The 72,089-nt window shown below is 35.1% G+C and overlaps 4 protein-coding genes and 1 pseudogene across 4 annotated transcripts in view; 3 read left to right on the top strand and 2 right to left on the bottom strand.

Annotated features, from left to right (window-relative positions):
• Positions 1–21,459: 21,459 nt before the first annotated feature.
• Positions 21,460–44,627, bottom strand: LOC133995955 (uncharacterized). The gene is made up of 18 exons (XM_062435464.1): positions 44,546–44,627; positions 44,293–44,417; positions 43,959–44,104; positions 43,384–43,486; positions 42,242–42,378; positions 42,067–42,123; positions 28,713–28,902; positions 28,132–28,263; positions 27,805–27,948; positions 26,640–26,775; positions 26,067–26,217; positions 25,651–25,778; positions 24,627–24,738; positions 24,367–24,430; positions 23,056–23,259; positions 22,774–22,893; positions 22,322–22,440; positions 21,460–21,477 (listed from the first exon to the last, which is right to left on the bottom strand). The coding sequence occupies exons 1-16, from the start codon at positions 44,625–44,627 to the stop codon at positions 22,780–22,782; spliced, it is 2,025 nt and encodes a 674-aa protein (XP_062291448.1). The 3' UTR covers positions 21,460–21,477; positions 22,322–22,440; positions 22,774–22,779.
• Positions 44,628–46,571: 1,944 nt separating this feature from the next.
• LOC133995954 (nuclear receptor subfamily 0 group B member 2-like) lies at positions 46,572–47,134 on the bottom strand (annotated as a pseudogene).
• A 3,949-nt stretch (positions 47,135–51,083) lies between these two features.
• Positions 51,084–61,813, top strand: LOC133995953 (uncharacterized). Its single transcript, XM_062435463.1, has 14 exons — positions 51,084–51,209; positions 51,634–51,795; positions 52,095–52,232; positions 53,033–53,184; positions 53,563–53,666; positions 53,773–53,962; positions 54,068–54,199; positions 54,379–54,522; positions 57,049–57,161; positions 58,531–58,667; positions 59,456–59,567; positions 60,408–60,471; positions 61,533–61,736; positions 61,808–61,813. Exons 2-14 carry the CDS (start codon positions 51,669–51,671, stop codon positions 61,811–61,813), a joined length of 1,623 nt encoding a protein of 540 aa, XP_062291447.1. The 5' UTR covers positions 51,084–51,209; positions 51,634–51,668.
• A 118-nt stretch (positions 61,814–61,931) lies between these two features.
• On the top strand, positions 61,932–67,858 carry LOC133995952 (uncharacterized). The gene is made up of 10 exons (XM_062435462.1): positions 61,932–62,072; positions 62,216–62,334; positions 62,795–62,916; positions 63,024–63,121; positions 64,041–64,177; positions 64,373–64,497; positions 64,684–64,829; positions 65,200–65,302; positions 66,710–66,846; positions 67,732–67,858. Exons 1-10 carry the CDS (start codon positions 61,990–61,992, stop codon positions 67,856–67,858), a joined length of 1,197 nt encoding a protein of 398 aa, XP_062291446.1. The 5' UTR covers positions 61,932–61,989.
• A 4,108-nt stretch (positions 67,859–71,966) lies between these two features.
• The window catches only part of nudc (nudC nuclear distribution protein), a 6,148-nt gene continuing 6,025 nt past the window's right edge, over positions 71,967–72,089 (top strand). Inside the window, exon 1 of the mRNA XM_062435767.1 lies at positions 71,967–72,089. This exon is cut by the window's right edge and continues 59 nt beyond it. Within this exon, the coding sequence (XP_062291751.1) occupies positions 72,074–72,089 (16 nt within the window). The 5' untranslated portion in view covers positions 71,967–72,073.

Genomic DNA, 72,089 nt, shown 5'->3' with positions numbered 1-72,089 from the left:
ATTTTATTGTGAAAAATCGTCAATAGCGTTAATATTAAAGAGTGTAGAATGACCAAAATCATGATACACAACAAGGGTCACCTGATAATCATACTACAACAGTCATTTCAGACAAAAAATCTTTTTGCATATTTTTGGGGAATTTTATTGTGAAAAATCGTCAATAGCGCTAATATTATACAGTGTAGGATGACCAAAATCATGATACACAACAAGGGTCACCTGATAATCATACTACAACAGTTATTTCAGGGGTGGAAAAAATTGTACATTTTTGGGGAATTTGATTGTGAAAAATCGTCAATAGCGTTAATATTATACTGTGTAGGATGACCAAAATCATGATACACAACAAGGGTCACCTGATAATCATACTACAACAGTCATTTCAGACAAAAAATCTTTTTGCATATTTTTGGGGAATTTTATTGTGAAAAATCGTCAATAGCGTTAATATTAAAGAGTGTAGAATGACCAAAATCATGATACACAACAAGGGTCACCTGATAATCATACTACAACAGTCATTTCAGACAAAAAATCTTTTTGCATATTTTTGGGGAATTTTATTGTGAAAAATCGTCAATAGGGTTAATATTATACAGTGTAGGATGACCAAAATCATGATACACAACAAGGGTCACCTGATAATCATACTACAACAGTCATTTAAGACAAAACATCTTTTTGCATATTTTTGGGGAATTTTATTGTGAAAAATCGTCAATAGCGCTAATATTATACAGTGTAGGATGACCAAAATCATGATAAACAACAAGGGTCACCTGATAATCATACTACAACAGTCATTTCAGACAAAAAATCTTTTTGCATATTTTTGGGGAATTTTATTGTGAAAAATCGTCAATAGCGTTAATATTATACAGTGTAGGATGACCAAAATCATGATACACAACAAGGATCACCTGATAATCATACTACAACAGTCATTTCAGACAAAAAATCTTTTTGCATATTTTTGGGGAATTTTATTGTGAAAAATCGTCAATAGCGTTAATATTATACAGTGTAGGATGACCAAAATCATGATACACATCAAGGTTCACCTGATAATCATACTACAACAGTTATTTCAGGAAAAAAAAAATTGCATATTTTTGGGGAATTTGATTGTGAAAAATCGTCAATAGCGTTAATATTATACAGTGTAGGATGACCAAAATCATGATACACAACAAGGGTCACCTGATAATCATACTACAACAGTCATTTCAGACAAAAAATCTTTCTTCATATTTTTGGGGAATTTTATTGTGAAAAATCGTCAACAGCGTTAATATTATACAGTGTAGGATAACCAAAATCATGATACACAACAAGGGTCACCTGATAATCATACTACAACAGTCATTTCAGACAAATAATCTTTTTGCATATTTTTGGGGAATTTTATTGTGAAAAATCGTCAATAGCGTTAATATTATACAGTGTAGGATGACCAAAATCATGATACACAACAAGGGTCACCTGATAATCATACTACAACAGTCATTTCAGACAAAAAATCTTTTTGCATATTTTTGGGGAATTTTATTGTGAAAAATCGTCAATAGCGTTAATATTATACAGTGTAGGATGACCAAAATCATGATACACAACAAGGGTCACCTGATAATCATACTACAACAGTTATTTCAGGGGTGGAAAAATTGTACATTTTTGGGGAATTTGATTGTGAAAAATCGTCAATAGCGTTAATATTATACAGTGTAGGATGACCAAAATCATGGTACACAACAAGGGTCACCTGATAATCATACTACAACAGTCATTTCAGACAAAAAATCTTTTTGCATATTTTTGGGGAATTTTATTGTGAAAAATCGTCAATAGCGTTAATATTATACAGTGTAGGATGACCAAAATCATGATACACAACAAGGGTTACCTGATAATCATACTACAACAGTCATTTCAGACAAAAAATCTTTTTGCATATTTTTGGGGAATTTTATTGTGAAAAATCGTCAATAGCGTTAATATTATACAGTGTAGGATGACCAAAATCATGATACACAACAAGGGTCACCTGATAATCATACTACAACAGTCATTTCAGGGGTGGAAAAAATTGCATATTTTTGGGGAATTTTATTGTGAAAAATCGTCAATAGCGCTAATATTATACTGTGTAGGATGACCAAAATCATGATACACAACAAGGGTCACCTGATAATCATACCACAACAGTTATTTCAGGGGTGGAAAAAATTGTACATTTTTGGGGAATTTGATTGTGAAAAATCGTCAATAGCGTTAATATTATACAGTGTAGGATGACCAAAATCATGATACACAACAATGGTCACCTGATAATCATACTACAACAGTCATTTCAGACAAAAAATCTTTTTGCATATTTTTGGGGAATTTTATTGTGAAAAATCGTCAATAGCGCTAATATTATACTGTGTAGGATGACCAAAATCATGATACACAACAAGGGTCACCTGATAATCATACTACAACAGTTATTTCAGGGGTGGAAAAAATTGTACATTTTTGGGGAATTTGATTGTGAAAAATCGTCAATATCGTTAATATTATACAGTGTAGGATGACCAAAATCATGATACACAACAAGGGTCACCTGATAATCATACTACAACAGTCATTTCAGACAAAAAATCTTTTTGCATATTTTTGGGGAATTTTATTGTGAAAAATCGTCAATAGCGTTAATATTATACAGTGTAGGATGACCAAAATCATGATACACAACAAGGGTCACCTGATAATCATACTACAACAGTTATTTCAGGGGTGGAAAAAATTGTACATTTTTGGGGAATTTGATTGTGAAAAATCGTCAATAGCGTTAATATTATACAGTGTAGGATGACCAAAATCATGATACACAACAAGGGTCACCTGATACTCATACTACAACAGTCATTTCAGACAAAAAATCTTTTTGCATATTTTTGGGGAATTTTATTGTGAAAAATCGTCAATAGCGTTAATATTAAAGAGTGTAGAATGACCATAATCATGATACACAACAAGGGTCACCTGATAATCATACTACAACAGTTATTTCAGACAAAAAATCTTTTTGCATATTTTTGGGGAATTTTATTGTGAAAAATCGTCAATAGCGCTAATATTATACTGTGTAGGATGACCAAAATCATGATACACAACAAGGGTCACCTGATAATCATACCACAACAGTTATTTCAGGGGTGGAAAAAATTGTACATTTTTGGGGAATTTGATTGTGAAAAATCGTCAATAGCGTTAATATTATACAGTGTAGGATGACCAAAATCATGATACACAACAATGGTCACCTGATAATCATACTACAACAGTCATTTCAGACAAAAAATGTTTTTGCATATTTTTGGGGAATTTGATTGTGAAAAATCGTCAATAGCGTTAATATTATACAGTGTAGGATGACCAAAATCATGATACACAACAAGGGTCACCTGATAATCATACTACAACAGTTATTTCAGGGGTGGAAAAAATTGTAGATTTTTGGGGAATTTTATTGTGAAAAATCGTCAATAGCGCTAATATTATACTGTGTAGGATGACCAAAATCATGATACACAACAAGGGTCACCTGATAATCATACTACAACAGTTATTTCAGGGGTGGAAAAAATTGTACATTTTTGGGGAATTTGATTGTGAAAAATCGTCAATAGCGTTAATATTATACAGTGTAGGATGACCAAAATCATGATACACAACAAGGGTCACCTGATAATCATACTACAACAGTTATTTCAGGAAAAAAAAAATTGCATATTTTTGGGGAATTTGATTGTGAAAAATCGTCAATAGCGTTAATATTATACAGTGTAGGATGACCAAAATCATGATACACAACAAGGGTCACCTGATAATCATACTACAACAGTTATTTCAGGGGTGGAAAAATTGTACATTTTTGGAGAATTTGATTGTGAAAAATCGTCAATAGCGTTAATATTATACAGTGTAGGATGACCAAAATCATGATACACAACAAGGGTCACCTGATAATCATACTACAACAGTTATTTCAGGGGGGGGGAAAATTGTATATTTTTGGGGAATTTTATTGTGAAAAATCGTCAATAGCGTTAATATTATACAGTGTAGGATGACCAAAATCATGATACATAACAAGGGTCACCTGATAATCATACTACAACAGTCATTTCAGACAAAAAATCTTTTTGCATATTTTTGGGGAATTTTATTGTGAAAAATCATCAATAGCGTTAATATTATACAGTGTAGGATGACCAAAATCATGATACACAACAAGGGTCACCTGATAATCATACTACAACAGTCATTTCAGACAAAAAATCTTTTTGCATATTTTTGGGGAATTTGATTGTGAAAAATCGTCAATAGCGTTAATATTATACAGTGTAGGATGACCAAAATCATGATACACAACAAGGGTCACCTGATAATCATACTACAACAGTTATTTCAGGGGTGGAAAAAATTGTACATTTTTGGGGAATTTGATTGTGAAAAATCGTCAATAGCGTTAATATTATACAGTGTAGGATGACCAAAATCATGATACACAACAAGGGTCACCTGATAATCATACTACAACAGTCATTTCAGACAAAAAATATTTTTGCATATTTTTGGGGAATTTTAGTGTGAAAAATCGTCAATAGCGTTAATATTAAAGAGTGTAGGATGACCAAAATCATGATACACAACAAGGGTCACCTGATAATCATACTACAACAGTCATTTCAGACAAAAAATCTTTTTGCATATTTTTGGGGAATTTTATTGTGAAAAATCGTCAATAGCGTTAATATTAAAGAGTGTAGGATGACCAAAATCATGATACACAACAACACCATGATCACACAACAAGGTCCAGGTCAATTACACAGTATTCAGACAAAAATCTTTTTGCATATTTTTGGGATTTTAATCATTGTGAAAATCATACAGTGTAATATCACCAAGAATTCATGATACACAACAAGAGTTACCTGATAATCATACTACAACAGCATATCAACCAAATCATTTGCATAAATCTTTTTGTGGGAATTTTATTGTGAAAAATCGTCAATAGCGTTAATATTATACAGTGTAGGATGACCAAAATCATGATACACAACAAGGGTCACCTGATAATCATACTACAACAGTCATTTCAGACAAAAAATCTTTTTGCATATTTTTGGGGAATTTTATTGTGAAAAATCGTCAATAGGGTTAATATTATACAGTGTAGGATGACCAAAATCATGATACACAACAAGGGTCACCTGATAATCATACTACAACAGTCATTTAAGACAAAAAATCTTTTTGCATATTTTTGGGGAATTTTATTGTGAAAAATCGTCAATAGCGCTAATACTATACATTGTAGGATGACCAAAATCATGATAAACAACAAGGGTCACCTGATAATCATACTACAACAGTCATTTCAGACAAAAAATCTTTTTGCATATTTTTGGGGAATTTTATTTTGAAAAATCGTCAATAGCGTTAATATTATACAGTGTAGGATGACCAAAATCATGATACACAACAAGGGTCACCTGATAATCATACTACAACAGTCATTTCAGACAAAAAATCTTTTTGCATATTTTTGGGGAATTTTATTGTGAAAAATCGTCAATAGCGTTAATATTATACAGTGTAGGATGACCAAAATCATGATACACATCAAGGGTCACCTGATAATCATACTACAACAGTTATTTCAGGAAAAAAAAAATTGCATATTTTTGGGGAATTTGATTGTGAAAAATCGTCAATAGCGTTAATATTATACAGTGTAGGATGACCAAAATCATGATACACAACAAGGGTCACCTGATAATCATACTACAACAGTTATTTCAGGAAAAAAAAAATTGCATATTTTTGGGGAATTTGATTGTGAAAAATCGTCAATAGCGTTAATATTATACAGTGTAGGATGACCAAAATCATGATACACAACAAGGGTCACCTGATAATCATACTACAACAGTTATTTCAGGGGAGGAAAAATTGTACATTTTTGGAGAATTTGATTGTGAAAAATCGTCAATAGCGTTAATATTATACAGTGTAGGATGACCAAAATCATGATACACAACAAGGGTCACCTGATAATCATACTACAACAGTTATTTCAGGGGGGGGGGAAATTGTATATTTTTGGGGAATTTTATTGTGAAAAATCGTCAATAGCGTTAATATTATACAGTGTAGGATGACCAAAATCATGATACACAACAAGGGTCACCTGATAATCATACTACAACAGTCATTTCAGACAAAAAATCTTTTTGCATATTTTTGGGGAATTTGATTGTGAAAAATCGTCAATAGCGTTAATATTATACAGTGTAGGATGACCAAAATCATGATACACAACAAGGGTCACCTGATAATCATACTACAACAGTTATTTCAGGGGTGGAAAAAATTGTACATTTTTGGGGAATTTGATTGTGAAAAATCGTCAATAGCGTTAATATTATACAGTGTAGGATGACCAAAATCATGATACACAACAAAGGTCACCTGATAATCATACTACAACAGTCATTTCAGACAAAAAAATCTTTTTGCATATTTTTGGGGAATTTTATTGTGAAAAATCGTCAATAGCGTTAATATTAAAGAGTGTAGGATGACCAAAATCATGATACACAACAAGGGTCACCTGATAATCATACTACAACAGTCATTTCAGACAAAAAATCTTTTTGCATATTTTTGGGTAATTTTATTGTGAAAAATCGTCAATAGCGCTAATATTATACTGTGTAGGATGACCAAAATCATGATACACAACAAGGGTCACCTGATAATCATACTACAACAGTTATTTCAGGGGTGGAAAAAATTGTACATTTTTGGGGAATTTGATTGTGAAAAATCGTCAATAGCGTTAATATTATACAGTGTAGGATGACCAAAATCATGATACACAACAAGGGTCACCTGATACTCATACTACAACAGTCATTTCAGACAAAAAATCTTTTTGCATATTTTTGGGGAATTTTATTGTGAAAAATCGTCAATAGCGTTAATATTATACAGTGTAGGATGACCAAAATCATGATACACAACAAGGGTCACCTGATAATCATACTACAACAGTTATTTCAGGGGTGGAAAAAATTGTACATTTTTGGGGAATTTGATTGTGAAAAATCGTCAATAGAGTTAATATTATACAGTGTAGGATGACCAAAATCATGATACACAACAAGGGTCACCTGATAATCATACTACAACAGTCATTTCAGGCAAAAAATCTTTTTGCATATTTTTGGGGAATTTTATTGTGAAAAATCGTCAATAGCGTTAATATTAAAGAGTGTAGGATGACCAAAATCATGATACACAACAAGGGTCACCTGATGATCATACTACAACAGTCATTTCAGACAAAAAATCTTTTTGCATATTTTTGGGGAATTTTATTGTGAAAAATCATCAATAGTGTTAATATTATACAGTGTAAGATGACCAAAATCATGATACACAACAAGAGTTACCTGATAATCATACTACAACAGTCATTTCAGACAAAAAATCTTTTTGCATATTTTTGGGGAATTTTATTGTGAAAAATCGTCAATAGCGTTAATATTATACAGTGTAGGATGACCAAAATCATGATACACAACAAGGGTCACCTGATAATCATACTACAACAGTCATTTCAGACAAAAAATCTTTTTGCATATTTCTGGGGAATTTTATTGTGAAAAATCGTCAATAGCGTTAATATTATACAGTGTAGGATGACCAAAATCATGATACACAACAAGGGTCACCTGATAATCATACTACAACAGTTATTTCAGGGGTGGAAAAAATTGTACATTTTTGGGGAATTTGATTGTGAAAAATCGTCAATAGCGTTAATATTATACAGTGTAGGATGACCAAAATCATGATACACAACAAGGGTCACCTGATACTCATACTACAACAGTCATTTCAGACAAAAAATCTTTTTGCATATTTTTGGGGAATTTTATTGTGAAAAATCGTCAATAGCGTTAATATTAAAGAGTGTAGAATGACCAAAATCATGATACACAACAAGGGTCACCTGATAATCATACTACAACAGTCATTTCAGACAAAAAATCTTTTTGCATATTTTTGGGGAATTTTATTGTGAAAAATCGTCAATAGCGCTAATATTATACAGTGTAGGATGACCAAAATCATGATACACAACAAGGGTCACCTGATAATCATACTACAACAGTTATTTCAGGGGTGGAAAAAATTGTACATTTTTGGGGAATTTGATTGTGAAAAATCGTCAATAGCGTTAATATTATACAGTGTAGGATGACCAAAATCATGATACACAACAAGGGTCACCTGATAATCATACTACAACAGTCATTTCAGACAAAAAATCTTTTTTCATATTTTTGGGGAATTTTATTGTGAAAAATTGTCAATAGCGTGAATATTATACAGTGTAGGATGACCAAAATCATGATACACAACAAGGGTCACCTGATAATCATACTACAACAGTTATTTCAGGGGTGGAAAAAATTGTACATTTTTGGGGAATTTGATTGTGAAAAATCGTCAATAGCGTTAATATTATACAGTGTAGGATGACCAAAATCATGATACACAACAAGGGTCACCTGATACTCATACTACAACAGTCATTTCAGACAAAAAATCTTTTTGCATATTTTTGGGGAATTTTATTGTGAAAAATCGTCAATAGCGTTAATATTAAAGAGTGTAGAATGACCAAAATCATGATACACAACAAGGGTCACCTGATAATCATACTACAACAGTCATTTCAGACAAAAAATCTTTTTGCATATTTTTGGGGAATTTTATTGTGAAAAATCGTCAATAGCGCTAATATTATACAGTGTAGGATGACCAAAATCATGATACACAACAAGGGTCACCTGATAATCATACTACAACAGTTATTTCAGGGGTGGAAAAAATTGTACATTTTTGGGGAATTTGATTGTGAAAAATCGTCAATAGCGTTAATATTATACTGTGTAGGATGACCAAAATCATGATACACAACAAGGGTCACCTGATAATCATACTACAACAGTCATTTCAGACAAAAAATCTTTTTGCATATTTTTGGGGAATTTTATTGTGAAAAATCGTCAATAGCGTTAATATTAAAGAGTGTAGAATGACCAAAATCATGATACACAACAAGGGTCACCTGATAATCATACTACAACAGTCATTTCAGACAAAAAATCTTTTTGCATATTTTTGGGGAATTTTATTGTGAAAAATCGTCAATAGGGTTAATATTATACAGTGTAGGATGACCAAAATCATGATACACAACAAGGGTCACCTGATAATCATACTACAACAGTCATTTAAGACAAAACATCTTTTTGCATATTTTTGGGGAATTTTATTGTGAAAAATCGTCAATAGCGCTAATATTATACAGTGTAGGATGACCAAAATCATGATAAACAACAAGGGTCACCTGATAATCATACTACAACAGTCATTTCAGACAAAAAATCTTTTTGCATATTTTTGGGGAATTTTATTGTGAAAAATCGTCAATAGCGTTAATATTATACAGTGTAGGATGACCAAAATCATGATACACAACAAGGATCACCTGATAATCATACTACAACAGTCATTTCAGACAAAAAATCTTTTTGCATATTTTTGGGGAATTTTATTGTGAAAAATCGTCAATAGCGTTAATATTATACAGTGTAGGATGACCAAAATCATGATACACATCAAGGTTCACCTGATAATCATACTACAACAGTTATTTCAGGAAAAAAAAAATTGCATATTTTTGGGGAATTTGATTGTGAAAAATCGTCAATAGCGTTAATATTATACAGTGTAGGATGACCAAAATCATGATACACAACAAGGGTCACCTGATAATCATACTACAACAGTTATTTCAGGAAAAAAAAAATTGCATATTTTTGGGGAATTTGATTGTGAAAAATCGTCAATAGCGTTAATATTATACAGTGTAGGATGACCAAAATCATGATACACAACAAGGGTCACCTGATAATCATACTACAACAGTTATTTCAGGAAAAAAAAAATTGCATATTTTTGGGGAATTTGATTGTGAAAAATCGTCAATAGCGTTAATATTATACAGTGTAGGATGACCAAAATCATGATACACAACAAGGGTCACCTGATAATCATACTACAACAGTTATTTCAGGGGTGGAAAAATTGTACATTTTTGGAGAATTTGATTGTGAAAAATCGTCAATAGCGTTAATATTATACAGTGTAGGATGACCAAAATCATGATACACAACAAGGGTCACCTGATAATCATACTACAACAGTTATTTCAGGGGTGGAAAAAATTGTACATTTTTGGGGAATTTGATTGTGAAAAATCGTCAATAGCGTTAATATTATACAGTGTAGGATGACCAAAATCATGATACACAACAAGGGTCACCTGATACTCATATTACAACAGTCATTTCAGACAAAAAATCTTTTTGCATATTTTTGGGGAATTTTATTGTGAAAAATCGTCAATAGCGTTAATATTATACAGTGTAGGATGACCAAAATCATGATACACAACAAGGGTCACCTGATAATCATACTACAACAGTTATTTCAGGGGTGGAAAAAATTGTACATTTTTGGGGAATTTGATTGTGAAAAATCGTCAATAGAGTTAATATTATACAGTGTAGGATGACCAAAATCATGATACACAACAAGGGTCACCTGATAATCATACTACAACAGTCATTTCAGGCAAAAAATCTTTTTGCATATTTTTGGGGAATTTTATTGTGAAAAATCGTCAATAGCGTTAATATTAAAGAGTGTAGGATGACCAAAATCATGATACACAACAAGGGTCACCTGATGATCATACTACAACAGTCATTTCAGACAAAAAATCTTTTTGCATATTTTTGGGGAATTTTATTGTGAAAAATCATCAATAGTGTTAATATTATACAGTGTAAGATGACCAAAATCATGATACACAACAAGAGTTACCTGATAATCATACTACAACAGTCATTTCAGACAAAAAATCTTTTTGCATATTTTTGGGGAATTTTATTGTGAAAAATCGTCAATAGCGTTAATATTATACAGTGTAGGATGACCAAAATCATGATACACAACAAGGGTCACCTGATAATCATACTACAACAGTCATTTCAGACAAAAAATCTTTTTGCATATTTCTGGGGAATTTTATTGTGAAAAATCGTCAATAGCGTTAATATTATACAGTGTAGGATGACCAAAATCATGATACACAACAAGGGTCACCTGATAATCATACTACAACAGTTATTTCAGGGGTGGAAAAAATTGTACATTTTTGGGGAATTTGATTGTGAAAAATCGTCAATAGCGTTAATATTATACAGTGTAGGATGACCAAAATCATGATACACAACAAGGGTCACCTGATACTCATACTACAACAGTCATTTCAGACAAAAAATCTTTTTGCATATTTTTGGGGAATTTTATTGTGAAAAATCGTCAATAGCGTTAATATTAAAGAGTGTAGAATGACCAAAATCATGATACACAACAAGGGTCACCTGATAATCATACTACAACAGTCATTTCAGACAAAAAATCTTTTTGCATATTTTTGGGGAATTTTATTGTGAAAAATCGTCAATAGCGCTAATATTATACAGTGTAGGATGACCAAAATCATGATACACAACAAGGGTCACCTGATAATCATACTACAACAGTTATTTCAGGGGTGGAAAAAATTGTACATTTTTGGGGAATTTGATTGTGAAAAATCGTCAATAGCGTTAATATTATACAGTGTAGGATGACCAAAATCATGATACACAACAAGGGTCACCTGATAATCATACTACAACAGTCATTTCAGACAAAAAATCTTTTTTCATATTTTTGGGGAATTTTATTGTGAAAAATTGTCAATAGCGTGAATATTATACAGTGTAGGATGACCAAAATCATGATACACAACAAGGGTCACCTGATAATCATACTACAACAGTTATTTCAGGGGTGGAAAAAATTGTACATTTTTGGGGAATTTGATTGTGAAAAATCGTCAATAGCGTTAATATTATACAGTGTAGGATGACCAAAATCATGATACACAACAAGGGTCACCTGATACTCATACTACAACAGTCATTTCAGACAAAAAATCTTTTTGCATATTTTTGGGGAATTTTATTGTGAAAAATCGTCAATAGCGTTAATATTAAAGAGTGTAGAATGACCAAAATCATGATACACAACAAGGGTCACCTGATAATCATACTACAACAGTCATTTCAGACAAAAAATCTTTTTGCATATTTTTGGGGAATTTTATTGTGAAAAATCGTCAATAGCGCTAATATTATACAGTGTAGGATGACCAAAATCATGATACACAACAAGGGTCACCTGATAATCATACTACAACAGTTATTTCAGGGGTGGAAAAAATTGTACATTTTTGGGGAATTTGATTGTGAAAAATCGTCAATAGCGTTAATATTATACTGTGTAGGATGACCAAAATCATGATACACAACAAGGGTCACCTGATAATCATACTACAACAGTCATTTCAGACAAAAAATCTTTTTGCATATTTTTGGGGAATTTTATTGTGAAAAATCGTCAATAGCGTTAATATTAAAGAGTGTAGAATGACCAAAATCATGATACACAACAAGGGTCACCTGATAATCATACTACAACAGTCATTTCAGACAAAAAATCTTTTTGCATATTTTTGGGGAATTTTATTGTGAAAAATCGTCAATAGGGTTAATATTATACAGTGTAGGATGACCAAAATCATGATACACAACAAGGGTCACCTGATAATCATACTACAACAGTTATTTCAGGGGTGGAAAAAATTGTACATTTTTGGGGAATTTGATTGTGAAAAATCGTCAATAGCGTTAATATTATACAGTGTAGGATGACCAAAATCATGATACACAACAAGGGTCACCTGATAATCATACTACAACAGTCATTTCAGACAAAAAATCTTTTTGCATATTTTTGGGGAATTTTATTGTGAAAAATCGTCAATAGCGTTAATATTATACAGTGTAGGATGACCAAAATCATGATACACAACAAGGGTCACCTGATAATCATACTACAACAGTCATTTCAGACAAAAAATCTTTTTGCATATTTTTGGGGAATTTTATTGTGAAAAATCATCAATAGCGTTAATATTATACAGTGTAGGATGACCAAAATCATGATACACAACAAGGGTCACCTGATAATCATACTACAACAGTCATTTCAGAAAAAAAATCTTTTTGCATATTTTTGGGGAATTTTATTGTGAAAAATCGTCAATAGCGTTAATATTATACAGTGTAGGATGACCAAAATCATGATACACAACAAGGGTCACCTGATAATCATACTACAACAGTTATTTCAGTGGTGGAAAAAATTGTACATTTTTGGGGAATTTGATTGTGAAAAATCGTCAATAGCGTTAATATTATACAGTGTAGGATGACCAAAATCATGATACACAACAAGGGTCACCTGATAATCATACTACAACAGTCATTTCAGACAAAAAATCTTTTTGCATATTTTTGGGGAATTTTATTGTGAAAAATCGTCAATAGCGTTAATATTATACAGTGTAGGATGACCAAAATCATGATACACAACAAGGGTCACCTGATAATCATACTACAACAGTTATTTCAGGGGTTGAAAAAATTGTATATTTTTGGGGAATTTTATTGTGAAAAATCGTCAATAGCGTTAATATTATACAGTGTAGGATGACCAAAAACATGATACACAACAAGGGTCACCTGATAATCATACTACAACAGTTATTTCAGGGGGGGGAAATTGTATATTTTTGGGGAATTTTATTGTGAAAAATCGTCAATAGCGTTAATATTATACAGTGTAGGATGACCAAAATCATGATACACAACAAGGGTCACCTGATAATCATACTACAACAGTCATTTCAGACAAAAAATCTTTTTGCATATTTTTGGGGAATTTGATTGTGAAAAATCGTCAATAGCGTTAATATTATACAGTGTAGGATGACCAAAATCATGATACACAACAAGGGTCACCTGATAATCATACTACAACAGTTATTTCAGGGGTGGAAAAATGTTTACATTTTTGGGGAATTTGATTGTGAAAAATCGTCAATAGCGTTAATATTATACAGTGTAGGATGACCAAAATCATGATACACAACAAAGGTCACCTGATAATCTTACTACAACCGTTATTTCAGGAAAAATATCTTTTTGCATATTTTTGGGGAATTTTATTGTGAAAAATCGTCAATAGCGTTAATATTATACAGTGTAGGATGACCAAAATCATGATACACAACAAGGGTCACCTGATAATCATACTACAACAGTCATTTCAGACAAAAAATCTTTCTTCATATTTTTGGGGAATTTTATTGTGAAAAATCGTCAACAGCGTTAATATTATACAGTGTAGGATAACCAAAATCATGATACACAACAAGGGTCACCTGATAATCATACTACAACAGTCATTTCAGACAAATAATCTTTTTGCATATTTTTGGGGAATTTGATTGTGAAAAATCGTCAATAGCGTTAATATTATACAGTGTAGGATGACCAAAATCATGATACACAACAAGGGTTACCTGATAATCATACTACAACAGTCATTTCAGACAAAAAATCTTTTTTGCATATTTTTGGGGAATTTTATTGTGAAAAATCGTCAATAGCACTAATATTATACAGTGTAGGATGACCAAAATCATGATAAACAACAAGGGTCACCTGATAATCATACTACAACAGTCCTTTCAGACAAAAAATCTTTTTGCATATTTTTGGGGAATTTTATTGTGAAAAATCGTCAATAGCGTTAATAATATACAGTGTAGGATGACCAAAATCATGATACACAACAAGGGTCACCTGATAATCATACTACAACAGTTATTTCAGGGGTGGAAAAAATTGTATATTTTTGGGGAATTTTATTGTGAAAAATCATCAATAGTGTTAATATTATACAGTGTAAGATGACCAAAATCATGCTACACAACAAGAGCAGTTTCAGTACTATATTTTTCCCCAAAAAACTTGAATTGAAATTTCTCAAACATATTTTTTATAAAAGCTAACAGTTGATCTGTTACTACCTTGTCTAAAATCTCAGCTAAAATGGGAGCTCAGAAATGTATCTAAAACTGTTAACATCAGAAGAGCTTTTTTAATTGTGGTGGAACAAGATCAGTTTTACAAAATGTTCCTTTAGACATTTTATAGGAAGAATATGTAAAGGTCAAGTGGAAGGTTTCATTTTCTTTATCATATCAGTCAGTCAATCAGAAAAAATGGATGTGTATAAATGTGCAGAGGGAAACTATATTATATTTTAAGGTAGATTAAGCATCTGAACTATTGAAGGTTGTTTGATCTTATTATGTGCAGCCTTAAATGGGGATTGTGCCTACAATCTAGCAACATTTTGCAATAAGTGTGGGACATACAACTGTATCATTCTGGTATATGAGTTCAAAGTATGTAAAAAAAAAAACTACTAGCAAAATATTGTACTTACATCTGTAAATGAACAAACATAACTGTCAATGTACTTAAATGAATAACATGAACCCACTAAATGCAATAACCGACATATTTCTATTGTTCCTGTTGACATATTGTAGCCTATTACTGGCACAACTGTAGCTGCAACATTATGCTACATACTGGTTTACTGAATTTGACTGCTACGATACTCCGTCACCATTTTCTTCATGTTGTGGTCCGGTTTAATATCAGTTCTTCTGAGCATGGTATCCGGTTTAATGAATGGATCATATCTGCTTCTGTAAGAGAGTATTCAGACATTAATCACCTGTATTGATAAATCATGAGATGTGAACTCAATATTACCACACAAGCCTTAAAAAACTAGCAATAGCTATAATCTCTGTGTTGCAGGACATCAGTATTTCGATTTGTTTGATACTATGTTAACTTGTATTTTCCCTATGAAATCAACTGGAATAAAAAGTGAAGTGTGTAGATTTAAGTGGCATCTAGCAGAACGGACTCATATATTATACATGAATATGTTTTAAACAGTGTATAATTTCCTGAAAACAAGAACTGCTGTGTTTTTGTTTGTGAGCTCTTTATATCTACATAGGGAGCTAGTCCATATCCACATCGGCCATGTTGCACTGCAATGTTTCTTTAGTAGCCCAGAAGGGACAAACACTGATTCTAGAGAGGGCCTTTCACATTTTTAGAAAGTTTCAGAGTTTTGCAGCTACCATAGGTTCTCCTTTACTCTTGGAAGAGGAGGATGAGGGGAGGGGTATACAGTCAGTTACAATCTTCAACCTCACCACTAGATGCCACTAAAGTTTACACACTGGTCAGGGATAGTGCGTCTCACTGATAGATTTCACTGTGGTGCTTGAGCTGCTTGCAAGGTGTAGGTGTAATCGGCGAAAATTAATTACTTATTGGACTGTATGCCAATTGTAAGATATGGACACTGATACCCAGATCTCCTGTCAGTTCAATATGAACTATTCTTTTTTTAAATCAGAGTTTTCTATTAATTAGGAAAAATAGTATTTCATACCTTTTTCTGATGACTACAATTCAAGTTTTCTAAACACTCTAAACTTGATCTAATCAGATGCTGTAAAAAACAACCTTGCCTGCTCCTGTGATTTGTTTGTTACTTGCATGATACGCTTTTTCAGGCATTGTGTTTTTTGCTCATTTTGACATGATTCATACTGTACACACAATTACTGATGACCATATGTCACAGGTCCCCACCTTCAACCAATATCAACGTATGTGCATCTCTTCATACAGACCACCTTCTTTAGCAATTTGATGGGAGCAATGGCCAATGAGATAAGATTTGGGAGACTATAGAATGATATGTGCTTACAACTCTGTTATTATTCACTTTTATTAATCAACAATCATAATTACTATAATGACTGTACTTACTTTGTAAGGTGTCTTTCAATGGCCTTCCGTTCATACAAATGTCCACGATTTGTTTTCACAGGATCAACAAATAACTTCTTGGTGAGTGAACAGAGGAGATGTTTGGGAACTTCTTGTTCCTCAGTTTCAACCAATGTCTTTCAAATCAGAAGTAAAAACAGTAATTAATAACATGTCATATTAATGTAAAATAATTTAAAAAACGAGTGAAATGTGACATTATTAAATAGCTAATATGCCATATAAGAACAAATTCCCTAATATTTTTATTTGGATTTATGATTTGTTCTTTTTGCTTTTCTCTTAGGTCAGACAAGATTTTACAAGTGACCGAGAGAACCCGTACCAAGATAATAAAAAAACATCTCGCTCTCACAGTTCACACATTGTTTATCCAATGCAAGGAAACATACGTTTTAAATTCAAGGAACATAAAAAAGAATGATTATATAAGTCATATTATGTTTCACAGTAACTATAATAAATGGAATATTAAATTTGTGGGATAAATAAATAGTAGTGGTCGATTGATCCCAATTAGGACTATAATAAGTTTAAGTTTATTTAACAGTATGTCAGTAGATATATTCTCACACAGGTGAGTGCTCAGCTCCTCCCACTGATAAACAGAGGAGAAGATAAAAACCCAGTGTGACCATAAATGACAAGACACTCACATTGAGCTGAAAAGTGCACATAAATCAAGATGTTACAATGGTCGATGACTCTCTGCCATTGGCCAACCCTATTTCATTACTGCTAAAGTTCTTCTTTTTGCTGACTCTTTTTGTGGCATCTCTCATGTGCCAGAGTTGTTGCATACAGCATAGCACCTGCCCTTAGTGTTAAGGGGTTGTTACCAGTGGGAATAACAAACAATTAACAATACGCCTTCAATTTGAAATCAAGTGGGATTGATCATTCAGCACACCGGAGTAAGAGCAGAGATGGTTAAGAATGTTTGGTGAATCTGGAGTTTACTTCTCTTATTTTGTCTCAACAGATATTGAAGAGAATGTTGCTACTGTGGCTCTATAATGTCTTCTTTGAAAATATGCACTGAAGTAATGTACTCAGTAACTTCAGCTGGCCTATTCAAATTTATAGTGCCAGCTGACACTGTCCCTGCTCCTTAATCACGAAGTGGTGCAGCTGTTTAAAAAGGCTCCACCTGTATTACAATGTAGACTCAGTTGTATTAGACTGCATTACTTTAAACTAGGTGTACCTAATATACTGGCAGCACCTTCTTTCATTATTATTATTCATCATCTATAATTATCATTATTTTAATATGTTGTCATTCTTATAATTATGACTTACTATGTCATCATTACGAAGTAGTTATTAATTATGAGATAGTTGATATAAATTATGCAACTCAGTAGCACCTTTTTCTGTAAATCCCTCTGCATTCTAAATGCCTACATCTTTTAAGCACCACAACCCCAGTTTGTAATAAAGGCTCACTGTTAAATGTGTTTCAAGGCAAAGCTTGATGACATCATCAAGGTTATTTGATCAGACTCTGCATTACACAGTTATTCTTATAGACTGAGTTAATGTGCTGTATGAAAGTTGGTGTCTGTACTGTAAGACTGAAAAACAAAAACTGAAACCAATAAATCTCATTTGATTCACCAAAGGATTCAGAAAGATATGGATTCAATAATGGATTACTCCATCATCAGCTGACTTTATCCAGCTTGATCTCAGTTTTAATTTGCCATATTATACAGTAGCATATGTTAGTATAGGTTATGTGTTAATGTGTGGTGTGGTTCAAAACAGTGATACAGTATGTGCAGCAGTTCCTCAAAATGTTAAATTTATCAAAAATGGTCTGTGTGTGTAAAAACATTCTTGATATAAAGCCTAATCAGCCTAAAAAACTGCAAACATTGGTGTATGAGTGGACTGTGGTGGACTGTGTGTGTAGGTGCTTCAAACATACCTGTCTAATGGATCTTCAGGCTCAGGGATGATTAGCAGTCCATACACAGCATCAAAGATATCTCTCATGGTGATGTGGGCATTGTAGTTCCGGTCAAATATGTTGTGGCAAATGCGCCCAACATTGTTAATATTGCAGTGGTACATCTTTTATTCATGTTAAGAAAATGATAGAACAATAAAAGCCCACACATTGTTTACAGTTTTTACAATTACTTTGTTAAAACTATTGTAGCGACCAGAGGGGGGGCGGTCACTCTGATTGGGACAATTTGAGCTGGTTATCACAAAGGCTCATGGGACTGTTAATGTTCGAGATGAAAGTCATGTTGTAGTGATGTTGTGTGCATGTTTAATTGTGTTATGTGGGTTTCCAGTTTATGTGGCCATAAATAGTGTTAAATTTGATGTTAAATTTAGTTAGCAGTGTAGCCACCGCGACTGAGTGTACTGGTGTGTTTGATTACGTCTGGCCAGTATTCATGTACAGTTGTTGTTACTTCTGATGTTAAATAAAAAGCACTCCCTGTTGTCGTGCAATGTAATGTGTGTATGTACATTAATTTGGCAGGATACACGTGTGACGAAGCGAACAAGTGGAGGCTTCACTGGGTAGTCATCACCAAACTGGCAGAACAGCTCAAACACTCCTTTCTCATAAGGAGTGTCAGGAGGACCCTCCATGAGAATCTTCCAGAAGGCTGAAACGTTTCAAAATAAAATAGTTGCAGCAATTCTCTTTATCCAAAAAAACTTTCTCCTGAGGTAGACAATAAAAATGACCTTGACCTTGAGTCCTGCACACTTAATTGTATGTATTTAGAATACAAAAATCACATTTGAAATTAAGAGAAAAAAGGTCATTAGAGAAAATGCTACTTACTAAGCTCTGATTCTGATGGAAGGACAGTAAAGTAAGGATGTGGGTGACAATGCAGACTCTTCAGCTCCTCCAGGATACGTTTGTCCTTCTCCATGAAACGGCCATCTTTGCCCTCCAGAATTCTCTTTTTCAGGGCACTGGTTTGAAAGATAAATGCTTTTAAAATGTAGACAAAATGTATACAAGATGTAACTTTTTAGTGCTTGGTAAATTGAAATGATTTTGTATATGCAGGACACTTGATATTGACAGGGTGAAACTTTGCACAAACATGATTCCCAGAGAATTAATGCTAATGATTGGTGTCCCCTGACTTTTCCTCCAGGGAAACCATTAAGTTTGCATTTTTGGTTTTTAGTGAACTGTTTCAACAACTATTTGGTGGATCACCATTAACTTTGGTACAAGCAGTCATGTTCCCCTTAGGATGAATCATAACAACTTTGGTGTTCCCTTTCCATGTTGTGGAAAAAGATCAAAATGTAATAAAAAAAAAGTAATCTGTCATCTAGCTAAAGCTTATGACATTTCCATGAATCCCAGCTCTAGTTTGTGTTTAATATTATTCAGAAAATGTTTGCATGCTAACACAGAAAACTGAGATGGCAACCATTTTCAAAGTTATTCCTGCTTACATCAGCTCTGTCATTTGTGAGCGTGTTAACATGTTCACATTAGCATTTAGTTTAAAGCACCCTTATGCCTAATTATAGCCTCACTGAGTATCTGGCATGCCTTTAGACTCAATTGCTATTGTCAGCAAACCCCAAAAGTCCAAAACTAAAAGTTCATTTGATGCCCATCATGTGAACGGAAGCATTCAGTTGTGTAAAATGCAGCATACGTATTTAATATAAAATGCCACCACTCCTCCCCATCCAAATGATTTTTACATACATTTCAGTTGATACCTTTAAGTACAGTGCTGCTTGAAAGTTTGTGAACACTTCAAAAACATTAAATACATTCATTTATTTATGAATAATCCTAGAGGTTCACATACTTTTCCCAAGCGCAAATATGTCAAATTTTCATCAATAAATAAACAAAAAAGTGTAAAGTTTTTGAATAATTTGTTTGTCAGTTAACTTTACCAAGAGATCAACATAGCTGAACGCAAAGTGTGTTATCTTTTGCAACAATACAAATAAATTACACACAGCGTGTGACCTTTTAACTCTCAACCTCAGTGCTTGACAAATAATATGAAACATAATAATGGTCCAACAAACTAATCTTCAGCAGGTGCATCATATTCCAAATAGCCATGGAGGAAATGTATACTGTCACTTACCAGTGTGTCACTGTCACTTTGCTGTTTATCTGACTTGGTAAGACAACCTCAGGGAATTCATCATACCCATGAGTGGCAAAGAGCCCAGTTAAAAAACTCTGAAAAACACAAGGGGAAATAAACCACAAATTGTTAAAATATGCAAATGATGTCAGTTTTAAACTACTGTGATAGAGTAATCAGTGTAACCTCTGTGATGGTGGAAGGGTCAGCTTTGTTCTTGGGTTTCCTCATCTCCAAAGAAAGAACAGTCTCAATCTCAAAAAGCTTGACTCCATCTTTGCTTGTCATTGGTTTAAAACAGCAACCCCCTGAAAGCAATGCACATTCAAAATAGAGGAGTTAATTTACCACAAAACTTTTATCTTGACATTTTTACAGCTGAGAAGTGGTGTGAGACACAACATGAGATTAACTTTTGAACTCTTTATCAGCACTTATTGATTAACCCATGCTAGCTGCATATACCAGCTGAGAGAAGTGGTCAAGGTAGAAAACATGGCAAAGAAGACGCACATTAGTGAACAGCGTCAATAAAAAGTTTTGGAAGTGTATTAGGCCTACTTTCCCAGGCTCCTTCTAAACTCCAATTCATGTTAAGTGCACCTGCATATGTAGACAGCTGTGGAATTGACCACTGGCATCTGGACATGCATACTCTTCATTGCAGACAAAAATCAGCATACACACATGCACAGCTGAAAATAAGGTGGCAAACTCACAATAGCAAGAGAGAGAGCTCTTCTGTGTGTTTTTATTTGGCAGAACAACAGGAAAAAGTAAAAAAAATAAATAAAAAAAAGTAAATTGTGTGTGAAATGGCTTATGGCAATAGGATGAGGAAAGAAGTGCATACTGTATGTACAAAAGTGTCCAGTTTGCTACTGTAGTGCATGTGCAGTTGGTATACAAATTGTGCATTACACACAGACATGGATAGATGATGACATTTACATCAAGCTGAACTAGCTTAACTATCTAACCTCTAACTCTGTCATTCTATTCATACATCTAGAGATTTACATGAGAAAGGAGGGGGACAACATCTGATGTGGCATTAGTTGGTTGTCACAGCATTATTTTTTGTAGACAAAAAACTAAAACAAATTTAAAAACTCAAAATTAAAGAAAATAAACTTTATGAATTTCATGTACCTGTTGCATTGCTGATTCCATGAAGCATATTGTTCTCCATTTTCCCCAGAAGAATGGAGTCCACTATGATGCCAGAGTTGATCAGGTTGACTGCAACAGCAGCTGGCTTGTTCAGGGATCTGTGCACAAATATTCAGATATGTCTTTAAAACACACCAGATAGTGATAAGCATGTGTTTTACATTTGTAGGTTTTTTATTAAAAAGCAACATTGCGTAATTAACAAACTAAATAATCACAACTGTCGGTTTTGTCAGATGAATGACAGACAGCAGTTATACAGTATATGACCACTAGTCTTGATTGAACTGTGTACTGACTTGCGTCCACAAACGCACAAACATACATTTATAAATCACACATATATTTGAAAGTCTGATTAATATATTACAGTGACAGATTATATTATTATAGTCACCTATAACATAGATAAAGATTTTAAGGATATTTACTTATGATCACATCCATCTGTGAGACAGAGTCTTCTTTACGTTTTCCAACTCCAGTATTCCATGCTGTAGCGCATCATACAGCCTTGTCCCTCCAGATGTCTCAAGTGTGCGCACAAGTTCCTAGAATAGTGAAAAGCAACACCTGTGTCTGTTTTATAGTATTAGCCTATTGTATCATGGCTCAAGATCCCATATTCTGACCTTGATAGGTATTTTAAAACAAAGACATAATTTGATATGCTTTAATACGATAAGCCCTTTAAAGAAGTGTAATGTATTTACCTTGAACTTTTCAAGTGTTTCTGTAAACGTTCCGATTGTTTTCACTTTAAAGTCAAACTTCACAAGTCCAATGACATGATGGAAATCATAAGCCATGGTCCGTGTTGCAAAGTTGTCAAAAAGCTCTTTTACAGCATGGATTCTCTGTATTTCAACACTTTCATAGCACTTCCAAGTCATGGATTTGCTTGTATCTATCAGCACCTAATGAAATCACAGTTTAGAAATCAATGACATGCAGTTTTTTTTCTCACTCAAAAAGAAAGCTCAAGTTGAAGCATACTACTTTGTAGGTATCTTGACTGAACACTTGTTTTGTAATTTTGTTGCACTAGACAGAAAAAGTCCCAAATGTGGCTGTGCTTGACTGAAGGAATGCCCACATTATCATACTGCCTATGCTATATAGTATAGCTAAGAACTTCTGGAGTCTCTGGGTTAATTTACAAGTGCTAATAATGTTAGGACCATTGGGATAAACGTTTGAAATGTGTTTAATTTGTTTTTCCCTTTTGTACTGTATTGAACTGCAGAGGCTATGCACTGCATCCAACCGGCTATTAAATGAAGCCTGTTTCCATCCTCAGGCCATCTGTTCACCTGAGGTCTAAAGATCTCCACACATAATAGTCAGATAAGGAATTACATGTATGTAACCCCTATACTGTCTCTCTTGAGTGTACATACCATCATTATATATCAACAGAACAAGCTAATCCAAGGGTTAACATGTTAAAATGAAAACACCTACTTCAAAGTAAAAGCCAAAGCCAAATCTTAACACTCAAGAAATATGCTACAAAATAGACTACATACTCTTAAAAACCTACAAGAACTCATTAATTGCTCACCAAAAGTTAATTGACCACAGTACTCCAAAAACTAAGCTCTTACTGAACCTCTAGAACAGCTGTGTCTTTAATATTGGCCATCTATGGAAAATACTGTGAGTGGCGACTGGGCAAAACTGGCAATAAGGCCGAGTGGTTGCGCCATATCCAGAGGTTATCCATAGATTATAACACTGCTTTTTCAAGTTTGATTTCCTGGTTTGAATTATTTTGTGGGGATCCAAGGTAAAAAAAAAAAAACAACCCAAAACTTTAAAAACTTTACTGAGTTGACTGAATTCTCTGATTTAACACACACATCAGTTGTGTTTGTTTTGCCATGCTACAACTAATGTTATTCCTATCCTTTTTGAAACATAATGTAAAATTAAGTATAGCGGATCTAGAGTGAATAAATCTAACATTCCCTCAACCAACTCTGTCTCCACTAAAATATTTAGTAGCAAATGATCAACATCACCAGAATAGCTTCTTTTGGAGTCCTGGTTGTGACAAAGGATTGGTCGTCTCTATGGTCACCAGTCCTGCATGAAAAGTGGAAAATGTCATGTTGAATAGTATGGATATTAGGGATGTGTATGTGAAAGCAAATTATACTTAGTGACTGTTAATCTTCATACCATTAAGTTATACTGCACGTTATTTTAATATGTGTCACATTCTTAATTTACAAGTAACATTTTTATAATAATGTACATGTATAAAAAATGAGATACTCACTTTGCTGCCAATTCATCCACATCCACATGTTGGACTTTGCCAGCCAGACAATCATACACCTCAATCACTGCAGGTGTTAACTTATTTTTTTGTAGATGAACACCAAGGTTGTCTGCAAAGGACAAAGCAACATGTCTCTCATATGAAAGAGATAATAGGTTTCACATACACGGCCAAGTGTGGAATTTCCCCCTGAAACATTCCCTCTCACCCTGGTGTGTCAGCAGATGAGGAAAGGGAACCATGTACAAAAAAGACATTTGGCCACAAGTACAAGTAGCTCTGCCTCTTCGACAGAATTTGTCTGGTGGTTTACTCTGGCTTAGTTGTAAGTTTAAAAAAAAAAAAAAAAAAAATAGGTGTCATTTCCCTGCAAGTGTGTGTGCACAGCATAGGAAATAAATGTTCCACCCTAAGAAGTGTGGCCCTAAATATTCAGGTCTGTAAATGACAAACCAGAACCTTTTTGTTGTCTCTTGGTTTTAACATGTAAAATTGTATTTAAATTTCATTTTTGAATGATCAAATATGACTGATTTTCACATTTCAATCAACATATCAGTTGTAGTGACCAGACTCCAACTTCTCATAATCTTGATAGCAGAAGTAACTGCAGAAAAGCTCACCAACATCACCGAGTTAAGACTGTTCTGTAAGGAGGAACGGGCTAAAATTGCTCCAAGCCGATGTGCAGGGCTGATGAACTGTTACCAGAAAAGGTAACATCTTCTTCTATCTTCAAAAGTTAGAAGAAGATGTAAAAGTTTTTCTTAATAAATAAACAAATTCATTTAATGTTTTTGTCTGGTTGTGGAATCCTTTTATCTAGTTTTAGGACTGTGAATCAAATTGAATCATGTTTTAGGTCATATTTATATAAAAATAGAGAAAATTACTAAGTGTTCACACACAAAAGCAGCACTGTATATTTATGAAATTATATGCTCTATTATTTAGTTCCCAGTATAATTAACATGAAATGCTGTGTGTTTGACTAGGAACAGCTTTCTGATTTATGCAGTACCTTTGGACAAGAAAACCAGACATTGTTCTTGACATCCTAGGTCCTTCAGAAGCAGTGGAGGAGTCACATTGAGTAGAGGGAGAGCTTTCAGTTCCTCTGCCATGTCTCCAAAAGTCTCTATGTGAAAGCTGGAATTGAATGACACACATTACTACAGAGGTTACTGTGTTTAAAATGCTGTGAGAACTGGGTCAAGACAATGTGAGCAAGACAGGTTTCTTATGTCATTATTACTCATGAATCTCTATTAAACATGTTGTATTTTGTTATGATGTGTTATGATTACTGATGTAATCAAAAAATACTATATGTGCATCATCAAAACCCACATGAAAAAGCTTTGTATACACAGGTGTGTTACTTTATTATAGCTAATTTTAGCATCATTTATGAACAAGGAATTTAACATTACATACTTCTGACCAGTCACACTTCCATGAGAAATCCAAAGATAGTATGTTGTAACTGAAGGATGAACACTGAGCAAAATCTTCTCAATGTCAGTGGCTCTCCTGAGTGATGTTTCTTGCAAAACCTCTTCAGGACAGTTTGGAATCTTCTCTCCATCTTTACAAAGATTTAGAAAAAAAGTTAAAACATAATACCCATAAAAACACATCTAATTATTCTCTGACAAATTACAGATATGAGAAGAAAAACATAGAATTGGAATGAGATGTGATCAAGTCCAGTCTTGATGGAAAACCTTTACACCCATGAATAACATTATTCCCAAATATTTTTTCAGTACATTGTGAAAGTGTGATACACCCAGTTAACATTTTTTGTGAAGCGATCCTTCAAATGCAGTTTCAGTCACAGGAACTGCTTTGATAAGGTATTGGATTGGTATGAAGGTTTAGTCGACTATTGCATTCTTTCCACAGTTTTCCAATAAATGGGACAGAGTCATTCTGTACAAAATGTGTACATGTTAACAGGTTTGCTAAAAATTTTCATCAATTACATATTTTTAAAAATAGTTTTACAGTTGATTATCTGCAGCACATACGCTCTTTCCAGGACACCTGGTACTCCAGGTACAGTGACTGGATCACAAAAACGCTTGTTGTCTTCAGACATCAAAGAAAATGGTGCGTAGTCTTCATGGTCTTCTGTCTCTTTCTGTGGAAAATAAACAAAATGAGAAATAGGTGCGCAGGTGGTCGAGTGGTTAGAGCGCATGCCATATACGCAGACAACCCCAGTTCGAATCTCTATCGGAGGTCCTTTGCTGCATGTCACAACCCCCCTCTCTCTCCCATGTTTCGTGTCGGTCTACTGCTAAATAAAGGCGTTTATGCCAACAAAATCTGTAAAAAAAAAAAAAGAGAAATACAAGGGACACTAGGCAGTAACACTGCTGGAAGTATTTGTTGTCATTGTAACTCTTTTGTAACAGTGTTACAGGCCATAACAGTGATATTTTATTTGCAGGAACACTGCTTCTTGCTTCTTCTTCACAAACACATAGAAGACTAGAGGCCAATTGAGATTATGAAAGTATCCCCTAACATTATGTTTGTTTGCCAGTACATATTTGTTCAAAAATCTGAATCTGTGTATTGTTTCAGTGTGATCTGTGTTTCTCTGCCCATATTCCCACTGGACACAAATAAACATTTGCCCATTTTCTGTTTAGTTTAAACTACAGTATAGAAAGGCATTTCCGAACTACATCTGAAGAGGGGGTGGGTGAGCACTCAGTTTGACTGGAGCAGAAATCTCAAGTGTTCAACTCTCATGGGCTATGTGAAGGTAATATATCCCTTCTAATAATTGTACTGAGGTAAAGAGTCTCATTGTAATATATTTTAGTGATGGAAAGTAACTAAATACATTCACTCAAGTATAGTACTTAAGTACAAATTGAGGTACCTGGTATTTGCTTATTTTATTTGGTTATTCTTAACTTTAAATTTAATTAAGCTTGCAGCTGAAAGATCTTAACAATGTACCATGCCTAGACCTAAACAAATTACGAATATATGCTAAACAGAAGGTAAGTATTCAATAAAGTACAGAAAACCGACGATTAACTTTATTAAGATTTATCCTAACCATATCATCTGAGTCGCAGTGAGGCTTAAATACATGAATTCTCAACACCTTTGTGAATTTAGATTTTCCCTCCAAACAAATTTGACATTTTACCTTTGCTTCTGTCATGAGAAATGCCCAGCAGTATGTGGAATTCTCAAAGACATCAAGGTCCTCAATGATCTTTTCACCTCGTTTTGATCCAAGCTTTGGCAAAAGTTCTCTAAAGAGTGTGTACAGACCTTCAACCACTGCAATCTACAGGAATAGGGACAAAAATCACATTCTCTCAAGACAGCTGGTAAAAAAAAATTCATGCTGCTTCAGTTTAAAAACAACACAGTGTAAAATGTATCTATTATTCATTTATAAATCAGTACCTTAAAACAGTTATTTCCCAGAGGTCAATGCAACAGCTAAACAACATTTTATACATTTTACCTTTTGAGTCCTGGATAGGAATTCATTCTTTATGAGTAACTGATACAAACTCTGGGCCAGAGGGTTACATCCAGTTAGTTTTCGTATGTAGCCAATCAAATTCTTGTGTGAAACCACTTGAGGCTTGTGTTTCTAGAAGAGAAATTAATCCAAGTATGTATGTAAAATGTAGCTTTGTGACAAAATGTTAACATTATAGTTATAACATACTACCATTCTGATAGACAGGACTTCTGAGATGCTGTAAATAGTTCCAGCGTGTAAAAAATTAAAACTTTCTATTTCTACATGTGTTAATTACACAATGTACAACATGTATGAAATTAAAGCATTGGAGTGGTTGGAAGGCTACTTTCACAGAAGCTAGCTGCCCCATCTACTGAAAATTAATCAAAACAAGAATATTTACAAGAATTCTTGAATATTACATTTAAGGCAACGAAAGGGTAAACAATGAAAAATTGTCGAATCTGTTCTAATCTACTCTAATCAGATAAACATGAATAATAATAAATTAGTAAATTAATAATAAATAATAATGAAAAAGTAAATAATAATATATAACATGAAACACTGCTTACAATGACATAAAGTGAGGAGAAGAAGACACCCATTCCTTTGGGAGTTTGCTGCACAGAGGGTTCAACATCATCACTGAAGAACTCCTTGTTGTCTGGAACCTCTTCAGCAAATGAGGACAGTGAGAAGTGGACTGTTGTCTCCTCTGAGATTCCACAACTTTCCAATGTGTTTCCAGCACCATCTCCACCTCTGAAAATATAATTAAACACATAGTTACTGTTGATGATCAGTGTCAAAAGCTATTCTGTCCATGGATTACAATCAATGTGAATTACTTGTAATGAAGAACGTGTGCTGGGATTCCACTTTCATTTGCAAGCTCTTCTTCAAATAGAGATCGTGTCAGTTGCCAAGTTCACCTTCACCTCGACGATATTTTTCACCCTGTGTAAAAAAATATCAAATACACGAGAGCAAAGTCAAAAATTTAAGTAACTAAAGATGTGCTGCTGATATCAACAGGAGAAATGAACTGTAAATCAGTGGCAAAGCCTTCTGAATTTGCCAAAGCTCTGATTCCTGTGTCAGTTTTTTGGAAGCTGTACTATTTGAAAAATTCCAGATAAAAAAACATTTTGCTTATAAAAAGTTGCAATATTTGCACACAATAACCATAACATAAACTCATAACCTAAACCAATTGTTATACTATCCAGAAGAATCCTATGCTGCGATGTTGGGAAAAAAAGAATTAGATCAGTGGTTCTCATAGTGGGGTCCAAGGACCCTCAGGGGTCCCTGAGGGAGTTCAAGGGGGTCCCCGGCAAAAAGGGGAATTATTTATTTGAACTATAATTCCATCCATGTGTAACACAATGACAGAATGTGTGACTATTTTGATCATGGGTTTCATATACTTTCTGGAATCAAATATCTAAAGTTTAGGGGTCCTTGACATGAAAACATCTGAGAACCACTGAATTAGATTACAGTACCTTGAGCATAACATGGCACCGGACTGTATCTGCTCCATAGGTTTCAGTAAGTGGTCTGGTTGTATTTTGAGGAGCTGTAAACAGGTTCTTCTTTGGTGTAAATATAGCATAGATTACATCTCCACTCTTAATGTGTCTGTCCTGTAAAGACCCTGTAGAGAAAAATCATAATCAAAATAATGACTTTACATTACAGTGTTGTAAAGTGCGCGCACAAAAACACACACACACATATATGTGTATATATGCATACATACATATATATACACATACACACAATCTGAGCACATGTTCCTGTTGTAACTGTTTTTGAAAAGCAACAGGACAGGAGCCTCAGCTGTGCCTGCACTGCTACAGTTAAGAGGCAGCAAGTGAACAGAAACTGGTGCACTGGAGTGGTTTATGAAGCCTCATAAACCACTCATAAACGGCCTCCCTGTATCTCCAAACATAACACATAAAACCCTCCATATTCTGTGTTATACACAGGCTGTGTTATACACTGACGTTTTGTCAGACAACAACATTCATGTACTCTTTGAAAACAGATGAAGTCAGATGACCAGCTGTGTCTACATGTAATTCACATTCATTTCCTAAACTTGTAGGCATACTTTTCTTGTTTTATTGCATGAAGGCCAAATGTTCCTTCACTGAGCATCACACTTAAGGATGCCCTGTAATTACTTATTTTAAACCTCAGCACTCAGTGAGCTTACATGTATTGAAGAAGGGATCATCAGTCAAGGGCATCCCGTCCACTGTGTAGAGGCAGACATCTTTGGAAGAACCAATACTTTCAAGGTGACAGATCCTCAACATCAGATCTTCAACTGTGTTGTGTGATGGATCCATATCTACAAGTTCAAAATAACAAAAGTATAAACTTGTGTGACTGTTTTGATTATATGACTTATCTATTGGCTCTGTCATTCCCAACCCGGCCTCATGGTGTCCCTCATGTGTGCTCAGCCTCTTAGTGCTTGACTTTGCATAAAGGCGGTGGCTATCTATCGCAAGCACTTTCTTGTCACGTCACCAGCAACAAGAGGTACTTTTCCCAAGGTATTTTTCTCTGCTCTGTCAAAAGCTTAATTATCAAAAACAGTATAAATTATGAGAACTTCTTACCTGTGATATGTTTCGGTTCAGGACATTTGGGATATGTGTACTGCAGAGAGAATGACTGTAATGACTTCTGCACAGGCACAGCAGCTGTGTGTGTTGGAGCTCTGAATCTGCCAATGGTGGTTTTCATATTAGAAAACCGAGTTTTTTCCACTTGGCTGAATCCTGTTGAGAAAAATACATTGATTGATATGAATTAAAAATTTTCAAATGGCAAAAAAACCTGAATGAGTTCATACTCTGGAAATTGAACTCAAGATTTGCCTTTTCTATTTTGATTATTACATAAATTACTACTGATTCAAACTAAGAAATTCATAATGAAAATATTTGTCAAAAGGTTCTATTATTTGGATACTAAACCCAAGTCATGTTATTCACATTAGAGAAAATGTAAGGTAAAATGCATATCATAGGTGGTTACTCCTCAGATTAATGGTTATCAAGTTCAGTGTTGAGATTTAAGTCAATTCATTCAAAGTTGTCTCATGTCACAAAAATACAGACCTTAACATGAATCTGTTCTTACATTAAATATTTTTCTATGGAAGCTACATGAAAAAAAGAAAATGCATTCACAAATCATTCACATTCAATAATCTTACCAAAGTTGTTTAAGTCCTCATCTGTTACACTATCAATGAAATCTCTTTCATATTTCACTCCTAACCTTACAAACTTGTTGAGATAAGACTCCAGTCTGTGTGTCTGAAGTAGTTTGAAAAGTGGATCCATCTAAAAAGATAAATAATAAATAAAAATAAACACATAATATTCCAAATATAGTCATTACTTTTTATGATATAAGAACTCAAAGATGTTGTGAGAGTTATTCTAGACGTTTAGATGTAGATGTCATGTTCCCTCATGACACATGATAGGCTGCTGTAATCTGATCAGCGAAATCAAATATTACATATATCTAGGTGGTCACACAATTGTGTGAAAACGTTTTTCCCCCCGTTGTATTCAGCTTGAAATTGTCTACATCAAGGGAGACTTAAGTGCAGCAACACAGATCTTAGATATACTATGGTCAGGAATCTAAACAAAATATAATTAATGCATAAACTATGGAGAGCGAGTTAAAATAATCTAACAGCTTCTATACTCCCTTTTAATTTAAGGCTTTCTGAAGGCTGCTCTCTGCAGATGTAACAAAGATCATGAACGCTTATTTTCATCTTTAGCAAAGCTTCATAAATAAACCTGTATGCGGAACTAGACAAACCGGCTTTATTATCACACAAGGTAGAAGGTACAGCCTTGTGTTCTAGTTTCCTCTTAACACTTAATATGTAATGAGCTCAGCTGATTCCAAGAACAGCAATTAAAACTAAACTTTAGGGTTTAGGGTTTACCACACTAATCAAAGACAAAACTAAATATAGCAAAACTACTAATGTAAAGGGTTCCTTAAAATATACTTCCAAGAAAAGTAATAATCAATTTTAGTCAATTTTAACTGACGAACAACTTTGGGACCATTTTCATATACTGGATATGGTGGTGTTAGCTAATTAATTGTGACTGGGGAACATAGTGTCTTTGCAGATGATCAGTGAGCCTCCTCTGACTTTTAAAATTATTTAGTCATAGGTGACACACTTTCAGCTAATCTAATTACAAAATATTAACTTGGGTTCACCTCTGTTAATGTTCTGATAATGTTTTGAAATATAAACATTGTATTATACTGGTTTATACAACTCTCTGTGGCCTTGGAGGTTTGTAATAATTAATACTTACAGCAGGTTTTTTGGGTCATGCTATACCTGTTAACCATAAGTTAAAAAAAGAATCAAATGATTGTCATGCTTTAACTTTTTTAAGTAACCCAGCGTCATTTAACCCAGCAAACACAGTCAAGTTTCTTCAATGTGAATTAGAATTGCTGTTATTTACGTGTAGAATTATGAATATATGTTGAGATAATTATCTTGGACTGCCAATGGCCAACAGGTTTAGTAGGGACACTGAATGGCAATCATATACCTAGTGATTGCTGCAGTCATTCTATCAGTGTGGGACGGGTTAGGGGCTGTGGTACCATGTCAACTTTGACCACTTTATAGCTATTTAGTATTACAGTACTTTTATGTATTCTTTATATATATATATATATATATATATATATATATATATATATATATATATATATATATATTGAATTTAATAGGAAACATTGAACAGTTTTTGTCAATATCTGTAACCCCTTTTTTGGTGCAATAGTTTTCAAAGTTTCAACAGGTTTTTGGGAATGCGCTGTGAAAAACACCATGGATTCCAAATGCTACCTGCTCAGCCATCACTACCCTCTGATGCCAGGAAATTTACAATAGAGGATGGTGGGTATTGTAGCCATGACCAGTAATAAATCTAAGGGTTGAGTGATAAACTGAGTTTAAAAGCCTAGGTGTGGAGGCAGCAGCAGAATTTTTGTAAATTACTTCCTCATTAAACTGATAAGATAGTTGATTCAGAAACCTTTATTTATACTGGAGAGATCATTGATCATTTACGATATCGAGTCAATTACAAAGACAGAAAAGGCAAAAAACAACAGCAATAAAATAAAATCTTTTTTTGTTTGTTTTTCGAGGTTGATTAAGTCCTGTTGCTGTATTTTGAGTTCAGTTTGCTTTTAGGGCCCAATTTAGATATTATTCACAGTTGATTTGTCTTTTTATGTTTTGGGTAAATAAAACAAATCTTTTTGACTCTTCTTTAAGTACACACCCTGGATTTAGTTATAGCGTCAGGTCTCACTATCACAAAATATTTTCACATATCTGATCATGTCAAAAAAATGTTGATCTTCCTCACGCTACTCCCGTCTGCTCTGCCTTTTACCGCTCCCACATTCTAGATTCCACCACCGCAACTACGTTTGCTGAGGCCTACACTGAGGCCACAATCAATACAGAGGCTGCACCATCTCATGCGAGTACTGAGGAACTTGTCTCACTATTCAGCTATACAGTTTTTAGTGACACTTGATTTTGTTGCACCAGTTAAAATAAAAAAACGTAAGCCTTCAGCCACAGTCTAATGAATAACATTAATGTAAAATAAAATAAGGAGAGCATGCAGAAAGGCAGAGCGGAGGTGGAAGCATGATAGACTTTAAATATCATTTTAAATTCTGATGGATCTGTTGAAGAAATACCAGCTGGCAGTCAAAACGCCAGGGCTCAATATTTTTCTGATTTCATTGATAAAAACTATCACAATCCCAAGACACTTTTTAATGTATTACATTCTATCACCTCCTCCACTCCCACCCCATATTTTGAAGCCCCTTAATGTCAGGACTTAGGAGCTAGTATAATTACATCTGTTGGCTATCCATCTCCTCTGTGAAGACTGCAGTTCTAAATTCTTTCTACTCCATCATTCTACCTGAATTTCATCATATTATTTCTTCTTTGAAGACCTCCACCTGTCCAGCGACATTATTCCCACCAAACTATGTAAAGAAGTTATTGGCACCATTGGCCCCAGCTTTCTCTCTATTATAAACAGCTCCCTGGAAACCATCACATAATCCAATTCCCCTGTGTTTGCCCTTCCAGCTTAGGTTTTGGCCTCTCCCTTTCAGAGATTTCTTTTTTATCCTGAAAACTTCGCCTTGAAAATGACATTCAAAGCAAATCAGCCACAATGTCAACGTCCTCGTCCATTCTTTTCAGTATCCAGCAACAAGACACATTACGTGCCCCACGCACAAACAAATACCGAAACTTAGGTCTATTGGTCTATTGGTTGATAATAATGACATCACCAAGGACCTGCTAGCAGGCCCTGGGGTGTGCCAATCACCACAAATCAATCATTTTGTTGTCACTCTATCTTTATGCCAAGAACACTTTCTCATGAGCAGAGCCATAAATAAGTTAGACAAATTATGAATTATATAACAATAACATTATCCACAGAGAGTCCTTTAATTTTTTATACCACTTTGCCATGCACTTCAGGCAGCTTTCTTGTGCAGTAGAATTTCTTAGACTTTATGGTGTGGCTCTGCAGCAGCTAAAAGCCTCTTAAAACCAACTCCTGAAACAATGGTGAATGGTTGTATGTCCGTGGCAATCAGGTACAGGTCTTCTTTGTGCCGCTCATTGTCCCCAAGACTGTATGAAGATCTTGGTGGCTCACTTTCAGGGAAGACCACAAATGTATAGTATTCTTCTGACTGGATTCGCAAGATCACTGGCTTATTGTTGCTTTGCAAGTATTGCAAATAACTACATCACCATCTTTGGAGAAGTAATCCCACACTTTACTGCCGGTTCACTGTCGCTTTCCAGCCATCTGGAATCCATCCATCCATTCCCCACCATTATTTCAATTGATTGAACTCTAATCAGAAATGCTTTTTTTGTTACTTATCAAAAATGTCATCTTTATCAATATTTCACTTTTCATGTATAACATAATTGACAGTCACTCGTGGTTTGCTGCTGCCAAGTTAAGAGATGAAAAGCGACAGCAGTGTTACACCGTAACGTTATGCTGTTCAGTGGGAACCACAAGTTGAAATTTTAACTTTTATAAATGTAACGACTGTAATTGTTCAGTTGTAAGACATAGCAAACTGCGAGCCCTGGTGTGAATACATGCTCACACATTAGCTACCACTTAGCTGACAAGGTATGAAAGAATTTACGTGATTAGGTAGTTAGCTGATGTGTCTAACGGCTAATGTGGCTACCGAGTATGATAAGCTCATTGTCACAGAGAAAAAGAATGAAAGAATTAAAGATGGGGGTGTTTATTTATTTTCCAGCATTGTGTCTCATAAACAATTGGTTAGGCAATAGCAGCCCACTCTCTCCTGCCTGAGTGCTCATGGAGCGAGAGGATAGGGAGAGACTCTAACCCCTAACCCTAACTCAGCTGACTGAGATTACTCTGAGTAGCATGTATGGGAATACATAACAATACTGAATGGTCTGACTAATTTGCTGCGTATGTGTCTGTGCACTGTCCATGTTCTCTTTTCGCATGTGTTAATTGTGTGGAATGTGTGTGAGTCTTGTGGTCAATACATGAGAGTTGGCAGTCCTGGCTGCACAGATGAGTTCATTGGATCCTGTTGTCCATGAGATGACCATGCAGGACTTTGGCTGCTGCTGCTGCAAGATGACTGACTGGTCTCACCCGACCAGTGGCTCCTCACATCTAAGAAAACGTTGCAGCAGACAGGTGTTATTTTGGATAAACTGACCACATTTTAGGAATCTACATGTTTATTTCCTCGCCCGTAAAAACAATAGATTTTTACTAAATTGATATGTTAACAGTTCTCACAGTCTCTGCCACTGTGCCCTAGCAGTCAGATATCCAATCTTTGTTGGACCGCAAGGCGTAGTGGCAGTTGCTGTAACCACACTTCTACCTGTTAAAAATCTCTTGTAGTCCAATACTAACTGTACAATATTTAATGACATTAAGCAGTACATAAAGTAGAATTCACTAAATAATACAAGACTGACCTTTGGCCAGCTTTTACAGTCAAAATGTAATTTTAAAATTTTTAAATCTATAAAATGATATAATGAACAAAATAATATTAGCAGCAGAAGTATACATGCCAACTAAGCATACAACCAATGTGTATCACTCAGAGGGATTCAATCATTCTTCTTTTTTCCCCTTAATAATATAATAATAATAATAATAATAATAATAATAATAATAATAATGATAAAAAAGACATTCCCACCGTCTTCAGTTCTTTCTCTTATTTGTTTTTCGTTTTTTGGAACCATGCTTGTATTTTATGAAGCTGTTGGGACATTGTGGTCAACTAGCTCGTCCTTACTAGCAATTCACTGTTAGCAATTACCACACCTGGTTTGGATGCAGGACTGAACCATTTCATGTAAACAGAGGGGGGTGTTTGGGCAATACAGAGGCTTTAATACAAGAAAAATAAAGCATTAGTTTAATGAGCATATTGTAAATCAAATATTCTATAAATGTCTATTAATGATGATAAGTTAATAAAAAATGAACTTGTATTCTAATATTTTTAGGGCCCCTGTCAGTCACAGGCCTTAGAATCGTCCTAATTCATTAATAAATACCCTCACAATTAACAGTTAAAGAATATCACATAATTTATCATTTAACACATGAATGAAGGAAAACGGATTCTTCTAGAAACATGTCACTTGACACCACTCTGATAAAAACCACTATCACAGACATTTAATAATGTACTGAATATCCCTCACACCTTCTTCTAAGTAAATAAAGCCTGTAAAATGATAAAATATCTAAACATTTTTATTTTAGGTCGATTTTTATTGAAATTTCGTGCTGCTTTAAGTCACATGTATACCGAATTTACTACAACACCACAATAACTGCATATGTTTAGGTTTAGGTTTCTCCAGCTACAGAGGTATATATAAAGACCACATTTTCAGTTAAAATGTTAATAATTTGAATGTATTGTCGTTTTTGTGCACGCTAACTGGCGTGGTGTGCCTGCTAGTTCCCAGGCTAACTGAGCTACATTAGCAACACCTCTCAGTACCTCTTGTACTCCTCCTTCATGCTGCTGTGCCATAACCAGCAACATCCCGTCATACTTCTCTTCATCACCCGAGAGTGATCACCCATATCTGCGGAATAATAAGCGGTTTAATAAAACGTCACTTATACAGATGACAAGCATAAAGTTAAGGTACCGACTGTGAGGCCCTTAGTCACGCCACTCGCTTCCTGGAGTGGGCGGGAGAGTAGGCGGTTGCCTACTCTCCCGCCCACTCTCCTTTCGACCAATTGGAGGAAAGGATTTAAAGTGACGGCCGCTGCTTCCAACACAATGAGAGCATTGGTTCAGGGCGGGACTGAGGCGCCAAGGAAAGAGAAATTTCTGGAGAAGATGTGATGATTGAACCGTGATTGAATTGTAAATATTAAATTAATAAATAATAATATGCTATCCTAGGTATCATCAACGTAAATAGCAAGTCCAATTTCTAACCACACTGTATGGGACAATTATAATAGTAAACTATCCACTCAACTGCAATAGCAGAAAATGTATACAATGATTATCATGCTGCCTAACATTACATATAAAAATGTCTGAATATCAATTACAAATTAATATAAAATATTGCTTCCCTTAGTATTAAAAGGACTTTTTCTACAACAGACAATTTCTTATTACTTCATTATCTTCATATTACTATCAAATGTATATTATGCCTTGATGTTACCATATTATTATATTAAGTAATACTTATTGAAGTAACTGTACTGCTCGACAGTTTCAACATTTCAAATGAATATCATTATGCATATATGAAGTGATTTAAAGCTCTTGCAGCACAGGTGCTATTTGCTATGTTGAAGCATCTCTCAGTGTGGTGTATTGTGTCTCTTTGTGTATTGATTATCTCAGCAAATTAGCAGCATTTTCCCATCTACTTAAGAGGTCAAGTCATTAAGTTTAACCTTAAGTGTCAGCACAAGACTACAGTTGAGTTGGGTTTTCTAGATGGACTTCTGGATGGCAAGAGTAACTGTGATATTACAGTAATGTATTGTGTTTCTCCAGCAAACCAGACGTCATATTACTGTGAAAATACAGTATTTTAATGTAAAATTACAATATGATACTGTAATTATTGTCTGAAATTACTGTTAATTCACAGCAATTCATATAAATCACAGTAACATATTTTGTTTCACGTAAACCACAAAACTACTGTAAACTACAATATTGTATGGCTAAATTACTGTATGTTGCTGTACCCTTATCACACTAATTACTTGTAATTACCGTTAAAATCAAATTCTCTGCAGCCTACTGTAAAATTCCAAATAATTACTCTCCATGCATTACAAAAGTGTGATAACAGTAGCTTATGGTGAGAATTTACTGTAAAAACCTGGTGATTGTTAACAGTGTATAAGGGCAGCAGATTTAAATATATCTTTATGTCTTTACTAATATCTTTGTAAAAAACTATAACTTTTCCCAAGTGTAGTTTAAAACTGGTGAAGAAACATTTCATGAATGATTAACATAGTTGTAAATGTTGATTTTCTGTGCCTGTGGAAGGACTGAGTATATAGATTATTGATATGGTGTACTGTGTCTAAGTTACAGGCATTTTGTAATTGCTGATGTAGTGAAAACTGAACTACTGTAAGGTTGAAAAAAAATTGAAATGGGCATTGTGTTTTATTATTGTTACCTTCTTATGTTGGATCCTAATATTGAGAATTGAGATTCCAAATTATGGTTGGCTTCTAGCAAAGGCTTTCAGTATTTTGATTACCCAAACAATATTCAATTGGATAGCATTTAGGTGTCTTTTCTTCCCTGATGAGTGAAAGGAAACCTTTCAGTATGCCCATTGTTATATGCCCCTCTGTTATTGTAATATCACTATAGAAACCTCAAATATAGCTCTATCTTTGAACAAGAGGAATGACTTAGTAATAACTGTATCAAACAAGAAAATCAGGTATGTTTACCAAGGGGCCATTTGTATATAGCTACCTATACTGGCAGCTGAAATCAATGACATTCATTTGTTTTGTTTATGTTTGTTCAATCCCTTTAAATGAACATGGTTAGGTTTAGGGTTAAAAAAGGGTGATAACTTGAAAGATGGGGAAAAAGATAGACAGAAACAGTTGAAAAGAATGTGTATGACATACTGTATTACATGTTACCATCGTTGCAGAGGACATTGCTGTAAAATAAGAACACAGACAGCCTTATTCTACCAAGTCTCCAAATGTTGTCTTTATTAAATACAAGTGTGAACTCAACATAATCAAGCTGTTCTTCACTTTTTTCATCAGCTGTTATTTGTGAATAAGCATTTTTAACTCATACAGTAAACAATAAACATACACATCAATATTGGTGGAGTATCCTTTTTCTGAGCATAAAAAAGACTAACTGGTTAAAATTCAGTGATTAAAATGTATCAGTACAATATGTATTAAAATCGAGCATATTATAAAACAGAGAGATTAAAATAAACTACAATACTGCAAAAGATAAATGAATTCACGGAAAAGCAATATTTGATTAAAAAGACAAAATAGAGTTTGAAACCCTCATCTCCTTAATCTCCTCAGGCAGGTCATTCCAAAGTCTAGGGGCCCTGACTGCAAATGGTCAATCAATCAATCAATCAATCAATCAATCAACCAATCAACCAATCAACCAATCAATCTTTATTTCTATCATCTTTGAGCTTAAGTCTGGATCTTGGAACATCAAGAAAACACATATCTAAGTGAGCGGGAATGAACATAGGGCATAAGAGGTGCGATGGATAACATGGGGTGTAGCCTCTCTGGTCTTAGTAAGTCATCAATTACATTTTTAAAATCAATTCAAAGAGCAAGGCCATGTAGGGAAACCAGGACCATGAAATGTGATCATGTTTCCTTGTTGGCAGAAAGAAATGGTCTAATCATTGAATTGTTTCTTTTCTTTTGATGAAGAAAGCAGGATTGATGAATTTAATTTGTCTGTCTTATCTGATGTTTTGAGATATCAGTTACTGAATGGGACAATGAACTAAGGCTGATATTTGGGTATTTGCACTATCTTGAGTATTTCTGTTTTATCAGCATTTAGCTGCAGGACATTTTGTGACATCCACTCATGGATATCATGAAGGCAGTTTTGGAGGTTCTGATGTTGTTTGGGTCAGAAGAGCTTTGATAGATTTGAGTATCACCTGCATAACAATTCAAATGACATTATGTTTACATATAAGGTGGCCTAAAGGGAGCATGTAAATGGGAAAAAAACTAGGCCAAGTACCAAACCTTGGGGCACACCACAATGCACACAGAAACATTTGTCTTTTATGTAGGACCTGAACCACTGCAGAACAGTGCCACTCATATCAACCCAGGTTTCAAGAAGTTCCAAAAGGATCTCATGGTCAGTGGTTTTGAAGGTTGTGCTTAGATCCAGGAGAAAGAGAATGGAATGAGGGCTAGCATCAGCCAACAGCAATAAGTCATTTAAGACTACATGAAGAGCAGTTTCAGTACTATGTTTTTCCCCTTAAACTGGATTGAAATTAAAAACACTTTTTATGAATAAAAGCTAACAGTTGATCTTGTACTGCCTTGTCTAAAATCTTGTCTAAAATGGGAGCTTAGAAATTTACCTTTAAATTTTTAAGATCAGAGGAGAGAGATTGTTTTAAGTGGTTGAACAGTTTTACAAAATGTAGGAACCTATTCCTTCAGAAAATGTATAGGAAGAATATGTAAAGCTCGACCACTGACTTTATTATCGTGTCTATTGACATACTGTAGCCTATTTACTGGTACAACTGTAGCTCCAACTTTCTGCTACACACTGGTTTCCAGAATTTGACGAAATGGAATTATATACATAAGTCTGTATTCATTAGTGTATAATCACCTGAAAATAATAATTGTTGTGTTTTCGTTACCTTAGAATGAGCCCTTTATATCTACAGAGCAAACGGGTCCTCTTCCATGGAGGGTGCCATGTTGCTCTGCCATGTTTGTACAGTAGCCCAGAACAGACAAACCACTAGCTCACTTTTTTCCCAAGTTTTGTGGCCACTCTAGTTTCTCTTACATGATTGGAAGGGTAGGGTGAGGGCAGGTGTATTTATTTGTTTGTAACCTGTAACCTCACCGGTAGATGCCACTATATCCTACACACTGGTCTTTTAACAGGAATATTGTATCCCACTAATACACTTCACTGTAATGCTTGAGCCATGATGGAACCATTGGGTGTAATCACTGAAAATGAATTTTGCACTACATAGTGCCTTGTTGGTCTGTGCGCAAATTGTAAGATATGAACACTGATACCCAGATCTCTTGCAAATTCAATATGAACTATGCTTTTTTTTCGATCACACTTTTCTACTAATTTGGAAAAATAATATTTCATGCTTCTTTCTGTTGACTATGATTCAAGTTTTGTCAACAACAAGACTTTTACCTTATAAGAAAAACATTGCCTCCTCCAGTGAGTTCTTTGTTTCTTGCATGACAGAATTTTTGTCAGGGATTTTGTCAGTTTTGCTCAGTTTGACATGCTTCATACAGTACACAGCATATTTATGTCCATATGTCACAGGTTGCGCACCATAGGAGCTCCTCTGCAGGTAAAATTAAATTTAATGAAGCATGACGTTTCAAATTTTATTCTTGTAGCTGTTTTTTTGGTCCAGCACCCATCCCTAACTGGGCAGCGGATGTGCGTGTTGTTTTTTGTTCATATGTCACAGGTTCCCACCTCCAAGAAATATCTAAGTCTGTTGGTCTTTTCATATAGACCACCTTCTCTGGCAATCTTAAGGGAGAAGGTGGGGTATGATGAGATGAGATTTTGGAGACTTATAGAACAATATGTGTTTACAAACTAACTTTTATTGATCTACAGTAGTAATTACTATAATTAATATACTTACAGTTTTAGGTGTTTTTCAATGGCCTTCCGTTCATACACTGTTCCATATTTCGTTTTCACAGGATCAACAAATACCTTCTTTGTGATTGAACAGCAGAGACGTTCGGGCACAAATTCTTCCACCAGTTCCACCAATTTCTTTCAAATCCTAAGCAAAAACAGTAATAATTAGCATATCATATTAATTTAAAAGAATAAAAAGAGTTAAATGTGATACATTATTAAACAGGTAATATGCTGTTGTATTGTAACCTTTCTGAACAATACTAATACAACTAATGTCTTCTTTGAAAATATGCACATATATTTGCAAGTAATGTACTCAGTATATTAGGCTGGCCTGTTCATATCTATAGTGCCAGCTTACACTGTCCCTGGTCCTCATCCGCCAAGTTGTGCAGCAGAAAGTATTTATAAATGCTCCACCTGCGTCAAACCTAATATACTGGCATTACCTTCTTTCATTGTTATCAGAATCAGAATCAGAATCAGAATCAGAATACTTTATTAGTCCCAAAAGGGCAATTCATTTCTACAGTCAGCTAATTAATCATCCTCACAACAACATCAGCACCAACCTGTCACACACAATCACATGTTTAATGTTTTGATTATTACAATTATGAATTAGTATGTCATTTTTAAATGTTTTTATTATTAAGAAATATTTGGTATCAACTATGCAACTCAATAGCATTTCTTTAGACCCCTTCTACTTCCTAAATGCCCACATCTTTGAAACACCATAAACCCAGTATGTAATAAAGGGTCACTGTAGAATATGTGTTTCAAGTCCATGCCTGATGACATCATCAAGGTTATTTTAACAGACTCTGGAAAGCTCCATCAATAGGCAGCAAACTGTGTACATTACACATTCTTATAGATTGAGTTGTCTTGTTAATGTTGCATGAATGCTGGTGTCGATACTCAGCCAAAGATTGAATGAGTGAAAAATAAAAAGTTATTTTAGATGTTAATTTCACCAAAAGATTTGGAAAGATTCGGATTTGATAAACAGACTCAATACTGGATTTGGATTTGATAAAGTACTATTGAACCCTAACCCTACTGATAGGTTGTTTTTGTTTTTTGACAGCTTCCTGCTGTTATTTCCTTACACTAAAAACTCAGTTCATTTACCTTCTCCATATCATCCAGCGACTGCCCCGCAGTTTTCGCGGTGTGATTTTTGGCTTCTTGGTCATATGTCTCACGGCTGGTGAGGTATTCTTCAGCCAAAATGCTTCCACAAAAAAGACACATATTTCATTTGGATGCTTCATTTATTTCAGCACAAGTTAATAAGTTGTTTGAACAAGCATGTCATTGGTTGGTCACTTGGTTTCATTCATAGAATACAAATATAAAAATAATTCAGATTTATACAATACATGCATGCTGGTCCAAATGTTTATATTTCTCTGTGTATGTATGTATACCTTGTGACTTTATCCAGCTCGATCTCAGTGTTAATTCATCATAATAACCAGCAACATATGTTAATATATGCTACATCCATTAAACAAATGTGTGATGTGTACTTAAAATAGTGATGCAGCAGGTACAGCGACTCCTCAAAATAGTTAATTTATCAAGCATGGTTTGTACATGCAAACACAGTCTTGATATAAAGCCTAATCAGCTTAAATAACCGCAAACATTGGTGTATGAGTGGACTGTGGTGGACTGTGTGTGTGTAGGTGCTTCAAACATACCTGTCCAATGTATCTTCAGGCTCAGGGATGATTAGCAGTCCATACACAGCATCAAAAATATCTCTCATGGTGATTTGGGCTTTGTAGTTCCGGTCAAATATGTTGTGGCAGATGCGCCCCACGCTGTTTATATTGCAGTGGTACATCTTTTATTCATGTTAAGAAAATGATATTACAATAAAAGCTCACACATTGTTTACAATTGTTGAAACTGTTAAATTTCTTTGTTAAAACTACTTTTGAAAACACTTGTATGGAATCACTATGAGTGGGCTCCATTCACAAATACTTTATGAGGCCAAATGTGTGTCTGTTCATAAATTTGGCAGGATACACGTGTGACGAAGCGAACAAGTGGAGGCTTCACTGGGTAGTCATCACCAAACTGGCAGAACAGCTCAAACACTCCTTTCTCATAAGGAGTGTCAGGAGGACCCTCCATGAGAATCTCCCAGAAGGCTGAAAGTTTGACATAGACAATAAAATGACTTTGACTTTGAGTCCTGCACACTTAATTGCATGTATTTAGTTCAAAAATTACATTTGAGATTAAGAGACAAAAGGTCATTAGAGAAAATGCTATTTACTGAGGTCTGATTCTGATGGAAGGACAGTAAAGTAAGGATGTGGGTGACAATGCAATGCATGTAAATGTCTCAAAATTCCCATAAGTCTCAACTGTAGCTGGTGTTTAAGATTAATTAGAAAATGTTAGCATGCTAACATGAAAAACTAAGATGATGACCACTGTAAACATTATGCTAACATGTTGTCATTTCCTGAAACAGACAGTCACTGTAAATTAGGGCTAGGTATTTAAAAAGTACCAAGTGCTACTACCAAGATCAGTACCCTTAAAATGATACTAATACTAATAATAAAGTACTTCTTGTAACTTTTTTTGGGGGTATTTTATTCAATAACCATCATGTGAATGCAAGCATTTTAGTTGCATAAAATGCTACCAGTTCTCTTCATCCAAATGATACGAACATACATTTCAGTAAATACCTTTAAGGTACTGATAACAAGCCCTACTGTAGTTTGGCAAACTTTTCTCAAACAGGAGAAAAATATACTGCAGTGTTCATGGTAATGAAGGACCATGTCACCAAGTACAACAGTGTGGATTTTATGTGGATTTTTGATGGTTGTTTAGGCCAGAGGGTGTGTAATTGTTGACAGAACACTAAATCATTTTAACATGTATCATATAACATTTTTAAATATTTTATAGTTATTTTGTTGATTCATGTTTTCCATGTTTGAGGTTAAAAGAGAACTGTCTGATCTCCACCAAAATCTGATCTTTAATCTTTCGTCAAGTTAAAGCCAAATCTTTTTTCAGTTAACTTTACTAAGAGATAATCCTAACCCTGATCTCTTGCAACAATAAAACTAAATTACACACAGCCTCTCTGCTTGACCTTTGAACTCTCAACCTCAGTGCTTGACAAATAATATGAAACATAATAATGGTTCAACAAACTAATCTTCAGCAGTTGCCGCATATTCCAAATAGCCATGGAGGAAACGTATACTGTCACTTACCAGTGTGTCACTGTCACTTTGCTGTTTATCTGACTTGGTAAGACAGCCTCAGGGAATTCATCATACCCATGAGTGGCAAAGAGTCCAGTTAAAAAACTCTGAAAATAACAAGTGATATAAACCATGCAGCTACCACGCAGGGTGCCAACCTGCACATCAGGAGGAAGCTAACCATTCACTCACATTCATACACCGTTGGCACAGCAACGGGAGCAATTAGGGGTTAAGTGTCTTGCCCAAGGACACATCGACATGTAGACTGGAGGAGCAGGGAATCGAACTGCCAATCTTTCAATTGGAGGACGACCGCTCTACCTGAGCTACAGCCCATATGTGTGTGTGTGTGTGTGTGTGTGTGTGTGTGTGTGTGTGTGTGTGTGTGTGTGTGTGTGTGTGTGTGTGTGTGTGTGTGTGTGTGTGTGTGTGTGTGTGTGTGTGTGTTTGGTCATTGAGTGAAATCCAGTTAGAAACTCTGGGTTGATGAATCTATTTCTTTCAAGTTGAGAAGCTGCACAAATTTCAGGATCATAACTTGAGAATCACAATTTATGCTTAGATTTGCAAACAGTTAAAACAATATATCAGTGTTAACGATGGAAAAAAAACATTATTTTTTGTTGTTTATAATAGTTAATGAATCTAGGGATCACATGAGCCATAGATACATTTGCTGCTATTTAAAGTTGTTAGTCTAGTAATGCAAATATTTCTCAAAGTCATATATTCTGTCAGACTGAATCTGTGAAACCCTATCAAGGTACAATTCTTGGGTCTTGCATCAATAGAAATATATGGTACTTTATATTTTCATAGTGTGTTGGCAGATACAGTAACAAATCTTTAAAAAGTGATCTCAGTGTAAAAAATCATGAATAAAGTACAACAAAAGAGGTATTGTTTGCCTTTTTTTCATATAGCCACATGAGGGAGCCAAATTCCAATATTTAAAGGTCTGGCCTTGCTGCTGCTTCAATTACCCTTCCTTAAGGACACTTAGAATATTAGAAATAGTATTAGAATTAATTTGATTAAGACTGAATCAAGCTAAAGACGATGTTAAGTTTATTTACCCTTCAGGTAAGCCTATTCCTTCGGACTGAGATCCAGATTCCACACGTGATGCAGGCAAGTTCTCAAATTGTGGACTCCAGCAAGAGTCGGTTGTTTGGCCTCTTTTTCAGTGAGTCCTGACCCAAGCAAAATCTGTCTAAGGATACTTGAATTTGGCATATCTGTTACTTCAAATACCATCTTTTCTTGTGCAATACCCAGAACGAAAAGAGGAACCCAGCATTGTCTTAATAAGGATAATTCCTGATGGAAGCTGACTAAAAGATGGGAGACTTCTCATGAAGCAAATAGTTTTTACCAGAACGCTGGAGGCAACTTGGCAGGTAGCGTGGGGGTCCTTCAGGTAAACTGCCCTCTTCTGCTCACAGTGACAGCTGTGCACTGTGCTGTTTAAGTGTTTGGGGTAGCCACTGTTCCTGCAGCTCAAGATGTTGTAAAGGATGGTGTGCGGATGCTGATCCCAGTAACCTGAACAAGTGTTGTTCGTACTCTTCTCTTCCAGAGGAAACATAGTAGGCGTCCGTCAAATATGGTTAACAACGAAACATATGGCTCCAGAAAGAATTAATAGTGTCACGCAACTCCACAAGCTCCAGCTGTATTTATCCAGGATGTCACCTATTCAGCCTTGACCCCCCATTTTTAAGCCTGTGCATGGAGAAAAAACAGTGACCCTGGACTTCCCATATAGACAGAGCTGGGTTCTCCATGTGGAGGCGATAAGACTAGTTAAACTAATCAGCTGCACTGGGAAGAGAAATACAGAAGCTGGGGGGGTGAATGACATTTATCATGTCTGTACCAGTCTATCAAGGACTGATGGGGTCAACACACAGGCTGCTGCCTGACCTGTGCCCCACTTACACTTGCATGAAATTTTTTTTTTTTTACCAGTTTTAAAGATGTTACAGCTGTGCCCCTTATATGCATCTTAAACATATTAAGATACACATCTTTGTGCTTATTTCTCTTCAAAAATCCTAACTTTCTAATACATTTCACTCATTTCCATTCCTTAATTTTTTAATGACCATGATACTGATCTTTTTCTATTAGTCTTTTTAGTGTCATAGTCCCTCTTTTTGTTACTATACTTCCACCACAGCTCAACAGGGAAGCACTAAGAGGGAATTTGATGCTAAAAAGACTGTAAATGTGTCAGACATCAGCTTGATATGACTAACTCAGACTGCTGAAGCTTCACATCTACTTTTAAATGACTGTGTGGACAGATTGGATTTTCATCACTCACATTGAAAGCACATTTGAAGGAAATCTTTTATTAGTCAGTATGAACAAGAGGCATGATTACAGCTGCGTATACAAATGAAAAATATCTATATGAAACTAATACTGACAATTAATTATAATACGTTTCTGATAATACTTTTATTATATTTACACTGTGGCTCTGCAGCTTTTACTTAAATGAGTCATCTGAATGCCTGAATGTAATTGACTTGAAACATTCACTGTTCATAATGATTATACAGGCTAGAAGCAGGAAATGATTTTGGAAAGTAATGACTCAGCAGGGGCAGGTCACACACACACACACACTCACATACACAGCACACATTACTTTAGGGGACATAACATGGACATACATTCATCCCTAACTGCAACCACTACCACTCCTTGCCTAACCCAAACTCTTACCTTTATCTTAAGTTTTCGTCCTAAAATTTACCAATCTACGTTAGGGGGACTTGCTTGCTGAGTTTGGATCAGATTTGTGGTTGTGTGCCAATATAGCTGAATCATTGACTCTTCTCTTGTTGTTTTGTTTTCTGTTTCCTGATTATGTATTGGTTAATCTTTGCTCACACTGGTGAGTCATGTTATCATGTATGCCAGACTGTTTGCAGTACATGTACAAACGAAGACTGAACCTTTAAACTGGATAACCAGTGTCAATGAACAAATCAGCAGCTTGTATCAGTAGTGCTGTTCACTTGTGACTAACAACATCTTTAGCAGCTCAGCCATTATGCACATAATGTTACTATATTATAAAATGTATATTAAAAAATAGACAGGTAGAGATATAGTCTTGCAATGAGAATAGGTCATTATTATAAGGACACTTTAAATCTCAGAATGCAGATTTGAAAGTAAGCAGTTGCTAATTTAGTTACAGATTATTTGGTGACATGCAGTATTTTGTTTGGGTCTTCAAACTGGACATTGTTAATGTTACATAATAATATGAAAAGTCATTTAAATGGAGTCAGAACATCAACAGTAAGATTTTGGCATTGGAAATAAAATGTGGCATTGAAAACAAAGCCTGAACCGAATAATTAGACACTACTAAAAAAAGTTCTATTAATGCTGAAAAAAGTTGAACTGAAAATAAAACACAGACATTAACAACAAATGACAGTCTTATTTTGTGTGATATTTTTACATTATGAAGAATCTTATTTTTATATGCAGTTTTTTTTTTCTTCAAGTCTGTCTTTCGTAAGTGAGAGGTTTTTGTTTTTTCAGTGTCACTGGCTTTCAGTTTCAATTTTCCGTAAGTGTAGAAAGGACTTAGGACGATTCTAAGGCCTGTGACTGACAGGGGCCCTAAAAAACATTAGAATACAAGTTCATTTTTTATTAACTTATCATCATTAATAGACATTTATAGAATATTTGATTTACAATATGCTCATTAAACTAATGCTTTATTTTTCTTGTATTAAAGCCTCCGTATTGCCCAAACACCCCCCTCTGTTTACATGAAATGGTACAGTCCTGCATCCAAACCAGATGTGGTAATTGCTAACAGTGAATTGCTAGTAAGGAGGAGCTAGTTGACCACAATGTCCCAACAGCTTCATAAAATACAAGCATGGTTCCAAAAACGAAAAACTAAGAAAAGAAAGATGAGAGAAAGAACTGAAGACTGTGGAAATGTCTTTTTTTAAAATTATTATTATTATTATTATTATTATTATTATTATTATTATTATTATTATTTAAAAAAAGAAGAATGATTGAATCCCTCTGAGTGATACAAATTGATTGTATGCTTAGTTGGCATGTATACTTATGCTGCTAATCTACTGCTAATTATATTTTGTTCATTATATCATTTTATAGATAGAACTTTCTATTTAAGAAGAACATTAAGATTACATTTAGACTGTAAAATCTGGCCTTCAGCACATCACTTATAGAGGGTGTCAGTCTTGTATCATTTAGTGAATTCTACTGTATGCAGAATGCTGCCTGCATGTCTGCACAGTGTTATATTTTCACAGCTTAATGTCAGTAAATATTGTACTGTTAGTATTAGACTACAAGAGAGTTGCAAGACCCCACAGGTAAAGGTGTGGTTACCACAATTGTTTATGGTTGCCATGGTCTGTGTGTGGTGGTGGGGCCCAATGTGATATCTTTTCATGGGGCCCAAGCTTCCTGGCGGTGCCCCTGCCTACATTACCCAGTAGGCCTTGGATATTCAAATGGCGTAGCACAGTGGTGGAGGCTGTGAGCCAAACTTACACTAATTTTTGTCTAGGACTGTTAACATGTCACTTAAGTAAAAATGTATATTTTTTTCAGGCGTGGAAATAAACACGAAAAGAGGACACTGACATAATTCCTTTTGGAAGATAAATGTTGGTCTCACAGATACAATCTAACAATTGTTGCTACCACATTTTATTAAGTAGTAGTAGTTTTGGAATATTTAGTTTTGTCTTTGCTTTGTGTGTTAAACTCTTTAAAGCATCGTTTTAACTGGACCTGCTCTAAACAGCTAAGTCAGGTGGAAACATTGTAACTCCATATTTTGTTTTGTACATACTAGGTTTCTGACAGCGACCATAATTATCAACATCAATAGAATAGGTCAAGCCTTTTGCCGTATTTCTGTAGAGAGAAAAAGAACATCATTGAGGCCCACTTTCTGCTTAAGGGCCCCTGGGCACTTGCCTCACATTGTCTGTATGGTAGAATCGACTGTTGCATTGAAGTGTCCCTTCATGTAGACAATTTTAATCTGAACACAAAGAAAAAAAAGGTTTTCACACTCAGACTGTTATAATGTGAACAATGATGATCAGTATGACAGAAGTGTGTCTATCATGTGTCATGAAGGACCAACAGTCTGGAAAATAAAAAACAAAAAAAACACTGGTTAGTCCATTTGCTGCTTTTTTTAATTACATTTTTGAGTCTTTTTCCAAAAATCTCCCCAGAGATCACTGTGAAACCTGGCTTACTTTCAGTATAGTTAGGTTTCATTTTCAGTGAAATGAAGTGACACACCCCTTAATTCTAAATGCTGGAAACAGAAACTCAAACGGCACAACTGTTGCACTTCATCTTGAACACATCAAGGTAAGTTTGTCCAACTTAAACAATTATACACCAACTGTAATCAGTCATCTAATAACACTTAACATATCTGATGTCTTATATTATGAATAGTAATTGTTATATTTGGAATATTTTTATATATGAATGGGTTTTTTAGTTGTTTTTTTTTGTTTGTTTTTTAGATGGAAGCGATTTTCAACCTACTTCAGACACACAGACTGGAGTCCTTTTACAACCAGTTTGTACAGTTAGGAGTGAAAGATGAAAGAGATTTCATTGATAGTGTAACACCTGAGGACTTAAACAACTTTGGTAAGATTAGTGAATGTGAATGATTTGTGAATGCATTTTCTTTTTTTCCATGTAGCTTCCATAGAAAATATTTAATGTAAGACTAGAATCATGTTAAGGCCTATAATTTGACTGACTTAAAACTCAAAACTGGACCAAATAACCATTATTCCTGAGGAGAAACCATGTACAGTTGACACAATACATTAGTTGTTCTCTTTTCTCTGGTGTGAATAACATGACTTGGGTCTAGCATCCCAATAAAATAACCTTTTAACAAATGTTTTTATTATGAATTATTAGTAAGAATCAGTAGTAATATATGACAAATAGTAAAACACAAGTCTTAACTTAAATGTTATGTACTCATTAAAGATACACATCAGAGCAGATTGTTGCCATTTAAAAATGTGAAATTCATAAGAATGAATGTATTTCCAAACAGGATTCAGCCAAGTGGAAAAAACTCGGTTTTCTAAAATGAAAACCACCATTGGCAGACTGAGAGCTCCAACACACACAGCTGCAATGTCTGTGCAGAAGTCATTACAGTCATTCTCTCTGCAGTACACATATCCCAAATGTCCTGAACCGAAACATATCACAGGTAAGACTTTTTTTTACCATTAAACTTTTGACAGAGCAGAGGAAAAAGTTGGTAGTGAAATACCTTGACAGAGTACCCCTTGTTGCTGCTGACATCTGAGCAAGCCTAAGATACAGCCAATGCCTTTATGCAAAAAGAAACAACAAGCAGTTGGGGTAGAAGACAAAATGTAGGTCAGATCAAGCACTAAGAGCACTCATCAGGGACACCATGAGGCTGGGTCTGGAATGACAGAGCAAGTAGATAAGTCATACAATCAAAACAATCACCTCTGTACTTTTGTTATTTTGAACTTGTAGATATGGATCCATCACAAAACACAGTTGAAGATCTGATGTTGAGGATCTGTCACCTTGAAAGTATTGGTTCTTCCAAAGGTGTCTGCCTCTACACAGTGGACGGGATGCCCTTGACTGATGATCCCTTCTTCAACACATGTAAGTTCACTGAGTGCTGAGGTTTAAAATAAGTAATGACACTGAAGGAATATTTGGCCTTTACAACACAAATGATGAAAACACAGTTTAGGTATGATGAAAGTTATACAAGTAACAATATAGGAAATGAATGTGAATTACATGTAGACACAGCTGGTCATCTGACTTCAACTTTTTTAAAGGAGTACATGAAAGTTAACAGAACTTTTGTATATAACAAAGCCTGGGTGATGCAGTTTGGTCAGAATATGATAAAAATGGATTTATTGTATGTTTGGAGATGCAGAGAGGACACCAACAGCCCCATATACCACTCCAGTGTACTAGTTGTCTTAATTGTAGCGATGCAGGCACAGCTGAGACACACTAAGGTGGAAAATGAGCTCCTGTCCTGTCCCTGCAGCTTTGCTGTTGTTGTTCGAAACCAAATGCAACACAATCTTATTCCCATATGAGAATATACTGACTTTGGCTTGAAGGCACTTTACTGGAATTAATGCTATAAGAAAATCAGGGAGTCCAAAAAGAACCATTTTTTCTATGTTCCACTTATTCTAAAACAAAAAAACAAACAAAAAACATGAGGCTAAATGGTAACTCACTCCCCAACATTTAAAACCAATCATTTTACCAGCACTATCTGATTTTTGTTTCACTATATGTATCAGGCCTACATAACAAAAGACAAACAAAAAATCTGCCCTGTGACTTCATTAGAATCTCAACACCCTTACAGTATACAACACAACTAAATATATGAAGTGTTGTTTGTTTTTTTAAATTTTGTTTTTCCTCTACAGGGTCTTTAGAGGATAGACACATTAAAAGTGGAGATGTAATCTATGCTATATTTACACCAAAGGAGAACCTGAATGCATCTCCTCAAAATACAACCAGACCACTTACGGAAACCTCCAGAAAGGATACAGTTCGGTGCCATGTCATGCTCAAGGTACTGTAATCTAATTCAGTGGTTCTTAAATGTTTTCATGTCCAAGGATCCCTAAACTGACACAAAGGGAATCACAGTCCTCCATCTGATGAGATATTTGCTTTTAGATGTTTTATTACTGACAGTGAAGGAAACCCATGAACAAAACAGTTTTCTGGATAGTATAACAGTTGGTTTAGCTTATGAGTTTCTGTTATGGCCATTGTGTGTAAATATTGTACTAAATGCTAAATACTGCAGCATCCAACCAAGTTTCAAAAGGCTTTGCCACTGATTTATAGTTCATTACTCCTGTTGATATCAGCAGCACATCTCTAGAAGGGCTCTTAGTTAAATCTCTGACTTGACTCTCTCGTGTATTTGATATTTTTTACATAGGGAGACTTCGAGGTGAAGGTAAATTTGGCAACTGACACAATCTCTGATTTGAAGAACAAGCTTGCGAATGAAAGTGGAATCCCAGCACACGTTCTTCATTACAAGTAATTCACATTGATTGTAATCCATTGATAGTATGGCTTTTGACACTGATCATCAATAGTAATATCTTATTCTATGTGTACATGTGCTTATTAATCATATTTTCAGAGGTGGAGATGGTGGTGTCAACGCATTAGAAAGTTGTGGAATCTCAGAAGGGACAATAGTCCACTTCTCACTGTCCTCATTTGCTGAGAAGGTTCCAGACACCACTGAGTTCTTCAGTAATGATGTTGTGCCTTCTGTGCAGCAAACTCCCAAAGGAATCAGTGTGTTCTTGTCCTCACTTTATGTCATTGTAAGCAGTGTTTCATGTCATATAACCATTTCATTTTTCAATATTTCATCCCTAAATATTCTTTAAATACATTTTGGAATTGCATTATATTTGTTTCTCCTCTAGAAAAACCAACCTACTGTGCTTTCACACAAGAATTTGATTGGCTACATACGAAAACTTACAGGATGTAACCCTCTGGCTCAGAGTTTGTATCAGTTACTCATGAAGAATCGATTCCTATCCAGGACTCAAAAGGTAATTGGTACAAAATGTTGTAATATTAACTTTATTAGCAGTTACATTGACCTTTTTGAAATAAGTGATTTAAGGTACTAATTTACAAATGAGCATAGTATATTATACTCTGCGTTGTTTTTAAACTGAAGCAGTCTTGAGAGAATTTTCTTGTGTTAACTTTTTTTCTTTTCCTGTAGATTGCAGTGGTTGAAGGTCTGTACACACTCTTTAGGGAACTTTTGCCAAAGCTTGGATCAAAACGAGGTGAAAAGATCATTGAGGACCTTGATGTCTTTGAGAATTCCACATACTGCTGGGCATTTCTCATGACAGAAGCAAAGGTATTTCTATATTTGTTTTGAGTCATGTCAACCAGAGTAGCTATGTCATTAGATAATGTGTTTAGGACAAAGCACAATAACTACTGTGCCAAAAAATAGAATATTTAACCCCTTGGATGCTTTCCACTTTTATTGCTTTTATAAATTGGATCATGGTCAATATAATTTGTCTTTTTTTAAAAACGCAGTTACAGTAAAAAAAAACAACCTCTTTAACATCAAAATCAATCACTCAATTAGCACCAAATCACAACAAAGTTATCTCAAGGCACTTTACACATAGGGCAGGTCTAAACCGTACTCTTCAGGTTTTAATTTTAAAGAGACCCAACATTCCTACATGAGCAAGCTCTTAACGACAATGGCAAGAAAAAACTCCCTTTTAACAGGAAGAAACCTCAGGCAGAACCAGCCTCAGAGTGGGCGGCCATCTGCCTCGACCGGTTGGGGTAGAGAGGAGAGAGAGAGCAAGAATAGAAGAGAGAACCATATTGAAAATAAACATTGAAGCTTGAAGGTCCGGGACTGGAATCTGTCATCCGGACATCTACAGGCCCAGATTACCTGTGAGACGAGAGAGCACAGACAACTCCGGGGAAGAAGTTTAGGTTACTGAATGCATTAATAGTGAAAATAAATTTCTACAAAGTAATGTCAATTAATAAAAAATACATAATGTAAAATAAGTGATTGCATAAATATTCACCCCTTCAAGCCAGTATTTAGTAGATGAACCTTTGGCTGCAATCACAGCACTGAGTCTGTGTGGATAGGTCTCAATCAGGCTTACACATCTGGACACTGTGATTTTACTCCATTCTTCTTTGCAAAACTGCTCAAGCTCTGTCACGTTGCAAGAGTCCAGCCACAAATTCTCTATTGGATTGAGGTCTGGGCTTTGACTCAGCCACTCCAGAACATTCACCTTGTTGTCTTTAAACCATTTCTGTGTAGCTTTCACTGTATGCTTCACGTCATTGTCTTGCTGGAAAATACATTTTCTCCCGCACCGCGGTTCTCTTGCAGACTGAATCAGATTGTCCTCCAGGATTTCTCTATATTTTGCTGTATTCATTTGACCCTCTACCTTTACAAGCCTTCCAGGGCCTGTTGCTGTGAAGCATCCCCACAGCATGATGCTGCCACCACCATGCTGCATGGTGGGGATGGTGTGTTTGTGGTGATGTGCAGTGTTTGGTGTCCGCCAAACATAGTGTCTAGTCTGATGCAAAAAAGGTCCATTTTGGTCTCATCAGACCAAAGAACCTTCTTCTAGTTGACCTTAGAGTCTCCCACATGCCTTTGGGTGAACTCTAGTCGAGATTTACTATAAGCTTTCTTCAACAGTGGTTTTCTTTTTGCCACTCTCCCATAAAGCAACAGTTGTTGTATGCAGAGTCTCTCCAATCTCAGCTGCTGAAGGCACTGTAACTGTCAATAAGGCATGCTTGGAGTTTAAAATGATAGGATTCACCTGGCTTCATTGATAGATATAATTGAGTATAATCTGCATAACAATGAACATTTATGGAGTGTTTCTGAATGATATTACATAAAGGAAGCATATATACGGTTGAATAGTATTGGTCCAAGCACTGAACACTGAGGAACACTGTTTCTGACTTTTGTGTGCATGGATTCACCGTACAAACTGAAATTGATCTGATAAATAGGAGTTAAACCAGCTTAAAGCAGTTCCTTTAATTCCATTTAAGTGTTTCTGTTTCTGTAATATGATGTGATGGTAATGGTTGTCAAATGCGGCACTAAAATCTAACAAGACAAGTACAGAGAGAAGTTCTTTGTCTAAGCAATTAGAATATCATTTGTAACTATATCCAGACTGAAAATCCTCACTTAAACTATTGTTATGTAGAAGTTCACTTACGAATTGTGTTTGGTAAATCACACATGAAACCCATTAGGTCTTCATTTAATTTATTCATTTCATAATTTACTTTTGTCTAAAGACAAAAGTAACTAACCTAACTGACCTGGACAATGATCACATGCCTTTTCTAAATTTGGCCACCTTTTATTTTAACCATAGATCAGGTCATCTTACATAACATGCCATCTGGTTTAGTTGTTGTCAGGGTTGTTGTCATTCAGAAACTGTATGCTGCCAGCTATTTACATTGCATGCCTTTTAAAGTGCTTTTTTGATATTACTTTGGTCACAGAATATCTTCATATAACCTGTTATAATTAAATAAGAGCCGTCAGTGTTCAATTACAAATGTTCGCAACCATACAGAGCATATATTTCTTTCATCTTTACTACACAATTTCAAAATGGTCAGAAAATATAAATATGCCTACTATGTTACTATGAAGAGGCAAGAAGCAATATTCTTGAACATAAAATATAATAGATATAACCTGTACTTCTGTTAAGACGACGATGAGTGATATAGTTACAGCAGAGTGTTAATGCCTGGTGTCCCCTGAATTTTTCATTTTTATTTTTTTTGGTTTGGTGTAATTTGGGGCTATATTAATAAAGATTGATTGATTGATTGACAGATAGAGACAGCAGACCATGAAGACTACGCACCAGTTTCTCTGATGTCTGAAGACAACAAGCGTTTCTTTGATCCAGTCACTATACCTGGAGTACCAGGTGTCCTGGAAAAAGCGTATGTGCTGCAGATAATCAAAGTTAAAAAAAAATCTTTAAAATGCAGTATGTAGTGGATTAAAATTATAAATGAATGAATGAATGAAGGCTTTATTTCAAACATGTAGAAAAACAAAAACAAAGAAAAGATATAAATATATGTATCTTACATAACAGAAAACAACAGTCAAACGCACAAAACAAGGAAAACAACATTGATTAAACATGTTTGAAAAGGAGTAGGAATACGCATTCGCTTATTGAATCCTACCCCTTCTCCAATTTATAATTCAACTATTTATTATTTATTTATTTCCTGTGTGTTTATATCTTATTTATGTATGTATTTTAATCCTAATTGTTATTTATATTTACTTATTACCATATCTAAATAATCAAACATATTTGTCTGATACAGACTCAAAAGAAATAAAATAAAATAAATTAAACAGATAAACAAATAAATAAAGAGAATAATATGTGCAAACCCTAGTGCTCGCCCCACCCTCCTTCCTCCCTGTACCTAGTGTAAACCATGTGCTTATACCGCTTATACCAATATTATACTAACAAAAGCCATGATTAATACAGCATTTGACCATCAAAATGTTAACTGGTTGTTTCCAGTGTTTAATACTAAATAAAATATTTGTGAGTGATATTATTTATGGGTGTAAAGGTCTTCGGTAAAGGTTGGACTGGATGATCACATCATATTTCCATTTTTTTTTTAAATTATAATTTCTTCTTACATCGGTACTTTGTTGTAGAGTATTCAGATGTTTTATTATGAACATCATGTTTTAACTTTAAAAATATACATATCTTTTTAAAGATGAAGAGAAGATTCCAAACTGTACTGAGACAGTTTTGCAAGAAACATCACTCAAGAGAGCCACTGACATTGAGAAGATTTTGCTCAGTGTTCATCCTTCAGTTACAACATACTATCTTTGGCTTTCTAATGGCTGTGTGACTGGTCAGAAGTATGTATTATTAAATTCCTTGTTCATGAATTATGCTAAAATGTGCTATAATAAAGCTGCACAGTTTTGTATATAAAGTTTTGTCATGTGGATTTCGATGGTGCACATATAGTATTTTCTGATTATATCAGTGGCCCATATAACAATGTCATCATGCTTATGGTGATTACAGTAGCTGGTTATCTAAAGTGATCAGTCTGATTCCTTGTAACTGATTCTTAATGTGGGAAGTGTGGTATGTAGTCGTAGTAACAGTACACTATACTACTTCTATACTACTTCTATACTACTAAGATAAATAGAGATTTATTAGTAATAATGAGATAAGAAACATGTCTTGCTTTCCTTCTCACATCATTTAAGCGCACACACAATGCAGTAATTTGTGTATTTCAATTACAGCTTTCACATAGATACTGAGAAGACTTTTGGAAACATGGCAGAGGAACTGAAAGAACTCCCTCAACTCAATGTAACTCCACCGCTGCTTCTGAAGGACCTGGGATTTCTAGGGCCAAATCTTGTTTTCTTGAGTGCAGGTACTGCATAAAATGAGACTATCTCTCCACCCAGCTACATATTCCATATGTATGGTGAAGTGGAGAGATAGTCTTTTCACTCAGAGAACCCTACATGTGTAAAAATGTGTACACACTTGAAATCACCCACAAAAAATGTGCAAGCTGATCTGCTAACACGGCGCACTGAGGTATGCATCTTTCAACTGTGCAAGATAATACACGCTGTCCATTTAGTACGTTTTCCATAATTAATATGTAACTTAAAAATACTGCTTTACTACTGGTGATTGTGATCAGTGCCTCAACATCAGGTTCATTACAATACAGCTGACAGTGTATCAAATATTTCAGAGATTTGTATTCAAGGGATTTTTTTACAAAGAGGCCCCTGCTGGAGAAAGATAGCGAGGCAGTTTAAAGTATATAGACCATTTCTATGTGAAAACCAAAAGACAACAAAGAAGTTCTGGTGTGTGATTTCCAGACCCCAGGGTTTACAATGATTCCAAAGAATCGCTCCTTTAGCCACAATGAGGAAATGGTACCATTGGTACCAGATGGGTATAGGTACCAGAATCATGTTACATTCATAGTTGTTCATAGTGTGATTGCCATTTCATAAGCCTACCTTTTTAATTTGTTCTTTCTGTCTTTCTTGATTACTGTAGTTGTATTGGCCTGTTTTTAAAATGTATTGAATTATATATTTAGGTATATATTTAGGGACACACTTCCTAGTGTGGATCATGTACCTTTGAACCTATTATAACTTTCATATGAGAGACATGTTGTTTTGTCCTTTGCAGACAACCTTGGTGTTTATATGCACAAAGACAAGGCAACACCTGCAATGATTAAGGTGTATGATTGTCTGGCTGGCAAAGTCAAAGATGTTGATGTGGATGAACTAGCAGCAAAGTGAGTATAACCATTTAGTAACAATTAAAAAAAAAAAGTTTATTGGCATTTATACTTGAAAAATATTAAAAGACAACTAAACAATAAAATAAATATCTCATTTAGTCATACAATTGTAACTTGTGCATTAAGAATGTGTGAACACCAGTGTTGGGTGTAATCACATTACATTTATCTGTAACGCAATAATGTAATGCGTTACTGTGTCTACAGTCAGTAATCACATTACAGTTACTAAACAAACAAATATGTTGTTAATTGCATTACATAAGTTCTTCAATTATTATGTATAAATTGGGCCAATAAAAAAATAATCAGATGCTTTTCATTCACACTTGCGCAACAACTGCCTGACCTCTCATGCTAACACAAAGCTAACGAGACACTCACGGACCTACAGTGACGCTCAAGCAGACCCCAACCAGGCAGCCAAAGCATGTGTGTTGCTCGTTTGTACAGTGAAGTCTCTGTCTTTCAGAAACTTACTCAGCAAAGTAATGATAATAGTGAATGTACAGCTGTCATCAGACAGGAAAACTTTGGTGAGCTATCTGGACCGCTGTTATGTCAGGATGGAAACGCCATCTAGTGCGACCATGGAGAGGCTCTTCAGCCTGGCCAGTCTTGTGCTGACTCCGAGGAGACAAATGATTTAAGAGACTCCTCCTCATAGGGTTTAACCACTGCTTTAGTGATAAACATATCAAATAAACAGGAGTAGTCTTGTCATGAACAAGCAACTAAAGTGAGTTTGTTTGAGTGTGTTTGGCTCATGAACACATGTTTGGCCCATCCATCTTACAACTCAACATAACATGAAATTTTGCACCTTTTGTGCAGAACTGGTGACCATAGAGACGATCAATCCCTTGACACAACCAGGACTCCAAAAGAAGCTATTCTGGTAATATTGATCATTTGCTACTTCCATTATTTTAGTGGAGACATAGTTGGTAGGGGGGACTGTTTTATTTCCTCACTCTAGATCTGTTTAGAACCACTGGTTGTCCTACAGCCTCAGAGTTCAGTTGACTCAGTAAAAAGTAAGTATTTTACTGCTGATACCCACAAAATAAATCATACCAGAAAAATCTATGTTGAAAAAGCAGTGTTTATATCTATGGATGAATAATAAAATCTGGATATGGTGCCATCACTTAGCCCCAGAAGCATTTGGTGCATTAGAACACCATTATAAAAGACATTTTAGGAATACAGTTGTTATCAATGGACTTTTACTTGAGCTATTAATGAATTATTGTTGATTTTTAAGATTCTATTATCATATATATTAGATATAGTCTATTTTGTAGCATGTTTTCTGTCTGTATTAGGACCTCTGGCTTAGGACCTTGTTTGAAAAAGGTGTTTTTACTTTAACATGTAACATGTTGGTTTAGCTTGTTCTGTTGATAAATATATATATTATGCAGGCATGTACTACTTAAGAGGGGCTGTATAGGGGTTATATAGGGGTTACATGTAATTCCTTAACTGACCATTATGTGTATACATCTTTAGACCTCAGTTGAGACAGATGGCCCATGGGTGGAAACTGGCCTCTTATAATAACCAATTAACCAAGAGAAAAAAAAGGAATAAGACATTGGTGTCTATGGACCTATGCATAACCTCTGTAGTTCAATACAGTGCAAAATGGAAAAACAGACTAAACATATTTCAAACATCTATCCCAAAGGTCCTAGCATTACTTTATTGCAATTGTAAATTAACTCAGACACTCTACAAGCTATTTTAGACTCATAAGCAACTAGCATGGGCTTGACTGAAAGATTGACCACATTATTATATATGATAATGTCAAGCACAGACACATTTGGGACTTTTTCTATCTGGTGTGACAAAATGACAAACTAAGTGCTAAGTCAAGGTCCCTACAAAGTATATGCTTCAACTTGAGGAAAAAAATGCATCTCAATGACTTCTAAACTGTGATTTCATTAGGTGCTGATAGATACAAGCTCATCAATGTCTGAGGTATGCTATGAAAGTGTGGAAATACAGAAAATCCATGCTGTAAAAGAGCTTTTTGACAACTTTGCAACACGGAGCATGGCTTATGATTTCCATCATGTCATTGGACTTGTGAAGTTTGACTCTACAGTGACAACACTCCACACATTTACAGAAACGCTTGAAAAGTTCAAGGTAAATACATTACACTTCTTTAAAGCCCTCACAATAAAAAAGAATATCAAATCATGTCTTTGTTCAACCAGTCTTAAATACCGCTTGAAGATTAAGATATTGTCTTTCTCTCTGCATGGCATGTAACATGGGCTCTTGAGCCATGATACAATACTAGAATAGACACAGTCATTATTGTTCACTTTTCTAGGAACATGTGCAAACTCTTGAGGCAGCTGGAAGCACAAGGCTGTATGATGCACTACAGCATGGAATGGTGGAGTTGGAAAAAATAAAGAAGAAATTTCCAGACTGTAGACTTCGCATTCTGTGTCTCACAGATGGAAATGATTATAGGTAAATATCCTTTTCTATGCTAGTTTGCTAATTTTGACTATAATAGTTGGATGTTGCTCTTTAAGGTAAAGCATACAAATCTGAAACTCTTGCTTATTATTATCTGATGTTTTTTGAGAACATATCTGAATATTTGTGTATAGATCTTCAAACAAGCCAGCTGCTGTTGCAGTCAAACTGATCAACTCTGGCATCATAGTGGACTCCATTCTTCTGGGAAAAGTGCAGAACAATATGCTTCATGGAATCAGCAATGCAACAGGTACATGTAATTCATGAAGTTTCTTTATCAAATTTTGAGTTTCTAATTGGAACCAACCCCTGACAAGGTTTGTAAAAAAAAATTTCTTTAAGGCAGATTTAGGTAGATCTTGTTGTGAAATAGTCTGGTGTATGTGTGTATGCTGTCCACATGTAAATGCTTAAGCAGATGCAACAACCATGAACAGGCATTTAGAACGAGCAGGGGAAAGTAGGTATAATGCACTATACTTTTTTTTTCATTGTCACTGCTTAGCCATGTGCCTCCTTTTTGTCATTTTTTCTTCCTTGACCACTTCTCTCAGCTGGTATATGCAGCTAGCATGTGTTAATAAGTGGTTATAAAGGGTCCAAAAGTTAATATCATGTTGTGTCTGATACCACCTTTTAACTGTTAAAATGTCAAGATAACAGTTTTGGGGTAAATTAACTCCTCTTTTTTGAATGTGCATTGCTTTCAGGGGGTTGCTGTTTTAAACCAATGACAAGCAAAGATGGAGTCAAGCTTTTTGAGATTGAGACTGTTCTTTCTTTGGAGATGAGGAAACCCAAGAGCAAAGCTGACCCTTCCTCCATCACAGAGGTTACACTGATTATTGAGTGCTCTGAAAATGAGACAACATCACAGTAATTTAAAACTAATTTGCACATTATAACTATGTGCTGGTTTATTTCCCTTGTTATTTTCAGAGTTTTTTAACTGGACTCTTTGCCACTCATGGGTATGATGAATTCCCTGAGGCTGCCTTACCAAGTCAGATAAACAGCAAAGTGACAGTGACACACTGGTAAGTGACAGAATATGCTTGGAATATGATGCACCTGCTGAAGATTAGTTTGTTGGACCATAATTATGTTTCATAATATTTGTCAAGCACTGAGGTTGAGAGTTCAAAGGTCAAGCAGAGAGGCTGTGTGTAATTTAGTTTTATTTTTTGCAAGAGATCAGGGTTAGGGTTATCTCTTAGTAAAGTTAACTGAAAAATATTTGGCTGTAACTTGGCAAAGCATTAAAGATCAGGCAGTTCCAGCTGCTTAATAGCATAACAACCAGTACTAGATATCTTAAAGGTATCTACTGAAATGTATGTTAAAGTCATTAGGATGAGGAGAACTGGTAGTATTTCATGAAACTGAATGCTTGCATTCACATGATGGGTAGTGAATGAAATACCAAAAAAAAAGTTAAAAGAAGTACTAGTATCATTTTAAGGGTACTGATCTTGGTAGTTTTTTAAAATACCTAGCCCTAAACTACAGTAACCGTCAGTTTCAGGAAATGACTGAGCATCTACGTGTTAGCTCTGTTAGCTCTGTTAGCCAACATGTTAGCGTAATGTTTACAGCGGTCATCATCTTAGTTTATATTGTTAGCATGCGAACATTTTCTGATTAATCTTAAAAACAAACTACAGCTGAGACTAATGGGAATATCATTAGTTTGTCAGGTAATTGGTTGTTAAACAAAGCACTGGGCACATTAAAATTTTGAATTAAAATTTGACAATTCATTATGAGGGCAACATCAAGGTGGTGCTACAGGAGAAATCAGGGGAACACCAATAGAATTAATTCACTGGAAACCATGTTTGTGCTGGATATCAAGTGTCCTGCATATACAAAATAATTACAGTCTACTCAGCAGTCTGTAATGTGAAGTATTACAAGATTTGTCTACATTGTCAAAGCACTTATCTTTCAAACCAGTGCCCTGAAAAAGAGGATTCTGGAGGCCAAAGATGTACGTTTCATGGAGAAAGACAAACGTATCCTGGAGGAGCTGAAGAGTCTGCATTGTCACCCACATCCTTACTTTACTGTCCTTCCATCAGAATCAGACCTCAGTAAGTAGCATTTTCTCTCATGACCTTTTTTCTCTTCATTTCAAATTAGATTTTTGTATTCTAAATACATACAATTAAGTGTGCAGGACTCAACGTCAAGGTCACTTTTATTGTTGATGTCAGGGGAAAATGTTCTTGCATAAAGTGAATTGCTGCAACAAAATCAAATCACAACTTTATTTTGACACCTTTCAGCCTTCTGGAAGATTCTCATGGAGGGTCCTCCTGACACTCCTTATGAGAAAGGAGTGTTTGAGCTGTTCTGCCAGTTTGGTGATGACTATCCAGTGAAGCCTCCACTTGTTCGCTTTGTCACACGTGTATCCTGCCAAATGAATGAACAGACACATTGGGGCTCATAAGTCATTTGTGAATGGAGCCTATTGAGAGTGATTCCATACAAGTGTTTCCAAAAGTAGTTTTAACAAAGTAATTTAACAATTTCAACCATTGTAAACAATGTGTGAGCTTTTATTGTGCTACCATTTTCTTAACGTGAATAAAAGATGTACCACTGCAATATTAACAGTGTTGGGCGCATCTGCCACAACATATTTGACCGCAACTACAATGCCCAAATCACCATGAGAGATCTCTTTGATGCTGTGTATGGACTGCTAATCATCCCTGAGCCTGAAGATCCATTAGACAGGTATGATGAAGCACCTACTATATATACTCATAGTCCACCACAGTCCACTCATACACCAATGTTTGCAGTTATTTAAGCTATCAGGCTTCATTTCAAGATTGTGTTTGCATGTACAGACCATGCTTGATAAATGAACCATTTTGGTCACATATATTACTGTGTCCTATGATAAATTAAAACTGAGATCAAGCTGGATAAAGTCACAAGGTATACATAGATTGCTGATGACATAGTAATATAGGCAATTAGACCACCATACATGTAGACATTCCTACTGTATGAACAAAACCAAGTACGATGCTTTTTCAAACTTATTAACTTGTGCTAAAATAAATGAAGCATCCAAATTAAATTTGTCTTTTTTGTGAAGCATTTTGGCCGAAGAATACCTCACCAGCCGTGAGACATATGACCAAGAGGCCAAAAAACACACTGAGAAGACTGCCGGGCAGTCACTGGATGACATGGAGAAGGTAAATGAACTGTTGTGTTTTTAGTGTGAGGAAAAAGCTGACAAAACATAATAACAAACACCTTTTAGTAGGGTTGAGGTTCAATAGCTTTTTATTAAATAATACAACTGAGTCTATATTGTAATCCAGACTGAATGCAGGCAGAGTTTTTTTAAACACTTACTGCTGCATCACTTGGTGGATAAGGACCAGGGACAGTGTTAGATGGCACTATAATAGGCCAGCCTAATGTATTGAGTATATTACTTGCAAATACACTGATCAAAAATATTAAGTCAATGGATTCTTCATCCTGATCCTTCATCGCCTACACACTCTGGCCACATGAGTCTGGGCATTGTCCTGCACAATAGTCAGGGTACTGTTGGTCCTGACACATCTAGTACTGTGCAACCCTCCAAGGATATGCCTCCCCAGACAATCACTGACCCACCACCAAAGTAATCATGCTGGATGATGTTACAGGCAGCATAACATTCACCATGGCATTGCACAAAGGAGCAGATACCAGTCCTGCTGCTGGGTTGATGCCTTTTTACCGCCTTGTCCAGCTCTCCTTGTATAACAGCTGGTCTCCTGGTATCTCCTCCATGCTCTTGAGACTGTGCTGGGAGACACAGCAAAGGAGACAAGGACACTAAAGGCTGATTTATGCTTCTACGTTGGGTCGACGTCAAGCCGACGGCGTACCTACGCAGAGCTCTCTGCGTCGCCGTGAACCCCTACGCCGTCCCCTGCAAGTTTTTTTTAAATACTTATAATAGGAAAGAAATAAGAAGTGGCCATTACACAGAAAATAAAGTGTGAAATTGTCTGTGTCATACCTGGGAAGGGACTAGAGACACCGTTCTGGCGGTGAATTGCACCGCGACAAAACACGACGCGATGGAGAGACGCAGAACTTCGAAAGGTGCAAGACGGCGTCGGGGCACCGGCGTAGTTACAGTGTGGAGGTTACGTAGAAGCATAAATCAGCCTTAACAGAACACGAAACTAGAGAAGAATCATTCAGGAAGGATAAGGAGAGAGCAGCTGTCTGTGTCTGTGTGGTAAAACAATTCCCTTCTTGGGTGTTGTCTTTCTTTTTCCTCTCCATTGCACCTGTCACTTTCATCTGCACAGGTGAAATTGATTCACTTGTGCTTCCTAAATGGACAGATTGATATCCCTGAAATTTAACTAACTTGATGTTATACCCTGATGATTAAGTGCTCTCTTAATCTTTTTGAGCAGTGTATATGTGCATATTTTCAAAGAAGAGGTTATAGAGCCACATTGGTTGTATTAGTATTGTTTATAAAAGATTACAATATAACTGCATATTACTTTTTCAATATTTCAGTCTTTTTACTCTTTTACATTAAGATGGCATGTTAATAATTTCTGTTTTTGCTTCTGATTTGAAAGAAATTGGTGGAACCTGTGGAACAGTTTGTACCCGAACATCTCCGCTGTTCACTCACCAAGAAGGTATTTGTTGATCCCGTGAAAACCATACGTGGATCAGTGTATGAACGGAAGGCCATTGAAAAACACCTAAAAATGTAAGTATATTCATTAACTTATTTATTACTGTTGATCAACATAATAACAGAGTTGTTGTTATATTGTTCTATGTCTCTCAAATCTCATTTTATTGGCCATTGCTCCCATAAGATTGCTACAGATGGTGTAACAGAAAGTAACAGAAAATTCACTGGAGGAGGCAAAGTTTTTTGAAAGCATCTGATTAAATAAATGTCAGACTGTTGACAAAAATGGAATCATACATAATATTCCATGCTTCTCATCAGAGAGAAGTATGAAATATTATTTCCCCAAATTAATAGAAAAGTTTGATAACATTTTTTTTTTTTTTTAAAGCATAGTTCATGTGGAACTGACAAGAGATCTGGGTATCAGTGTCCATATCATACAATTGGCATATAGAACAACAAGGCAATTTGTAGTGCAAAATTAATTTTCAGTGACACCTAATGGTTACATCTGACAGAATAGGCAAGTGGCTAAAGCATTACAGTGAAACATATCAGTGAGATGCAATATCCCTGTTAAACAACCAGTGTGTAGGATTTAGTGACATCTAGCAGTGAGGTTGCAGATTACAACCAAATGAATACACCTCCCCTCACCCTACCTTTGCAAGCATGTAAGATAACCTGTAGGAAAATGTGAAAGGCCCTCTTAGAGTTTGTCCACTCTGGGCTACTGTGGAAGAGGACCCGCTTGCTCTGTCTATATAAAGGTAACAAAAACACAATGATTCTTATTTTCAGGTGATTAAAACAGATTTAGGAATAATATATTCCATTTTGTTGGGTGCCAATAAATTCTGCACACTACACCTTTAGATCCTGTCCAGTAATAACTGATACAACTTCTCATGCTTTGTCAACAAACATTTTTAGTGATTCAACACTCTTTTACAGATACAGACATGATCCATTGGCTGGCACAAATACAATGCTCAGAAGAACCGATCTTAAACCTGACCATGATATGAAGAAAATGGTGACAGATTATCGTCGTCGTCAAATTCTGGAAACCAGTGTGTAGCACAAAGTTGGAGCTACAATTGCACCAGTATATAGGCTGCAAGATGTCAATAGAAACAATTGAAATAAGTCAGGGTTAGGGTTAGGGTTAAAATGTAAAAACAACCCTCTACTTATTTTGCAAGTACTTTATTACATATACTTTGAATTCATATACAAGAATGATACAGTTGTGACAAACTACTGCTGAATGTCCCACCACTATTCAACAATTCCGCTAACTTGTAGGCACTGCATCCCTAATTACAGCTTCACCCAAGAAGATCAAACCTCCTTCATTACTTAAGTTGCTAGCTGTGTACATGTATCCAATTTCTATCTCTATACTGACTGATATGGTAAATAAATTGAAACCTTTCACTTGATATTCTTCCTATGAATTAAAAAGGAATATAAACATAATTCAGTTTTTAATAGTTTCCCCCTCTATTTGGTACATTTCAAACTGCTCTCTGATGACAGATTCTGTTCCTGAAATTGTTTAAACTGCCCTTGTTCAACCACTTTTCTTTGATCTTAACATCCCATTTTAGCTAAGGTTTTAGACAAGGTAGTAGCAGATCAACTGCTAGCTATTATTCATGAAAAATATCTTTGAGAAATTTAAATCCAGTTGTAGAAAAAACAATCATCACTCATCAAAATCTATCAGATTTATCTAAACTGTAACCCTGCAAACCACTATCAGAACACTGTCAACCTGCAAAACTGCCTTCATGACCTCATCCATGAGTGGAATTCACTAACATTCCTGCAGCTAAATGCTGATAAAACTAAAATACTGATCAGAAGTCAAGATATAGCAAATACCCAAATATCAGTCTTGGTTCATTGTCCCATTCAGTAACTCAGCATTACAGATATCTCAAAACCTCAGATTAGACAGACATGTTAATTGATCAATCCTGTTTTCTTCATCTCAGATTGGATTAGAGCATTTCTTTCTTCAAAATCTGGAATCTGTTATCTATTCCTTCATTACCAGTCAATTGGACTATTGTAATTCCTTGCTCTCAGGCATCAGTAAAAATCTCACTCCTGCTTCCAGCTCATGCAAAACTCTGCTCCCACAGTTTTAACTGGGGCAAGGAAACATGATTTCACCAATGCTGGCTTCCCTACACAGGCTTGCTCTTTGAATTTATTTCAACATTTTATTGATTACTTACAAAGACCAGAGAGGCCTCTTCCCAATTTAATCATCAGACTTCTTAAGCCCTATGTTCATTACCACAACCTGATATGTGTGTTTTCTTGGTGTTCCAAGATCCAGACTTAGACACAAAGGTGTCTGCGGTCAGGGCCCCTACACTTTGAAATGACCAAGAAGCAGGATTACCAAATAAACCAGGCTTATTTTGTTAGTCTGGGTGGGAGAGAGAGAGAGAGAGAGAGAGAGAGAGAGAGAGAGAGGGAGAGAGAGAGAGAGAGAGAGAGAGAGAGAGAGAGAGAGAGAGAGAGAGAGAGAGAGAGAGAGAGGAGAGAGAGAGAGAGAGAGAGAGAGGTTTTTAAAGTTTTAAAAAAATAGTTTATATTCATTTATATTTTATGACATTTTAGTTTATTTTAATCTCACTGTTATGTAATGTGTTCTTGTTTAATTGTAAGGCACTTTGTAACTGTGTTTTGAAAAGTGCTATATAAATAATTGTATTATTATCATATATGAGTTTGAATACATATTGTACTGATCCATTTTAATCACTTAAGTTTAACGAGTTGCTCACATCAGGAAAAAGATGCTCCACCGATTTTTATGTATATTTTTACTGTTTACTGTATGAGTAAAAAATGCTTATTCACAAATAACATCTGGTGAAAAAAGTAAAGAACATCTTGATTATGTTCAATTCACTCTTGTACTTAATAAAGACAAATTTGGAGACTTGGTAGAATGAGACTGTCTGTGTTCTTACTGTACAGCAGTGTACTCTGCAACTATGATAACATGTCATACACATTCTTTTTCTGTCTGTCTCTGTCTATCTTTGTCTTCATCTTTCAAGTTACCACTCTTTTCCTGTTAATTTAAAGGTATTGAACAAATGTCAGCAAAATAAATGAATGTCATTCATTTCAGCTGCCAGTATAGGAAGCTATATACATATAACAAATGTTCCCTTGATAAACATACTACATACCATATTTTTGAGTTTGATACAGTTAAAATGTGTTTGAAACACAAGGCACCAGTGTAGGAGACACCCATTTAATTACAACCACAGTCGGCATGTAAGGACATTTTCTGTTTCATACCTGCTTTTTCCTCACATATGTTCAAATATAGAGCTATACTTAAGGTTTTCATAGTGATTGGAATAACAGAGGGGCATATAACGATGGGCATATATATATATATATATATATATATATATATATATATATATATATATATATATATATATATATATATATATATATATATATATATATATATATATATATAAAAGGAATAAAGAAAAGGCACCCCCATGCTCTCCAATTGAACATTATTTGGGTGATCCAAGTACTAAAAAGCATGGAGAAAGCACGTCTCCTTTCCAAGTCAAGTCATGAAGGAGTTAGAGTCGGAGTCTGGAAATTGGGGTTTGTGAAAGTTATGCTGGGAGATGAGTGTCTTGTCTGGGTTGGCTCACTATCAACTTAAGTTAACTCAAAAACCCTGACCAGCCATTGAATTAGCCAGAATTGATTAATTAATTGCCTTTTTGAATTGTTAGCAATGGTTAATTCCTTTAACTTCAAGTGGCCAAAGTTTTGAAGGAACAAAGACAATAATAAGGACTATAAAGGAAGATGTTGAGTTCCAATGCATTCAATTTTAATAACACTTTTTTTTTTACAAAAGCACAATGATTTTTACAAAAAAAAGAAACAAAAAAAAGCAACATTTACAACTATGTTATACTGTGTTGTTATTCATTCATGAACTAGATATTAGTAAAGACTTAGATATATCTTTAAATCTGCTGACCTCTGCTATGAATTAACAGTATATAATTACAGTATCATAATGTAATTTAACATAAAAATTGAGTGTGATAAACCAGTTAATTAATTGCTGAGGTACAGCTTACAAATGTTTAATATGAGATGGTAAAATAAAGTGTCACCACAGACATAAGTTGTATTTATACCCCCTTATCAGGTGTAAATGATTAAACAAATGTTGTGTCAGTGGTTTAGTTGACATAGATGAACCATGTTTGATTATAAACGAATACAATTGTATTTGATTATAAAAGTCACGTCTTCTCTTGTGTTTAGGTCTGTTACACCTATATAGACAGGAGAAAGCCACTGTTGACTGGACTTCCCATCCCAAATGAAATCCTACCATCCAGAAAACCCAAATTGACTTCTTGTGCTGTTCAATTTTTGACATGACCTCTTAAGTAGATGGAAAAATGCTGCTAATTTGTTGAGATCATCAATACACAAAGTAGTCACCACACTGAGAGCTGCTGCATCAACATAGCAAATTTCACCTGTGCTGCAAGAGCTTTTATCACTTCATATATGCATAATGAGATTCATTTGAAATTCTGAAACTGCATCGAGCAATACAGTTACTTCAATAAGTATTACTTAATATAATAATATGGTAACATCAAGGCATAATATACATTTGATAGTAATATGAATAAGAAATTGTCTGTTATATTGGTGCTTAAATTGGACCAAGTTTAATGCACTTGGCAATATTTGCTAATACTAAGTGAAGCAATGTTTTATATTCATTTGTAGTTGATATTCACTTTTTCATGTATTGTTATGCAACCTAAAAATTATCATTGTATGCATTGTCAGCTATTATTGCTGCAGTTGAGTGGATGGCTTATTATAATTGTCCCATCGAGTGTGGTTATAACCGGCCAGGCTATTTGAGTTGCTTAATAATACCTAGGATAGCATATTATGATTTATTGATTTAATATTTACAATTCAATCACGGTTCAATCATCACATCTTCTCCAGAAATTTCTCTTTCCTTGGCGCCTCAGTCCCGCCCTGAACCAATGCTCTCATTGTGTTGGAAGCAGCGGCCGTCACTTTAAATCCTTTCCTCCAATTGGTCGAAAGGAGAGTGGGCGGGAGAGTAGGCGGTTTCCAGGAAGCGAGTGGCGTGACTAAGGGCCTCACAGTCGGTACCTTAACTTTATGCTTGTCATCTGTACAAGTGACATTTTATTAAACCGCTTATTATTCCGCAGATATGGGTGATGATGAAG

Source organism: Scomber scombrus, chromosome 16 (genome assembly GCF_963691925.1).
Source record: "Scomber scombrus chromosome 16, fScoSco1.1, whole genome shotgun sequence".
Classification (NCBI taxonomy): domain Eukaryota; kingdom Metazoa; phylum Chordata; class Actinopteri; order Scombriformes; family Scombridae; genus Scomber; species Scomber scombrus.
The sequence above is the reverse complement of the archived record's forward strand: the minus strand, read 5'-3'. Positions and strand labels throughout refer to the sequence as shown.

Bases quoted from the DNA above. Each gene is read 5' to 3' on its own strand.
- LOC133995955 (XM_062435464.1), bottom strand. From the start codon at position 44,627: ATGGGAATTTTGAGACATTTACATGCATTGCATTGTCACCCACATCCT. The intron at 43,487-43,958 runs GTATGTTTGAAG...TTTTTGTGGAAG, and splicing joins CCTGAAGATACATTGGACAG to CATTTTGGCTGAAGAATACC. The intron at 27,949-28,131 runs GTAAAATGTATA...CTATTCCTGTAG, and splicing joins TCCTATCCAGGACTCAAAAG to ATTGCAGTGGTTGAAGGTCT.
- LOC133995953 (XM_062435463.1), top strand. From the start codon at position 51,669: ATGAAAACCACCATTGGCAGACTGAGAGCTCCAACACACACAGCTGCA. The intron at 51,796-52,094 runs GTAAGACTTTTT...TTGAACTTGTAG, and splicing joins TGAACCGAAACATATCACAG to ATATGGATCCATCACAAAAC. The intron at 58,668-59,455 runs GTACTGCATAAA...TGTCCTTTGCAG, and splicing joins TCTTGTTTTCTTGAGTGCAG to ACAACCTTGGTGTTTATATG.
- LOC133995952 (XM_062435462.1), top strand. From the start codon at position 61,990: ATGGTGGAGTTGGAAAAAATAAAGAAGAAATTTCCAGACTGTAGACTT. The intron at 64,498-64,683 runs GTATCCTGCCAA...CGTGAATAAAAG, and splicing joins TTGTTCGCTTTGTCACACGT to ATGTACCACTGCAATATTAA. The intron at 65,303-66,709 runs GTAAATGAACTG...CTGATTTGAAAG, and splicing joins CACTGGATGACATGGAGAAG to AAATTGGTGGAACCTGTGGA.